Here is a 70,206-nt window from a genome sequence, read left to right as displayed (position 1 = left end):
CATTCCAATGGCCAATCTCTCTTTCTGGGAAGAACTTCTTCCTAACATCCAGTCTAAACCTCCCCTGGCACAGCTTGAGACTGTGTCCTCTTGTTCTGGTGCTGGGTGCCTGGGAGAAGAGACCAACCCCCACCTGGCTACAGCCTCCCTTCAGGGAGTTGGAGAGAACAAGAAGGTCTCCCCTGAGCCTCCTCTTCTGCAGGCTAAGCAACCCCAGCTCCCTCAGCCTCTCCTCACAGGGCTGTGCTCCAGACCCCTCCCCAGCTTTGTTGCCCTTCTCTGGACACCTTCCAGCAACTCAACATCCTTCCTAAACTGAGGAGCCCAGAACTGGACACAGGACTCAAGGTGTGGCCTAACCAGTGCTGAGCACAGGGCAGAATGACTTCCCTGCTCCTGCTGGCCACACTGTTCCTGATGCAGGCCAGGATGCCATTGGCCTTCTTGGCCAGCTGGGCACACTGCTGGCTCATGTTCAGCCTACTGTCAACCAGTACCCCCAGGTACCTCTCTGCCTGGCTGCTCTCAGCCACTCTGACCCGAAACCCAACTAACCCAACTTTTATTTCCATGGCTGTGACATTTTGGAGGCTGCTCAGAAGATAAGGATATTTCTTTCTTTTTTAGCTCTTCTGAGGTTGCCACCTTAAAAAGAAATGCCAAAGAGCCATGAGCTGGGAAAAGAGTAATTGCCAGTGGTTCTGGGTGTCATTGGGGGATAAAAGATCCATAAGCAGATGCTTTGCTTCCCAGGCAGGGAAGCTCTGGATAAAAGAAACACCGTGTCAGCTGTGTCAAGGGTGCTTTCAAAGAACAGATTGTCATCAGCTGCCCTCTTTGAGACATGAAAACTTTGCTTTGAGCTCTTCCCCTCTCCAGGAGAGGATGCTTGGGCTTCTTTCTTCACATGCTTGGGGAAAAAAAAAAAGAGAGAAAGAAATGGAGCACTTGAAGAGATTTTATATAATGCTTTACCCTTTGAGTCATGTTCTTTATCTGATGCTATGAAGTGCAGGCAGAAGTACAGCTGAGAAGATGCACACTAGCACACAGCCCCAGGAATACAACAAACTCCTGTTTCCCTCTCTCATTTTCAGATGAAAAAGAAAAAAGAAGCATAAAATGGTTTGGGCTGGAAAGGAGCTTTAGAGAGTCACAGATTGCATTGGGTTAGATGGGACCCTCAAAGGCCATCTTATCCAACCCCCATCACAGAATTGTCAGGGTTGGAAGGGACCTCAAGGATCAGCCAGTTCCAGCCCCCCTGCCATGGGCAGGGACACCTCACACTACAGCAGCTTGCTCACAGCCACAGCCAGCCTGGCTGCAAACACCTCCAGGCAGGAGGCTTCCACCACCTCCCTGGGCAACCTGTGCCAGGCTCTCACCACCCTCATGGGCAACAACTTCTGCCTAACATCCAAGCTGAATCTACCCACTTCTAGTTTTGCTCCATTCCCCCCAGTCCTATCACTCCCTGACACCCTCCAAAGTCCCTCCCCAGCTTTCTTGGAGCCCCCTGCAGATACTGCATGGCCACAAGAAGGTCTCCTCAGAGCCTTCTCTTCTCCAGACTGAACAACCCCAACTCTCTCAGTCTGTCTCCATAGCAGAGCAGCTCCAGCCCTCTGCTCATCCTCATGGCCCTTCTCTGGATACCTCCAGCAACTCCAGATCCTTCCTGTCCTAGGGGCTCCAGAACTGGACACAGTTCTGGGCACAGTGGGGTCTCACCAGAGTGGTCATTATCAGGGACATCTTTAACTGAATCAGGCTGTTCAGAGCCCTGTCCAGCCTGGACTGAAACACTTCCAGTGACGGGGCATCCACAGCTCTGGACAACGTGTTCTGGTGTCTCACTGCTAAAAATTCTTCTGTACATCTAGTCTGAATCTACCCTTGTTCAAACCATCACCCATTGTCCTGTTTCCACAGGCCCTATTAGAAGTATGTCCCCATCCTTCTGGACAGATGGGTAGAGTCCAAGGGCATGAGATTTGACACATCTAATTGCCAGGTGCTACACATTGGCCACAGCAACCCCATGCAGTGCTACAGGCTGGGGTCAGAGTGGCTGAGAGCAGCCAGGCAGAAAGGGACCTGGGGGGACTGGTTAACAGCAGCTGAACATGAGCCAGCAGTGTGCCCAGGTGGCCAAGAAGGCCAATGGCATCCTGGCCTGCATCAGGAAGAGTGTGGCCAGCAGGAGCAGGGAACTCTTTCTGCCCTGTGCTCAGCACTGGTTAGGCCACACCTTGAGTCCAGTTCTGGCCTCCTCAATTTAGGAAGGATGTTGAGTTGCTGGTAGGTGTCCAGAGAAGGGCAACAAGGCTGGGGAGGGGTCTGGAGCACAGCTCTGTGAGGAGAGGCTGAGGGAGCTGGGGTTGTTTAGCCTGCAGAAGAGGAGGCTCAGGGGAGACCTTCTTGCTGTCTACAGCTACCTGAAGGGAGGTTGTAGCCAGGTGGGGGTTGGTCTCTTCTCCCAGGCACCCAGCACCAGAACAAGAGGACACAGTCTCAAGCTGTGCCAGGGGAGGTTTAGGCTGAAGGTTAGGAAGAAGTTCTTCATAGAAAGAGAGATTGGCCACTGGGATGTGCTGCACAGGGAGGTGGTGGAGTCCCCATCCCTAGAGGTGTTCAAAAAAGGCTTGGATGTAGCACTTGGAGCCATGGTTTAGTTGTCAGGTGTTGGCTGACAGGTTGGACTTGATGATCTCTGAGGTCTTTTCCACCCTTATTGATTCTGTGAGTCTATGATTCTATGGTTTCTCACACATCCTGGTGGCAGCTAACTCTCCCACACCCTGTGGTTCACATCTCCTGATTGCTAGCCACTGCTGCTGGATCCCTGTGTTGCACCATAACATTGGACTGTAAAGGGTGGCAAGCAGCCAAGGAACTTTTCCAGAGCTGCAACACAAGATCCTCAGCCCTTCCAGTAAGAACCTCCTAACCCTCATCTAAGTGGTGTATGAAACCCATGTAGAAGGGGAAAAAAAAAGAAGCCTAGGGCTCAAAATAAACCTGAAATGTGAAGCTGTGATTTGCTTGGCTTTGTTTCTATCACTGCCCTGCACCCTTCTCCTCTGCTTTTGGATTTTGTTCATTTCTTTTTCCCTACATGGAGCAGCAGAGGCTTTCGTGAGTGTGCATTGGAGACAGCTCTTGGGGCAGGGCAAGATGTTTGCCTCCAGTCTTGCTGAAACCGACTCTGAAGTTTGCTTTCCTCAGCATCAGGTCGTGAAAATCTGGCCAAGAGTTCTGCTGGTTGTATTTCTTTCTGTGTCTGCTGTGGGTCAGGGAGTATGATGCCATGGGCCAGCAGCAGTGCCCTAGCCTGGAGCTAGAGGCATGATAGTCACATTAAACTGACACAACTGTAATGCTACACTGACTTCTTTCCCCTGCTTGCAGCACCCAAACCAGGTCTCTTCTCATGCTACATAGGCACAACATCTGGCTTGATGTCTTATGATTCCTCTGTTTCAGCTCCTCTTCTTCTTCCCTTCTTAAGCTGGAATTGTGTTCCTCTTTCCAAGATGATTTAAAGGCAGAATTCCTCTTCTGGTTGTGCAGTGCCGCAGCCCTCCAGTCTGTGCTCGGGTCAGGTGTCTAGCCTGCAGCCAGGGGAGTGTGGGCAGCAGGGCAGGAGAGGGGATTCTGCCCCTTGACTCTGCTGACACCCCACCTCCAATCCTGCCTCCAGTTTTGGTGTCCCCAGCACAAGGGCACAGAGCTGTTGGAGCGAGGCCAGAGGAGGCTACAAAGATCATCCAAGGACTGGAGCAGCTCTGCTCTGAAGATAGGCTGAGGGACCTCAGAGATCATCTACTCCAATCCCCTGCCATCAGCAGGGATGCCTCTCAACTGGACTTGGTTGCTCAAGGCCTCATCCAGCCTGGCCTTAAACACCTCCAGGCAGGGGGCATCCACAACCCCCCTAGGCAACCTATTCCACCTTCATGCTGAAGAACTTCACAGTACCACAGTGTCTCTCTAGCATGTCAGCTCCCCATGCTCCTGTGCCTCAGGAACCCTCTGTGGGTCTCTTTGGTCATTAACTTGTCAAAAATGCTTTTAGTTTAGGCTTAATAAAGTTTCCTGAAGAAAATCTTTCTCAGAGGAGTAGTTAATTCGATCTTTCATCTTAAGCCAATGTTCTTCATTCAGTTTGCTAAACAAACAAGAGGTCCATGAACACTTAGAAAATAATGAAACCATCTCCATGTCTCTTCCTTGAAATCTCTGAGGTATCAGGCAGGAATATTGCTGATTTTATTTACAGCTCTCTAGTAACCTGTTTGAAATGTTCCTTAAGACACATCTCTAGCTCCAAGGTTTGGGAAATAATACTTTATTGTAGCACTCGAATGATCACACAGGAAGATTATCACACACAGTCCAGTCTTAATTAAGTTCAGCCACAGACTGATTGATGCACAGAATCATGGAATTGTCAGGGTTGGAAGGGACCTCAAGGATCAGCCAATTCCAACCCCCCTGCCATGGCCAGGGACACCTCACACTACAGCAGCTTGCTCACAGCCACAGCCAGCCTGGCTGCAAACACCTCCAGGCAGGAGGCTTCCACCACCTCCCTGGGCAACCTGTGCCAGGCTCTCACCACCCTTATGGGGAACAACTTCTTCCTAACATCCAAGCTCAATCTCCCCATTTCTAGTTTTGCTCCATTCCCCCCAGTCCTATCACTCCCTGACACCCTCCAAAGTCCCTCCCCAGCTTTCTTGGAGCCCCCTTCAGACACTGGAAGGCCACAAGAAGTTCTCCTCAGAGCCTTCTCTTCTCCAGACTGAACAACCCCAACTCTCTCAGTCTGTCTCCATAGCAGAGCAGCTCCAGCCCTCTGCTCCTCCTCATGGCCCTTCTCTGGACACCTTCCAGCACCTCCAGATCCTTCCTGTCCTAGGGGCTCCAGACCTGGACACAGTACTCCAGCTGTGGCCTCAGCAGAGTGGTGCAGAGGGTTTCTTGGGTGTCCACTCAATATAAACATGGAATTTTGTTCAGAATTCCATTAACAGTAAGAAATACTATTTGTTAATTAAAAGCCCCCAAATATTACCCTTGAGAGCTGAACCTAAGGGGTATTTTCTCTCTTTTTTTACCCCCAAACCTTGGTATTCAATATCAATTGTTTCCTAGAAAGAACAGTCAAAGGTTGGAAGGAAAATAACCTCCCCACCAAGGAAGCAAACATCTCATGCTGAGCCTTACTTAGATGTTGTCACAGAAGTTCTCCAGCTGTCAGGGACCTTTGGACTAGCCAGCTCTTTCTACCCATAGGTGGTGTTTAGAGTGGAATGGAATGGAATGGAATGGAATGGAATGGAATGGAATGGAATGGAATGGAATGGAATGGAATGGAATAGACCAGGTTGGAAAAGGCCTTTACAGAATCACAGAATCACAGAATCACCAAGGTTGGAAGAGACCTCAAAGATCATCGAGTCCAACCTGTCACCACAGACCTCATGACTAGACCATGGCACAAGTGCCACATCCAAGCCTTTTTTGAACACCTCCAGAGATGGTGACTCCACCACCTCCCTGGGCAGCACATTCCAATGACTAACAACTCTCTCTGGGAAGAACTTTCTCCTCATCTCCAGCCTAAACTTCCCCTGGTGCAGCTTGAGACTGTGTCCTCTTGTTCTGGTGCTGGTTGCCTGGGAGAAGAGACCAACCCCCACCTGGCTACAACCTCCCTTCAGGTAGTTGTAGACTGCAAGAAGGTCTCCCCTGAGCCTCCTCTTCTCCAGGCTAAGCAACCCCAGCTCCCTCAGCCTCTCCTCGTGGGGCTTGTGCTAGTGCTTTAATCCTAGTGCTTAATAATCCGGTGCCAATAGCAGGCAATCATTGACTGACTCCCTCCCCCCGTGCAGAGCTGACTGCTTTGGTGGTATTTCCAAGCCAGAGTGGCTCCAAGGTTCTTCCAGTTTTATGTCTGTGTGGTGTTCCTCCTTTGACATATTAATCTCTGACATCACTGGGGTTTCTATCCAAGACAATGGCCTTGCTGAAAACAAGAGCTCTGGAATCTCCACTCGGGCTGTGCCACGGCTCGCTGGAAGACTCCAAGCGCTGCAGGAAGAATTTATGCATACAGCAAGCAGCAAATGTCATAAATGAGAAGCTGGAATCAAACCAAGATTGCAGGAGGCATTTGAAAAGGTTCATAAAGTTGTCTGTTAACAGTCTTGTTCCCTCTAATTCCTTTATTAGAAGCAGCTTTTGGGTAGTTTATTACATGAGATCATCTAGGCTGCAGCACAACCCGCATTCATCCTGCGGCCCCGCAGCCTCCAGGAGCAGCAGGACTTGGACAAGCCCACTTTGGAGAGGGAGTTGCTGAAGAGCAGGATGGGAGCAGAGATCCACAGCTTCTTTTCGAGTCCTGGAGCCATCACAGGAAGGCATGTTCCATAAGCATGTGCTCTGACTGTGCTGTGAATCAGCCCCCAGCTGCCCTTTGGGTAGGAGGGGCAAGGTTTAAAATCTCAGAAGCCTCCCCCTTTGGAAGCTCTTAACTCTTTCTTCTTGAGATAAGAGGGATTTTATCCTTAGCCAATGACTGCTGCTTTCTGGACTCATTCTCTGCTATCTGGGAACACAAATCCTTTCACTTCCTGACATTTGAGTGGCTTTCCAGTGCTTTCCATCTCAAATCTGGAGCATTTAAGACCCAATCCCATTCTCAAAACACAGTTTTGTCTGCTGGATGATCTCTGGCAATGGGAGAGGAAGGAGCCTCCTGTTGGCTGGTCTTTCACTCCCTGGTAGGAAGGTGAAGCAAAGCTTTCTGGCAGCTTTGGCCTCTAATCTTTCTGCCATTCCCAAAACCCTGAGTTCTCTGAGTTTGAACTGAAAGGAAACTTCACACACACATACACACACACACCCCCCCCCCCAGCACACATTGCAAGCCCAGACTGTCAGCACTGGCTGGCCTTCTAATGCTGCCACCTCTCCAGATGTGGCTTCAGCTGCTTTCTGGGTGGTGGCATTGCACTATCTGTCATGAATGCTGCCTGGCAAGTACCAAATGCTCCAGGCAACAAGTACTGAGTTGTAAACCAGTTGCATACTGGCTGGAGCCAACCACTCTAGGAGGTTTGAGGCAGTAAGAGAAATAAAGAGAACATGTGGAGATAGGCATGAAGACATGGTGGGTGCAGTTGGTGACAAGTCAGATGTTGTTGCATTGATTTTAGGCCAAGAACATCTTTGCTGCCCAGCCAGGGTGCCATGGAGATTTGCCATCCTCACCCTGACAATTGCCAAGAGCTGGGGTCAGCTGAGGTCAGGAGGTGATGGCAAAAAGGGAAAGGGATGCTTTGGGGTTAGAGAGAAAAAACAGGGATTAGAAATAAGAGATGGCAGAAGGCTAGCAAGTTAACCTAGCTGGTCCTGGTTTAGGCTGGATGTTAGGAAGAAGTTCTTCCCAGAAAGAGAGATTGGCCATTGGGATGTGCTGCCCAGGGAGGTGGTGGAGTCACCATCCCTGGAGGTGTTTAGGAAGAGCCTGGATGAGGCACTTGGTGCCATGGTTTAGTTGATTAGATGGTGTTGGGTGATAGGTTGGACTTGATGATCTCAAAGGTCTCTTCCAACCTGGTTAATTCCATTCCATTCCATTCCATTCCACTCCACTCCATTCCATTCCATTCTATTCTATTCTAAAATCCAGCAGACTTTAGGTAGGACTTGGAGAGACAGCTCCCTCCTTTTGAAACCAATCTGGGCAGGAAAATATCATCTCTGGAGGCCAAGGAAGCACCGTGGTGGTGTGGGGAGGTGCAGGGCTGCTCTAATAGATGTTAAATGCCAGCAAATCTGAGAACCATGGGGTTTTTTTTCCCAGGCAGAAGAACAATCAAGGCAGCTCAGAGCCACGTTCCCCACCCAGCCTCTCAGCTGCCTTAGCAGAGCTGACAACCCAGCTCTTCCTCTGGTTCCTCTGGAGGAAGGGATGACGGTCACAGAGCATCCCTCCCTTGTTGACTTTCAGCTTCTTGGCACCATTTGTTTCCACTTCATTTTAAGGTCAGCATGAATTGTCTTGGGGGGATTAAAAAAAAATGACTTAATCACAAAATGAATAAATTGAGAGAATGTTGAAGTAATACTAAAAGCAGCATTGTTTGGCAAGCAGGTCGGCAGGAGAGGTCATGCAGCAGATTCTTCTGGAACTGCTTGCTGTAAGTACACCTAAGCCATCTCTCAGCAGAAACTTACAGACAGGGCAGGCACTCAGCAGTCCCCTGTAGGCTGTGGATTCATATCTCTTCAAAAAAACCCTCACAGAATCACAGAATATATCTGGTTGGAAGAGACCTCAAAGATCATCCAGCCCAACCCTCCACCCAGCACTGAAGGGTCAACACTAAACCATGTCCCTAAGCACCAAGTGCTGCTTGAACACCTCCAGGGATGGTACCCTGGGCAGACCATTCCAATGGCTGAGAAACCTCTCTGGGAAGAAATATTTCCTAGCATCCAGCCTGAACCTCCCCTGCTGCAGCTTGGAGCCATTTCCTCTGCTTCTGTCTCTTGCCACCAAGGAGCAGAAGCTGCCCCCTCCTCACTCCAACCTCCCTTCAGGGAGCTGTAGAGAGCAATGAGGTCTCCCCTCAGCCTCATCTTGTCCAGCCTGAACACCCCCAGCTCCCTCAGCCCCTCCTCATAGCCCAGATGCTCCAGACCCTTCTCCAGACTTGCTGCCCTTCTCTGGACACTCTCCAGCCCCTCAATGTCCTTCCTGGAGTGAAGGGCCCAGAGCTGAACCCATGAAGACATGCAAGGTGAATGAGCTCTGCTGCTACACTGACTGGACATTCCCGAGCTAGACATGCCATTTTAAGTCAGAAAATCTGGGGGCTACATTTACTCCATGAGCATATTGGAGGCACCATCCCCTCAGCTCTGGTGCCCTGAGCTCTTCCCTGAAAGCAGTGCCACTTTACTCATTAGTTGCCTGTAGAGAGCAATGAGGTCTGCCCTCACCCTCCTCTTCCCCAGCCTGAACACCCCCAGCTCCCTCAGCCCCTCCTCATAGCCAGGTGCTCAGGGGGGGCTCTTGCCACCAAGGAGAAGAGGCTGCCCCCTCCAAACTCAGCAAAGTTTGGTGCATGAGGCTCTCTAATCTGAAGCCTGTGGCATAACTGCTTCCTTTCATCCAATTTCCCATCAGAATGTTCCATGTTGTGGCCTGAGATAGCATCTGAAAGTGATTGTTTGGGAGAGGTGCAGAAGGAGGAGCATCCAAGACTCTACAGCAAATGAAAACAAATAGAAAATAAGAAAGGAAACAGGGTCCCAAAGTCATAATAAAAAAGATTCTCTGTGACAGGAAGTTCTGTTTGCTTTTTTGAAGCTGAAAGCAAGAGAGGAAAAACAGCATTTGGTGTCCAACCAGCTGGGAAAGGTGGGGCCTTTGCCACTGCAGTCAAAGAAAGCAAGCGTCTGAATCATCCTGCAAGAGAGTGGCAGGAGGCAAGGAAGAGAAAAGAACACAAAAATAGTTCCTGGGAAGGAGAAAATAGGAGCCCTGTGAAAAAACTGTTCCTTCAGACTCCAGGGGCTTCCTGAGCAGAGGGAAGGCAAACCACACCACAGCCCAGGCAGTCACTGGCCAGCCCACAGCCCAGCAGGCAGCTGTGTGCTGGGCTGCATCTAAAGCAGGCAGAGCAGCAGCACAGGGAGGGGATTCTGCCCCTCTGCTCTGGCTGCTGAGACCCTGCCTGCAGCACTGCCTCCAGTTCTGCTGCCCTCCAGCACAAGAGGGACATGGAGATGCTGGAGTGGGTCCAGAGGAGGCCACAGAGATGATCAGAGGGCTGCAGAACCTCCCCTGTGGGGCAGGCTGGGAGAGTCGGGGCTGTGCAGGGTGAGGAAGACAAGGCTCTGGAGGGACCTTAGAGCAGCCTTGCAGTACCTGAAAGGGGCTACAAGAAAACCAGGAAAGGACTTTTTGCAAGGGCTGTAGTGACAGGGTGAGAGGGAAGGGATTGAAGCTTGAGGGCAGATTGGTACTGGAGGTCAGGAAGAAATTCTTTAGAGTGAGGGTGAGGAGACACTGGCACAGGTTGCCCAGGGAGGTTGTGGATGCCTCCTCCCTGGAGGTGCTCAAGGTCAGGTTGGATGAGGCCTTGAGCAACCTGGGCTGGTGGGAGCTGTCCCTGCCCGTGGCAGGGAGGTTGGAACTAGATGGTTTTTAAGATCCCTTCCAACCTAACCCATTCTATGAATCTATGAATTTGTGAATCACCATGAGGAAATGAAGGCAAAATCAAAAAGACCAGGGACACAGCCCTTGTGGCAGAAGAGCATGGCAGCACTTCAGTCAGGGCTAAGTAAAGAACTGGGCCTGGAAGGGAATAATGAATGGACAACGCAGGAAATCCTTTCCCAGATCTTTGCACACTGAGCAGAATCTTTTGCCTGCACCAAAATGTGCCAAAACTGCTGTGGTTTTGCACAGATGTCTACCTGAGGAGCCAAGGCCAGGAGAGTCAGGACTTTCATCTTGATAGGCACAGGCAGGAACAGGTCTGATGAATGTCCTAATAATGTCACAAGGCAAATTTTTGTGGCACAGATGAAAATCAGCTGCGTTCTGTCAGTTCACTTTTACCCTCCTCCTAACAAGCAGGGCAAGGCTGTTTTCCCCCCAAGCCCAGCAGTCAGCCAAAGATGTGTGTGGACACAGTACAACTGCTCCTTTCCTTTCTGTACAGCTACAAACCCTCATCTGATTCCAATGATAATCAGCCACTCCACATGATCCCCATTAGCTCAGGCCATGAAACACCTGAACAAAAGCCAGAGGAACTTGGCCAGGGTCCTCCTTCTGCCTTTTCTTTATTTGCATTAGATTTTTCTTTCAGCTAAACATCTGTTTTCCCATGTTGATGTATGAGCTCATAACTTAGCCTTAGAACAAAGGCAACCCAGGCCCTCATGCAGCAGCATGTTCCTGCAGGCAGCACTGGGGCTTTCTGACACCCTCTGGCTCTCAGTTCTGCCCTTCAGCCCCTTGCCCAAATTGGCTGCCGCCAGGTAAGGAACGAGCAGGAGGCACTGAAGGCTTCTGATGTGTGGTGAGCTTGCCAAGATGCAAAGAGAAATGATGATGGCATCCTTCAAGGAAGGCTATTGGTTAACTGGAACTTGCAGGGAAAACAGGCTCATGATGACTTCACAAATAGCAATGCTCTGAGCACTGTCACAGCTCACGTCTATTTAGCTGCGCAGCACCATAGCATTTTCAAAACAAATGGAGCACATCTGCCCTGTCCTCAAGCTCTTCACCTTGCAGAGCCACAGTCTGGAGAGATGTTTGCTCTTCCTACAGATCATGGGGACTGCAGAACCACAGAATGTTAGAGGTTGGAAGGGACCTGCAGAGATCAGCCAGTCCAAACCCCCTGCCACAGCAGGGTCACCCAGGGCAGGTCACACAGGAACACATCCAGGTGGGGTTGGAAAGTCTCCAGAGAAGGAGACTCCACAACCTCTCTGGGCAGCCTGCTCCAGGGCTCTGCCACCCTCACAGGGAAAAATTTTTCCCTTCTGTTCCTGTGGCACCTCCTCTGCTCCAGCTTGCCTCCAGTGCCCCTTGTGCTGTCTTTGGACATCCCTGAGCAGAGCCTGGCTCCATCCTCCCCACACTGCCCTGCACATCTTTATCCCCAGCAATGAGGTCACCCTCAGGCTCCTCTGCTCCAAGCCCCAGCTCCCTCAGCCTTTCCTCACAGGGAGATGGTCCACTGCCTGCAGCAGCTTAGTGGCTCTGTGCTGGACTCTCTCAAGTAGTTCCCTGAGGTCCTTCCTGACCTGAGTGGCCCAGAACTGGACACAATATTCCAGATGTGGCCTCAAGTTTATGCTGGGTAAGCAATGGAAAAAATGGTCTTAGGATCTGTGATACTCTCCTCTGTGTGGAACAGCTTCAAGTGTCAAGTGTGGGTTAATCTCCCACCCACATAGTACTAATATCTGCACTGCATCATCTATCATCATCTAGTTTTGCCAAGAAACTTGCTAGCCTAATAAAGACAGACTTGTTTATTTCTAGATGTTCATGGAGCATTTTAATCCATATTCACAGAACCATAGTAAACAGCTATGAAACATCTCCCATTAAGAGTGAAGATGCTGCCTGGGTAGGATCCCTGTCCTGGCACAAGCTGATTTATTCTCTAATGAGTGTTCCACTGAATAAAAGATCAGAAACAGGACTGAGGAAAATAGAAAATAAAATATGGGGAAGAAATTGTCTCCTAGACAAATCACATCATCAAAATAGCACAGGCAGTAGAAACCAGAAACCAAACTCCCAAGCAAAAATACCTCCAAATCTTGTTAGTTTCCTTTGCACACAATCTTTAGGATCATTTTGTCTACAGAAAGTAGATTGGATGGAATTTCTTGTCTTTCACACCACGAATTCAGATCTGAGGAATAAATCAGTGTCTGCAAAAGAGGTCACTGAATTAGAATGGAATGGAATGGAATGGAATGGAATGGAATGGAATGGAATAGAATAGAATAGAATAGAATAGAATAGAATAGAATAGAATAGGATAGGATAGGATAGGATAGGATAGGATAGGATAGGATAGGATAGGATAGGATAGGAAAGGGTAGAATAGGGTAGAATAGAGTAGAGTAGAATAGAATAGAATAGAATAGAATAAACCAGGTTGGAAGAGACCTTTGATATCATCAAGTCCAACCTATCACCCAACACCATCTAATCAACTAAACCATGGCACCAAGTGCCTCATCCAGGCTGTTCACAAACACCTCCAGGGATGGTGACTCCACCACCTCCCTGGGCAGCACATTCCAATGGCCAATCTCTCTTGCTGGGAAGAACTTCTTCCTAACATCCAGCCTAAACCTCCCCTGGCACAGCTTGAGACTGTGTCCTCTTGTTCTGGTGCTGGGTGCCTGGGAGAAGAGACCAACCCCCATCTGGCTACAACCTCCCTTCAGGGAGTTGTGGACAGCAAGAAGGTCTCCCCTGAGCCTCCTCTTCTCCAGGCTAAGCAACCCCAGCTCCCTCAGCCTCTCCTCACAGGGCTGTGCTCCAGACCCCTCCCCAGCCTCATTGCCCTTCTCTGGAAACCTTCCAGCAACTCAACATCTTTCCTAACCTGAGGGGCCCAGAACTGGACACAGGACTCAAGGTGTGGCCTAACCAGTGCTGAGTACAGGGCAGAATGACCTCCCAGCTCCTGCTGGCCACACTCTTCTTGATGCAGGCCAGGATTGTGACTGTTTGCAAATATCCATCTAGTTCCTCCTGTTTCTTTTGCCTTGTCTTTCCCCAGGTGGAACATTTTTTCTTAAGCAGTGGATAAATAATAATGGGATGAAGAACATTGCAGTGAAACTGGAGCTTTCCATCAGCTACTGCATTTTATGCTTTGTACAGCATGAGGTGAACTTTACTGTAACTTCACAGGATCACAGTCACAGAATGCTAGGGGTTGGAATGGATCTTGAAAATTCATCCAGTCCAAACCCCCTGCCAGAGCAGGGTCACCCAGGGCAGATCACACAGGAACACATCCAGGTGGGGTTGGAATATCTCCAGAGAAGAAGACTCCACAACCCCCCTGGGCAGCCTGCTCCAGGGCTCTGCCACCCTCACAGGGAAAAAAATTCTTCCTCCTGTTTCCATGGCACTTCCTCTGCCTCAGCTTCCACCACTGCCCCTTGTGCTGTCCTTGGGCATCACCCAGCAGAGCCTGGCTCCAGCCTCTGGGCACTCACCCTGCACATCTTTATCAACAGCAATGAGGTCACCCTCAGGCTCCTCCTCTCCAAACTACAGAGCCCTCAGCTCCCTCAGGCTCTCCCCATAAGGAAGATGTTCCACTCCCCTAATCATCTTTGTGGCTCTGTGCTGAAATCTTTCAAGCAGTTCCCTGAGGTCCTTCTTGAACTGAGGGGCCAAGAACTGAACACAATATTCCAGATGTGGCCTCAGCAGGGCAGAGTAGAGGGGGAGAACCTCTGTGGACCTACTCACCACAGCCCTTCTAATCCACCCCAGGATGCCCTTGGCCTTCTTGGCCACCAGAGCACATTGCTGGTCATGGTCAACCTCCCATCCACCAGGACCCCCAGATCCTTTTCCCCCTCACTGCTCTCCAGCAGCTCAGTCCCCAACCTCTCCTGTTCCATGGGGTTGTTCTTTCCCAGGTGCCAGACTCTCCCTTTGCCCTTGTTGAATCCCATTCCCTTTCTCCCTGCCCAGCTCTCAGCCTGTCCAGGTCTGGCTGAATGGCAGCACCACCCTCCTGTGTCAGCCACTCCACCCAGCTTGGTGCCATCAGCAAACTTGCTGGCAGTGCTCTCTGTGCCCTCATCCAGGTCACTGATGAATATATTGAAGAGCACTGGTCCCAGTAGTGAGCCCTGAGGGACTCCACTAGACACAGGCCTCCAACTAGCCTCTGTCCCACTGACCACAGCTCTCTGACTTCCTCCCTTCAACCAATTCCCATCCACCTCACTCCCTGCCCATCCAGACCACACTGCCTCAGTGTAGCTGCGAGGATGCTGTGGGAGGCAGTGTCAAATGCTTTACTGATGTCAAGACAAACCACAGCCACTGCTCTACCATCATCCATCCACCTGGTTATGTCCTCACAAAAGGCTGTCAGCTTGGTCAGACATGACTTCCCCTTGTTAAAACCATGGTGATTGCTCCTAATGATCCTCTTAAGGACAGTGCCAAGGATAAGTTGTTCCTTCACCTTTCTGGTGATGGAGGTGAGGCTGGCCACTCTTGGGTGGCATGATTAAAGTTTGCCTTATTTTTATCATGTTTGTTAGTACAGAAGTCCTAGATGTGTGCTGCTCTTTAGTTATCCTTTCTGTATGAAAGGACTTTTGGTTAAAGTGAGGTAATGAGAAGTGCTCTTGGTGTTCAGAACCCAGGGAGGCAGCTCTCCTTTGGGCCATGTTTATGGCATCCAAGCACTAATACTTCATTCATTGAATCACATGAATTGTCCCCAGTGATGATGAGTCAGAATTCTTTCAGAATGGAAGTCATCAGCAGTCACAGAAGGGCTTAGGTTGGATGGGACCTCAGAGATCATCTACTCCAAGCTTCTCACCATGGGCAGGGACACCTCGCAACTAGACTCAGCTGCCCAAGGCCTCATCCAGCCTGGCCTTGACCACCTCCAGGGATGGGGCATCCACAACCACTCTGGGCAATCTGTTCCAGAGTCTCACAACCCTCCTACTGAAGAACCTCTTCCTAAGATCCAGTCTAACCCTTTCTCCTTCTCCTGCTCTCTCTCAGGTTCAAACCAGTCCCCCTTGTCCTGTCTCCAGACACCCTTATGAATAATCTCTCTGCAGCCCTCTTGTTCCTAACATCCAACCTAAATCTGCTCTTCTCTAATTTCAAACCATTTCCCTTCATGCTATCTTTCCAGGCCTCTGTAAACAATCCTTCTGCAGCCTTCCTGTAGGATCTCTTCAAGCATTTTTTAGGCAGCTCTAAGGTCCTCCCAGAGTCTTCTCCATGCTGAACACCCCCAGCTCCCTCAGCCTATCCTCTCAGCAGAGCTGCTCCAGTCCTTGGATCATCTTTGTGGCCTCTTCTGGACTTGCTTCAAAAATTCTCTGTCCTTCAAGTCAGCTGAGTATATTGTAACAGGGCAACTCATCTAAGCCTGGCCAACATATAACAGATTTAAAGCTTTGATATACTTCATAGCAAATCCTGGAATGGGCTTTACTGTTATTCATCCTACTGCACTTGGCAGTTCCCTCTATCCTTTATTGAGATTCACAAAGGTTGGGCACAGAGAGCACTGTCAGCAAGTTTGCTGATGGCACCAAGCTGGGTGGAGTGGCTGACACAGGAGGGTGGTGCTGCCATTCAGCCAGACCTGGACAGGCTGAGAGCTGGGCAGGGAGAAATGGAATGGGATTCAGCAAGGGCAAAGGGAGAGTCTGGCACCTGGGAAAGAACAACCCCATGGAGCAGGAGAGGTTGGGGACTGAGCTGCTGGAGAGCAGTGAAGGGGAAAGGGACCTGGGGGTCCTGGTGGATGGGAGGTTGACCATGAGGCAGCAATGTGCTCTGGTGGCCAAGAAGGCCAAGGGCATCCTGGGGTGGATTAGAAGGGCTGTGGTCAGTAAGTTCAGAGAGGTTCTCTTCCTCTTCTACTCTGCCCTGCTGAGGCCACATCTGGAATATTGTGTCCAGTTCTGGGCCCCTCAGGTCAGGAAGGACCTCAGGGAACTGCTTGGAAGATTTCAGCACAGAACCACAAAGATGATTAGGGGAGTGGAACATCTTCCTTATGGGGAGAGCCTGAAGGAGCTGAGGGCTCTGTAGTTTGGAGAGGAGGAGCCTGAGCGTGACCTCCTTGCTGTTGATAAAGATGTGCAGGGTGAGTGCCCAGAGGCTGGAGCCAGGCTCTGCTGGGTGATGCCCAAGGACAGCACAAGGGGCAGTGGTGGAAGCTGAGGCAGAGGAAGTTCCATGGAAACAGGAGGAAGAATTTTTCCCTGTGAGGGTGCCAGAGCCCTGGAGCAGGCTGCCCAGGGAGGTTGTGGAGTCTGCCTCTGGAGATATTCAAAACCCACCTGGATGTGTTCCTGCGGGACCTGCCCTGGCTGATCCTGCTCTGGCAGGGGGGCTGGCCTGGATGAGCTTTTGAGGTCCCTTCCAACCCCTAACTTTCTGTGATTCTGTGAAACTCCTGTGTCTTGAGCATTGGTTATTGATGTTTTAGTGTCTGCTTTCATTGTGCTCCAGCTCCCAGGGTGGCAGTGCTGCTCTGAAGGACAGGATTGCATTGGATAAGCCAGATCTGCCATCTGGTGGAAGGACATTTTCTTGCACCGACCTTCTTTGGTGGCCAAATACAGGGCAATTTACTTGATGGCACTCTAGAAGTTGAGAAACTTAAAAAACTTAACCTGCTACATAATGAAAATCTCCACATGACATCTAGCAGTGGTAAAAAGAGTCAGAGAAGAGAAATGGTGTACTGAGCCACCTAATGGAAGCAGCTTAGAGACTTGATCAAAATCCTAATCCACTTTTCTGTATGGAACCCCACACTGCTCCATTTTAGCTCCCAAACCCCAGGGAGAAGCTGGGCATGAGCCAGCAATGGGCACTGGCAGCTCAGAAGGTCAATGGCAGCCTGGGCTGCATCCAAAGCAGGGTGGCCAGAGATGGAGAGAGGGGATCCTGCACCTCTGTTCTGCTCTGGGGAGACCTCACCTGCAGTGCTGTGTCCAGCTGTGGGGACCCCAACACAAGACAGACATGGACCTGATGGAGCGGGTCCAGAGGAGGCCACCAGGATGCTCAGAGGGCTGCAGCACCTCTGCTGTGAAGACAGGATGCAAGAACTGGGGCTGTTCAGCCTGGAGAAGAGAGGCTCTGGGCAGACTTCAGAGCTGCATTTCAGTATCTCAAGAGGACCTGCAGGAGGGCTGGGGAGGGACTGTTCAGAAGGGCTGTGGGGATAGGATGAGGGGCAAGGGTTTGAAACTGGAGTAGGGCAGATTCAGGTTGGCCATCAGGAGGAAGTTCTGCACAGTGAGAGTGGTGAAAGACTGGAACAGGCTGCCCAGGGATGTGGTTGGGCCCCTGTGCCTAGAAACACTGAAGATGTGACTGGATGTGGCTCTGCTCTGGCTGGAGGTGTTCCCTGCTGACCACAGGGGTCTTTACAGCCCCTTCCAACCTGATGCAATTTGTGATTCTATGAAATTCCACCCCTTAACATTCTGTGATTCTGTGAAACCTTCTTCCACTGAGGCCACACTTTGAGTCCTGTGTCCAGTTCTGGGCCCTTCAGTTTAAGAAGAACATTGAGACACTTGAATGTGTCCAGAGAAGGGCAACAAGGCTGGGGAGGGGTCTGGAGCACAGCCCTGTGAGGAGAGGCTGAGGGAGCTGGGGTTGCTTAGCCTGGAGAAGAGGAGGCTCAGGGGAGACCTTCTTGCTCTCTCCAACTCCCTGAAGGGAGGCTGTAGCCAGGTGGGGGTTGGTCTCTTCTCCCAGGCACCCAGCACCAGAACAAGAGGACACAGTCTCAAGCTGTGCCAGGGGAAGTTTAGGCTGGAGGTTAGGAAGAAATTCTTCAGAGAGAGAGAGAGAGAAGCCATTGGGATGTGCTGCCCAGGGAGGTGGTGGAGTCACCATCACTGGAGGTGTTTAAGGACAGATTGGATGTGGCACTCAGTGCCATGGTCTGGTCGAGGTGGTGGGGTCAGGTCATAGGCTGGATTTGACCACCTCAGAGGTCTTTTCCAGCCCCAGCAACTCTGTGATTCTCTGTGGTGAGCAGGAGCACGCTGGTTAATTTGCTTAAACCATTTGTGGGTGCAGTTGGCCTGGAAGCTCTATTATAGCAATCATCCACCACTTCTGAGCCCACAGCCTTGCCATCACCTGCATCTAATTTTCCCACAGGTGAACTGCTCAGTCTGGAATTTTCCATGCTGGATGTTTGTGGCTTTCCAGGATCTGAAGGGGGCCTACAAGAAAGCTGGGGAGGGACTTTGGAGGGTATCAGGGAGTGATAGGACTGGGGGGATGGAGCAAAAGTAGAAATGGGGAGATTGAGATTGGATGTTGGGAAGAAGTTGTTCCCCATGAGGGTGGTGAGAGCCTGGCACAGGTTGCCCAGGGAGGTGGTGGAAGCCTCCTGCCTGGAGGTTTTTGCAGCCAGGCTGGCTGTGGCTGTGAGCAACCTGCTGTAGTGTGAGGTGTCCCTGGCCATGGCAGGGGGGTTGGAACTGGCTGATCCTTGAGGTCCCTTCCAACCCTGACAGATCTGGGATTCTATGATGATTGCTTCTGGACAATTATCTAGAAAGCTGCAGTCAAAAGCTTTCAGCTGTTTCTAAAAACATAACCAAGACTCATTAAAAAAATCCAGAAAAGCATGTTCTTGGCCATCTTCAACAGCTCTGGCAGACTTTTCCTCACATAGCTTTAGCCCATTCATGCTTGGGCACAGGGACTTCCTGTGTGCAAGCTGGGTGGCCTAGTGTTTGAGGATGAACCTCTTGCTAGCCCCATGAAATGTTCCCAAAGTTTGGCCACATCCTAGCCCCTGGAGCCTGTGCCTACCAGATGTTTCCTGTAAAGCTCCCAGTTTGGGATTAAATCCTCCCAGAGTCCATCCTCCCAAGAGGGCTCCAGCCTCAGGCTGTGCACAACTTCCCCCACGTCTCTGGCTCCGAGCTGTTGTGGCTGGATGAAGTCTGGGCATGGATGCACTTCCAGCAGTCACAACAGCAGGTCTTGCTGGTATGGGAGAGACAAAATGGCAGCTAGTCAGGACTGGAATGCTGTGGTGTGGGCAGTGTGGTGAAGATGCTGCAGCATCCGGTCGGTGTCCAGTGAGCAGTGGAGTCCCCCAGGGATCAGCACTGGACCCAGTTCTATTCAACATCTCTATGGATGGCCTGGATGAGGGCATGGAGGCAACTGTTAGTACATTTGCAGGTGACACTGAGCTGGGAGGCAGTGTGGAGGGTAGGAGGATGCTGCAGAGGGACCTGGACAGGCTGGGCCATGGGCTGAGGCCAGTGGGATGAGGTTTAACAAGTGCAAGGGCAGGGTCCTGCACTTTGGCCACACTAACCCCATGGAGCACTACAGACTGGGGGAGAGAGGCTGGAGAGCACCTGGCAGAGAAGGACCTGGCAGTGCTGGGGGACAGCAGCTGGACATGAGCCAGCAGTGTGCCCAGGGGGCATGGAAGGCCAATGGCATCCTGGCCTGGATCAGGAGCAGTGTGGCCAGCAGGAGCAGGGATGGAATTCTGCCCTGTCCTGGGCACTGGTGAGGCCTCACCTCCAGCACTGTGTGCAGCTCTCACTGCAGGAAGGATCTGGAGGTGCTGGAGCAGGTCCAGAGGAGTGTGACCCAGGAAGGACCTCAGGGAACTGGTTGAAAGAGCCAAGCTCAGAGCCACAAAGATGATTAGGGGAGTGGAACATCTTCCTTATGATGAAAGCCTGAGAGCCAGGCTCTGCTGGGTGATGCCCAAGGACAGCACAAGGGGCACTGGTGGAAGCTGAGGCAGAGGAAGTTCCATGGAAACATAAGCAAAGATTTTTTCACTGTGAGGGTGGCAAAGCCCTGGAGCAGGCTGCCCAGGGGGGTTGTGGAGTCTCCCTCTCTGGAGATATTCCAAACCCACCTGGATGTGTTCCTGTGTGATCTGCCCTGGGTGATCCTGCTCTGGCAGGGGAGTTGGACTGGATGATCTTCAGAGGTCTCTTCCAGCCCCTAACATTCTGTGATTCATGTTCAGAGCCAACACATCAAGAACCACAGGCTGGGAAGGCCAAGACGCGTGGGCAGAGCTGTGGGCAGCTGGCAGCAAGTGCCAAGAGCTGACTGGAATTTGCTGCATTTCTTGCAGCAGTGAAGATCCCACTGCATCTCTGGCCCTGCACTGATTTTGTCTGAAAGCTAATCTGAAGAATTTCTCTGATAATTTTTGAAGACCACACTGGTCTCAGGGGCACTGCACTGACAGACATGATTTGGGGATTGTTGGTAAGAACAGAGTTGAGTTTGTGCCTCCAGCAATGAACAGGCTGTCATTTTCTCATGCTGCTGAGAAGCAGGGGGAGCAGATGAGACCCATGGGCCAAGGCTGTCTGTATCATGTTTAGCAAGGCCAAGTGCCAGCTCCTCCACATGGGTCACAACCCCATGGCAAGCTACAAACTTGGGAATGTGTGGTTAGAAAGCTGCAATATGGAGAGGGACCTGGGGATGTTGGTTGACAGTCACTAAACGTGAGCCAGCAGTGCCCAGGTGGCCAAGAAAGGCAATGGCATCCTGGCTTGGATCAGGAACAGGGTGGGCAGCAGGGACAGGAGGTGACCATCCCCCTGTGCTCAGCACTGGGGAGGCCACACCTTGAGTGTTGTGTTCAGTTCTGGGCCTCTCACTCCAGGAAGGACATTGAGGGGCTGGAGAGTGTCCAGAGAAGGGCAAGGAGGCTGGAGAAGGGCCTGGAGCAGCTGGGCTCTGAGGAGGGGCTGAGGGAGCTGGAGGTGTTCAGCCTGGAGCAGAGGAGGCTGAGGGGAGACCTCCTGGCTCTCTACAGCTCCCTGAAGGGAGGTTGGAACAAGGAGGGGGCAGCCTCTGCTCCTTGGTGGCAAGAGACAGGCCCAGAGGAAATGGCTCCAAGCTGCAGCAGGGGAGGTTCAGGCTGGATGCTAGGAAATATTTCTTCCCAGAGAGGTTTCTCAGCCATTGGAATGCTCTGCCCAGGGCTGTGCTGGAGTCACCATCCCTGGAGGTGTTTAAGCAGCTGTAGGCCCTGGTGCTTAGGGACATGGTTTAGTGTTGACCCTTCCAGTGCTGGGTGGAAGGTGGGACTGGATGAGCTTCAAGGTCTCTCCAACTGGGTGTTCTCTGTGATTCTGTGAATCAATGCAGACACAAACAGGAGCTTTGCTCCTGTCCACTGAAGGCTGTTGTGAAAATGCCCATTGCCAGGAGAGGCAGGGGAAATATAAAACAGAGGAAACTGTAAGAAACTTAGTCATGAATGAGTGGCTTTAGAATAGGGAGTGACTCACTGCTCCCTGCAAAGCTGCTGCATAAAATCTCTGCCATCCTGTAAAAATGTGTGGTTAGCTTAACTGGTGGTGGGGAAAGGAAAAAGGCATCAAGTGTTTAAAATATGTCGTGTGTACCTGCAATGTAATTTTCAGAGAGCTTTGCCAGAGCTTCCACAACTGATATTTAGTCTCTGTAGCCTGGATGAAGAACAAATATGAAAGAGCAACCTATGTTATTCAGTGACAGACAAGGAAGTCTTTTCAACCAAGTGGCTGATGTGGGTACTTCATGGATTCCATTGCTCTCTGGTGGCAAAGGTTCCCAGGCTCCAAATCTTTCCTCAGTGATCAAAAAGAGAATTTCTTTCCCCAGCCTCCTCTAAATTCTAGGCTATTTTCTTTCATCTGTCAGGGTGCATCCTTGCCTGTTGCTCTCTCGGGTTCATGTGAGAGCAAAGAGAGTCCTGTGGTATTGCTGCCTAGTGCCCAGGCAATGCTCTGCTGTGCAACAGCAGCTCTGTCTTAATGGGCTGCAGCTAATTAGTGTCAGGAGGAGCCAAACCAGAAACAAAAGAACAAATGGGTCAGGTCCTGTTCAACATCTTCACCAATGACATTGATGAGGGGACAGACAGACAGAGTCTGCTCATCAAGTTTGCTGACAACACCAAGCTGGGAGGCTTGGCTGAGACACCTGGAGGCTGTGTGGCCATTCAGAGACTTGGACAGGCTGAGAGCTGGGCAGAGAGGAACCTAATGAGGTTCTACAAGGATCAGTGCAGAGTCCTGCACCTGGGGAGGAAGAATCAACTGCAGCAGTACAGGCTGGGAGGGGATCTGCTGGAGAGCAGCCCTGGGGAGAAGGAGCTGGGAGTGCTGGTGGACAACAAGTTCTGCATGGGACAGCAATGTGCCCTGGGGGCCAAGAAGGCCAATGGGATCCTGGGCTGCATCCAGAGGAGTGTGTCCAGCAGAGCCAGGGAGGTTCTCCTCCCCCTCTGCTCTGCCCTGCTGAGACTTCACCTGGAATATTGCATCCAGCTCTGGGCTCCCCAGTTGTGGCTGTGGAATTAAAGACTTGTGACATTTTAGGTCTTTATTTTTTCTTAATGAAATGCTTAGGCCTGTTCACCTTTTGGAAGCTCTAAAATGCTTCTCAAAGTTCATCAGACAGAAGAATCAATTCATAGCCAATATGGTAAAATGCAAATTAAAGGAAGTGTTAATGAATTTTGTAGAATCATTGAATCAACAAGGTTGGAAAAGACCTCAAAGATCAAGTCCAACCTGTCACCCAACACCTCCTGACTAACTAAACCATGGAGCCAAGTGCCACATCCAATCCCCTCTTGAACACCTCCAGGGATGGGGACTCCACCACCTCCCTGGGCAGCACATTCCAATGCCTAACAACTCTCTCTGGGAAGAACTTTCTCCTCATCTCCAGCCTAAACTTCCCCTGGCACAGCTTGAGACTGTGTCCTCTTGTTCTGGTGCTGCTTGCCTGGGAGAAGAGAGACCAACCCCCACCTGGCTATAACCTCTGTTCAGGTAGCTGTAAAGAGCAAGAAGGTCTCCCCTGAGCCTCCTCTTCTCCAGGCTAAACAACCCCAGCTCCCTCAGCCTCTCCTTGTAGGGCTTATGATTGAGGCTTCTCCCCAGCCTCGTTGCGCTTCTCTGGAATTTGAGTCAAACTGCTGAGTAGCACTTTGAGCTAGAAGACAAGGTGAGAGGTTGAAACAGTGTCATTCCTTTGCCTTGAAATATTATGGATCACTCCAGCTAACTTTGCAACCAAAATTCAGGCAGCATGCTCAGGACAGTTTACTGGGCGCACTGGTGACAAGGTTTGGCTTTGTCTGACCTAGAGCCTTTGTGTGTTGAAACATCTTCACAGGTTCTTGTGGCACACAGTAAAGCATACTCCCCTCAGTTTCCTTCCCTAACATCCTCACCCTGGCAAGCTGCAACACAGCCCTTGCATAATTGCAGACAGTTTAACCTTTAAAAAACCACACCAAAATTAGCAGCTATCTCTTAGAGTCACAGGAGCATCACATGGTGCTCAAACCAACCCCCAGGGCACAACCTATTCAGTATGGACACTGTTCATCAGCCACAGTCTGATGCAGTGTGGGTGTGAGCCAGTGTGTGCCAGCCTAGGGCCAGGAGCTGCAACAATCCCTGGCATTGTTTTACTGAGCACTGGAGACAGTCACGGCACAGGCAGGGTGATCTTCAGGGAGGTGTAAGTGACACTCAGGTTTGTTCTCTGTACAGGAGTTCAAAGAGGGGTTGGAAGGGGCCTCCAAAGATCCAACACACAACCCCAACCACCAGCCAAAGAAGGATCACCCAGGACAGGTGACACAGGAACACATCCAGGTGGGTTTGGAATGTCTCCAGAGCAGGAGACTCCACAACCTCTCTGGGCAGCCTGCTCCAGGGCTCCGCCACCCTCACAGGGAAAAAGTTTTCCCTTCTGTTCCTGTGGCACCTCCTCTGCTCCAGCTTGCCCCCAGTGCCCCTTTCTTCTGAGTTTGAGCCTCCCATACAGAGGTAAATTTAGAATAGAATAGAATAGAATAGAATAGAATAGAATAGAATAGAATAGCTCTAACGCTGTTTGTGGCCAAGGTTTCATGCGAGCAGACGGCGACCTCTCGGCTATTCGCCGTGCTACCAGGCGGTGGCGCCACGCTGCTGCAGTTAAAAAGCTTCAGCCGGTCTCCAAATCAGAGACTCGCAGTGCCAGGGGTTGGAAGGGACCTCCAGACATCGTCCAGTCCAACCCCCCTGCCAGAGCAGGAGCACCCTGGGCAGGTCACACAGGAACGCACCCAGGCGGGTCTTTAAAGTCTTCAGAGAAGGAGATTCCACAACCTCTCTGGGCAGCCTGCTCCAGGGCTCCATCACCCTGACTGTAAAGAAGTTTCTCCCCACGTTGAGATGGGACCTCCTCTGCTCCAGCTTGTACTTTTTCCTTGTCCTATCACTGGGCACCACCAAAAAGAGACCATCACCTTCATCCTGGCACCCACCCCTCAGATAGTGATAGACATTGATCAGATCCCCTCTCAGGCTTCTCTCAAAACTTAACAACCCCAGGCCTCTCAATCTTTCTTCATAGTAGAGATGTTCAAGTCCCACAGTGATCCCTGTAGCCTCCCTTGGACTCTCTCCAGCAGGTCTCTGTCTCTCTTGAACTAGAGAGCCCAGAACGGGACACGGTATTCCAGATGTGGTCTCACCAGGGCAATTGTGAGAGACTAAAATCTTGTCTCTCCTGATGTGACTCAACAAAGATAAAATCACCTTTGCTGCTTGCCCAGACAATAGCTGATGTGTATTGGGTAGAGCCACTGGAACGACTCTTGGAAGGTGCAAAGATAACGACTGCTCACTGGACCACAGCTGGCCTGACAACAACGGACCGAGGCCACCTTCAGGAGTATGCATAAGACAAGATCATCCCCACCCATCAGACAGCCCAGAAAGGGAGGAGGGTGAGACAATGGATTCACCACCTGGCCCCTGATTTCCTGGGGGACAATACCTGGACACATACCTAAGGACTAAAAACTGTATAAAAGACTTGAGAACCAAAAGCACAGAAGAAGGAAAACACAGATGAAGAAAAACACAGGAGAAGGACAGTGCTGCTGAGAAGGAAAACAGGAGAGAAGGAAAAGCCCAGGGCAATGCTGCTCTGAAGAAAAACTAGGAGAGGAAAAATGAGAGAGACATCACCATGGGGCCTGGAAGAAGCAGAACCCTCTCTCCATGTCCTGAGTCCCGCCTGCTGCAACTCCTGGAGCTGAAGAGGCTGCCCAGAGGACAACATCTCCTCTACAGCCAAACCCTTTCTCTACAGACCCAGCATCTCCTGCAGCACCTTTGCTCCACAGAATCAAACTGTCTTGGGGGGTGAGTGGTGTGGTAACATAATTCCTTTCCTCTTCTCTCTCTCTTCTCTCTCTCCTTCTGATCCAGCCATTTTATTTGTGTAATAAACAGCCTGGCTGTTGCTGTTTTGGCCTTGTTTGTGCCTCTCATTTCATGACACGGGAATATTCAAATGAACTGAGGCTCTTCCCCTCTCTGGGCCGAGACAGCAGTGTGGAGGGAGAGGAGAACCTCGCCTCCCTAGACCTCCCTTTTCTTGCTGCAGCCCTGGAATGCTGTGGGGGTGTGGAGTTCAACCCCACCAGGTTCTTGCAGTGTTTTCTTTAAAATGAACGATACCTGCCGCTCTCTGGCCTTGGTTTAGAAAACAAAGCTCCAACCCAAGCAAATAATCAACCCACTGGAGCTGAATTAAGCTTTCAAATTGTATTTGGAGATCAAACCACATCTCACCTCGACTTCTATTGCATAGAATAGAATAGAATAGAATAGAATAGAATAGAATAGAATAGAATAGAATAGAATAGAATTGAATTGAATTGAATTGAATTGAATTGAATTGAATTGACTAGGTTGGAAGAGACCCTAGAGATCATTGTGTCCAACCCATCACCCAACACCATCTAATCAACTGAACCATGGCACCAAGCACCCCATCAAATCTCTTCCTAAACACTTCCAGGGATGGGGACTCCACCACCTCCCTGGGCAGCACATCCCAATGGCCAATCTCTCTTTCTATGAAGAACTTCTTCCTCACCTCCAGCCTAAACCTCCCCTGGCACAGCTTGAGACTGCGTCCTCTTGTTCTGGTGCTGGGTGCCTGGGAGAAGAGACCAACCCCCACCTGGCTACAACCTCCCTTCAGGGAGCTGGAGAGAGCAAGAAGGTCTCTCCTGAGCCTCCTCTTCTCCAGGCTAAGCAACCCCAGCTCCCTCAGCCTCTCCTCACAGGGCTGTGCTCCAGACCCCTCCCCAGCTTTGTTGCCCTTCTCTGGACACCTTCCAGCAACTCAACATCTTTCCTAAACTGAGAGGCCTAGAACTGGACACAGGACTCAAGGTGTGGCCTGGGCAGTGCTGAGCACAGGGCAGAATGACTTCCCTGCTCCTGCTGGCCACACTCTTCCTGATGCAGGCCAGGATACCATTGTCCTTCTTGGCCAGCTGGGCACACTGCTGGCTCAGGTTCAGCCTACTATCAACCACTACCGCTAGATCCCTTTCTGCCTGGCTGCTCTCCAACATTCTGTCCCCAGCCTGTAGCACTGCATAGGGTTGTTGTGGCATGTTTAGATGTGTTAAATCTCATGGCCTTGGACTCTGCCCATCTGCCCAGCCTGTCAAGGTCCCTCTGCAGAGCTCTCCTACTCTCTAACAGATCAACTCCTGCCCCCAGCTTGGTGTCATCTGCAAATTTGCTGATGACTGACTCAATGCCCTCATCCAGATCATCAATAAAGATATTGAACAGGATGGGGCCCAGCACTGATCCCTGGGGGACACCACTGGTGCCTGGCTGCCAGCTGGCTGTGGCACCATTCACCACCACTCTCTGGGTGACCACCTTGAACGGAGAAACTACTTCTAGAATGATCTGTTTGGGACGGTAGAGTGCAACAAGCAGGACAATGATCATTAACATTTCCCAAGCAACAGGCATGGTCTATGCTAAAGCACAAAAGCCATATTAAAATAGATAGTATTATGAACTTGAATTAAAAAACCCCACTAATCTTCTTGAAGTATATAAATGTCTACCAGTAAACTGCCCTGCCCAAGACTGTTGCTACAAACTTCCAGCAATACCCTTTGTTCCAAGTGAAGTCCATTAGGAAAGCAGGACTCCACTGCCTGCTGGATTAATTAAAAAAGAAATAACAACAAAAAAAGGACTCAGAAGCAATTTGGGAGCAGTTTATTAAAAACCTTTGAAGGCAGTAAAAACCAGTTGTGAAAGATGTGAAATTAGGAGTGTATGAAAGCAGCGCAGGCTCCGGCCGTGCTGTGTAAAACAAATGATTTGTATTGCGTTGCATTTTGTATTTCAGGTGTTCCACACAGCTCTCAGAAGTGTTTTTCTAACAGGGTATGAGAGGGGAACCACAGAACCACAGATTGTTAGAGGCGGGAAGGGACCTCCAGAGATCAGCCAGTCCCAACCCCCCTGCCACAGCAGCATCACCCAGGGCAGTCTGCACAGGAGCACATCCAGGTGGGTTTGGATAGTCTCCAGAGAAGGAGACTCCACAACCTCTCTGGGCAGCCTGCTCCAGGCCTCTGCCACCCTCACTGCAAAGAAGTTTCTCCTCATGTTGAGCTGAAACCTTGTCTGATCAAGTTTGTATCCATTGTTCCTTGGCTTATTCCTGTGCACCACCCACAAGAGCTTGTCCCCCTCCACTTGACACCCACCCCTCACATATGGATAGACATTGATCAGATCCCCTCTCAGCCTTCTCTTCTCCAGACTAAACAGCCCCAGAGCTCTCAGCGTCTCTTCACAGGCTGAAGTCCCCTAAGCATCGTCCTGGCTCGCCCTTGGACTCTCTCCAGCAGGTCTCTGTCTCTCTTAAACTGGGGAGCCCAAAACTGGACACAGGATTGCAGCTGTGGTCTCAGCAGGGCAGAGCAGAGGGGGAGAAGAACCTCCCTAGCCCTGCTGGCCACACTTTGCTTGCTGCACCCCAGGATGCCCTTGGCTCTCTTGGCCACAAGGTCACATTGCTGTCCCATGCAGAACTTGCTGTCCACCAGCACTCCAAGGCCTTTCTCTGCGGAGCTGCTCTCCAGCAGGGCAGCTCCTAAGCTGTCCTGGTGCCTGCTGTTATTTACCCCTAAGGAATACTCTTTATACATAGGCGTGCAAACGGGAAGAATGGGACACAATGTAACTTTCCAGCAACACATGGCTACACTGTAAGGGCCACTCGATGCCACCAGCTGAGGTTCTGAGAGCTCAGGTTCTGCAGGAGCTCTGGGTGCTGTGCTACCGGGTTTCTGGGAAACAAAACCAAGACATTGCATTTTGGGTCAATTTTTTTAGGGCCCATTTTTAAATAGTTTCAAATAGAGAAACATAGTTTGGGGAGCTGCTTCTGACAAAGCCACTCTCAGTGGGATACACACCGCTGTGTTTTTCATACAGCTATTTAACTCGATGCCTGAAGCTAGCTTGTGGGAACTGACATACAACAACACATGGCTCGCAAAAAACGCCTGTGTTGTTGTATTACCTTGCCTGGTGTCTTTTTTCGCCCCCCTCAACGTTTTCAACTGCTTGCTCTGGAGGAGCGAGGGCCTCTGAAGCAGTCTCTGAAGCCTGACCTGCAAGCACCACATCCAGGGCCGCACCAGGGATTGCCCCGATGGCGGCAGCGCCCACGCACCGGCACCTCACGGAGCCGCATCGGAGCCGCGTCGCCTCTCCGGGGCAACGGCCCGCTAAAATAGCGCTGATCAGTGACCGTCACCGTGGGCATGCACCCACGCTGCGGCGGGGGCTGGCGGCCGCCGCTGGGGCAGGGGCGCCGAGGCCGGCTCTCACCCCCCGCCTCAGCGCCGCGCCAGGCGCCGCTCGTACTCCGCACGGCACCGACGTCTTTCTGCGGGGACTGCCCGCAAGGGAAGGGGCACGGCCCGCCGAAACCCCGGGAGACGCCGACCGGCGGCCACCCCGCGCAGCCGCCACGGCCGGGCGCCGGCACCGCGCGAAGCGCCCCGGGGGTCTCCCCTCCTACCCGCAGGGGCGGCGCGGCCCCACCGCCGGGCGGTGCCACCAGCAGCTCCTCGGCCGCCCGCTCCGCCGCCCCCGCCCCGCTCGGTGAGTGCCACGTCGCGGCTGCTCCCCGCACCGCCCCTCCGCGCCACCCCCTGCCTGCCCGCCGGCCGGCACCGCCCAGCACAGGGCAGGGCAGGGCAGGGCAGGACGGGGCGAGGCAGGCAGGGAGAAGGACGGCAGCGCCCGGCGGCTGCTGAGGGGTGGGAAGCGAGGAGCTGTGTCTCCGCCTTTCAGGCGTCAGCCTCCGAGCCGTGCGAGGCGCTGATGGCGGCGCGCTGCGGCAGCGGCGGCTCCTCGGCGGGGCGGTGACGTTGCGCGGTCGGTGGAGGGCGGGGAGGAAGAGGAGGAGACCCGGGCGCCTCTAGGGCTGAGGCAGCTCCTTCCCGCTGAGGTGCCGCTCGTGTCCCGTCCTCCTCCCCCGCTGGCTCCGGCTCGGCCAGGCGACCGCGGCTCTCCTGAAGCTGCGATGCGCTCGGCCTGAGCGCTCCCTCGCTGCCCCGCCCGCGTTGGGCCTTCCCGGGGCAGGGGGCTGCGATGGCTGCGGAGGGCTGGCAGGAGACGGCGGCCCAGCAGGCCGAGGAGGCTGCGGCCCGGGTGCGGGACGTCCTGTCGGGCGGCCTAGGCCTGCTGCGTGCCGAGCTGGGCCTCGAGCTGGGCCTCGACCCGCAAGGCCTGCCCACCTGGCTCGCCCTGGTGGTCCCGGCCGCGCTGGGGCTCGGGCTGCTGGGGCTGTTGCTGGCCGTGGCCTGCGGAGGTGGCCTCCGTAAGAAGCCAGCGCGGAGCGCGGCGGAAAGGAAGGGTGAGGAGGCGGCCGGCGCGGGCCTGACAGCCGGCGGGAGCCAGGGCAAGGCGGCGGGCTCGGGCCCCGGGCAGCTGCACCTGAAGAGCGACGAGCAGAAGAAACGGAGCAAGAAGAAGCTGCCGGAGAAAGCGGCGCGGGTGAGGCGGGCTGCGGCGGCCGCACCGTGCGGGAGGGAAGGGGTGAAGGGAGGCGGTGGGGCGGGGAGGCGGCTGGGCCCGGGTGCCGGCGGGGGATGGGGGATGAAAGGGCTCATTGACAGCGACAGGGTGGGGACGGCGGCGTGTGCCGCGGCACCCGGCCGGGAGCGGCGAGATGGCTGCGGGACGGCAGAGGGGAGGACGTGTCTGGCGAGCGGTCCCGAGCACGACTTTCCCCGTACCCTGTCCCCGGTGCCACCGGCTCGGTGAAACGACCGCGGGTCGGATAGGCGCCGCTGGGAACGGGGAGAACCGACCACAAGATCTGGAGGCCGTGCAGCACCCCCCCCGAGCCGCCGTGCGATTCACCTGGGTGCTATTTGCCAGCGGAAGGGATAGGGGGGCCCTGACTGTCTGCTCTGGAGCTCTGTCGTGTCCCTTAGGTTACACTAAACCTTCATCAAATGCTTGCAGGGTTAGGAATTAGCAGCGGAGACCTTAGTGACACAGAATTTCAAGCCAAGGGTGGCAGTCCAGGCAGGTACAGACTGCTGAAAGCAGCGTTGTAAGCCCCATAAATGCTGTGTTGATTCAAACTTGAGTAAGGCTTTTTGCTGTGTTTTTGGCAGAGCATGTTAACATTAATCTCGTGGGGAGCTTGCCTCAGTAGGAATATGTCTGATTTAGTTGTTACAGTAAGGATCATCTCCTTTAATAAGGAAATCTGTGTCTTAGCAACCTCTTAAAAAACAGATCATTCCTGTCTTTTTTTTTTCCCCCCCCTAAACCCTCACTATGTGGTGTAGGAACCTTCCATCTTTGACAGTACTTGTGCACTTCATGAGAAAATTAGTAGCATGCAGAAACTGCCCTTTTAAAGCTTCCAGTCACCACAGTTTTGGAACTCGAAGGGATTGCTTCAATAGCTTTTATATTGTTAGTATGTTTGTAATCCTATTTATGCCCAAATGGATTATAGGAATGAAAGTGCAGCAGATGTCCCCAGCTTGTTACAACTGTGTCTTTTTAATTATATCTTGCTCTATAAAATCTGAATTGTTTACCTAACGACCAGAAAATGGGTTTATGCCTTCACTTGAGCCTGTGGCACCATTAAGGCTTGAGAAGTTTGGTTGTTGGGGTGTTTTTATGAGAAGTTAGGGCTAGATATCTTAAACCAAAAAAGTCTGCAATACACTGTAAACCTGAGTGAACTTGCTGAAGTTGATTGTGAAAGTTGCAAGACAGAATGCTGAGCACCAAGAAGAGGAAGCATTGTGATTCAGAACCTTTCCACTGGAGCTAAGATCTCCATTTTGGAGAAGGCCCATTTAAAGAGGCAGGGTGGTTTTTTTTGTCACCTTGAACAGCAAATCCTTCAAGACTTAGTAGAGATTTTCTTACTTATTTTGTGTGTGTGTGATGCCTTTCTGAAAACAAATAATTCAGGTTATTTTTTTTCCCCCCATATTCTTTAAACTCCATTCTAAACCCAAAGCATAAACTCTTGCAAGTCATCACTGATGGCATTCAAAAAATGCCTCAGCAGAAGAGACAGTGAAGAGGTAGATGCACTTTTAACTTGGCAATGTTCTGCAGTGCAGGGCTTCAGGAGAGCAAACTTTGTGTTTTATATAAGGCTTAACTCACTTTTTTTTTCTGGTGAATATAAATGCTTGCTCTTGCAGGTTTGGTTTACTCGAGCCCAAAAGTTAAGTTAGGGCTATGTGAAAGCAACTGTTTTTGTAATCAGAAGAGTAAAATAGGGTTTTTCTGGGGGGGTATCAGGCTGTCATTCTGTAGTAGTCAGATGGTCAGTTTTGTTGCACTCTGTTTCTGTGCAGAGGTGAAACAAACCAAGCCCAACCTTCTCCAAAGAGAAAATGAACAAACTGAATCATCAACTGCAGTGCAAATAAGTTTATAGCAGTGGCAGAGTTTAACAGGGCTGCCTCAAGCTTGGTGTCCAAGATCAGTTCCTCGAGACCTCTGTTAGCATGTTCCAGTATTTTTTTTTGACCTACACCAGAAAAATGCCCCAAATAAGATTGCAAATCTGAAGATGCAATAAAAATCCTTCCAGATTGCTGTCCAGTCATTGTTATCTTGTGGTTTTGTGTGCCCTGATGCTAATGCTGAGGTCTGTGGAGGGAAAAGACTAAGCCTATTATCAGTAGATTTACTACAAGGCTTGCTATGCCAGGGTCTAGATTTCCATTGCAGGCATTTTGGAAAGCTTAGAGCAACTGGTGTGTAGCCTTCAAGAGCACACTACAGATGTCTAATTAAAAGCTGTAAGGGTTACTTCAATCCAGAATGGCTGAGCTCATTGTCTGGCAGGTGATGTGTTAACTGTCATCAGTCAGGATCAGTCATACTCTTCACTGAACCCGTTCTGAAGAAGGGCTAGTAAATCTGTGTTGCTGCACATGGCTTGATTGGGTTCCTGCATAGGTAGGCTCCAACTGAAAGGGTATTTTTAGTAAAATAAGCTTGGTTGGCCAGCCCTGCCTTGGCTGGATACAGTAGCAGCTATGAGTTTCTGTTTATTTACTTGCTCTGGGCAGGCTGAGGGAAAAATGAAGCTGAAACAGTTTAGCATTCATTAACACTATAGTTTAAAGAGTTAGTTCCAGCTTTCTTCAGCTGCTTGGAGCAAGGGAGTATCATGGTATCCTTACTTTAGATTCTATGGATTAAACTTGAAGCTTCTTTTTTCTTTCTTTCTTGTTAATGAATGGGGGTTTTTAGCTCCTGGCAGGGGCAAAGGTGTTTGTCTCCTGTTTAATTTCTTTCCAAAACTCTCTTCATCTTAAATCCCTTTCCCTTCAGAATAATTGCTTTGCCTCTCTTCTGCTGGAGGTTTAAAAAGTGGAAAAAGCTGAAAATGTTCTTCCATGGCAGTCTGCAGAACACAGAAACTGGAGAGTGCTCTGCTACAGCTGTAGAAAGCAACTTGAAGCATCTCTTGCTGAGACAGAAAATCCCCAGTTGACTGTGCACTTCCTGTGGTTTGAAGTACACCTGGACAGTCAATGCTACACACATGAGCAGGAGCATTTGCTTTTGAGAATTTTCATGCAGGAGCAAATAAGAAACTGACTTTTCAAGCTATGACTTCTCTGCTTGTTGCACTTACAAATGCAGACAGACTTTCTCAGGCTTCCAACTGGTAGCTGCTGGTCTTGGGTAGATGTTAATTGTCAAAGTGCAGGAGAAGCAGCACTGCAGGATCCTCCAGTGCTCAAAAGAGAAAATTGCTTTGTTTCTCTTAAGAGAAGCTTACAGAAAATAATACTGATAAAAGGATTCTTTCACTGGCCAGAGATAATCTAAGTACCTTTATCTTCACAATGTGTAACTAAGGACTTTGGCTAATACAGCCTTGGAAGGCTCAGATGATGGCAATTTCAGTACTGCCATTTGAAGTGTGAAACTGAGTTATCCATTGCACTGCAATGTATTTAAAGAACAATTTTTCTCCCATTTTGCCAGTCTTGCCAAACCCCTTTATTCTACTTCTGGATTATCTTAATGCCCTTAAATGAATGTGTGTGAAGAAGATTTGTTTAAATATTGAGCTTTTTAAGGCCAGCAGGCAAGAAAAGTGTTGAGGCATCAGTAGGGCTTTTGACAGAGCTATTTCTGCCTTGTTGCATCTTCCCTCTAGTTTTTTGGGGGGGAGGGGGAGAAGTGGCATGTACCAAACTGCACAATTTGAATGGATTAATGTTGTCAGTGGTGTTTAATGTCTGAGCCTAAACTTTCAATCTTTGTAGCTGTTGTCTTTTGGAAGAAACATTTCTGACTATTATAGGGAAAAAAACCCCTTCCCTCTTCCCCACTTCTCTTGCTCACTTTGGTATAGCCCAGAATGGTCACATGAGTTTTGGTTGAAGTTCTATGATTCATCTGTGGGCAGCAAGTTAAATGTGGAAAAGCTTCTACAGAAAAGGAGACTACACAGTTCAGGGAGAAACATAGCAAAGTAGCAGGGTTTAATCATATTAGTGTGGGGTGTCCCTGCCCATGGCAGGGGGGTTGGAACTAGATGATCCTTGTGGTCCCTTCCAACCCTGACTGATACTATGATATTTCTAATGGCTGTTGTCTACATAATGCTGTCAGCTCATCTGATTTTGAACAGTCAGGTGGATGGTTGGTTTTTTTCCCCCCAGAGGGTTCTTAATGAATATGAATTAATTTATTACTTCAAAGAAATGGCTGAATTGGTTTTGCAATTAAAGATTAAAACTTCTGGCTATTGAATATTTGAGAGGGGATTGAAAAAGTGGCATTCAGTGCAGGGTTTGTATGTATGGAGATTCAGGCTGGACATGAGGAGGAAGCTCTTCACCATGAGAGTGGTGAAGCCCTGGAATGGGTTGTCCAGGGAGGTGGTTGAGGCCCTGTCCCTGGAGGTGTTTAAGCCCAGGCTGGATGATAGGACTGTGATAGGACTGGGGGGAATGGAGCAAAACTACAAATGGGTGGATTGAGCTTGGATGTTAGGAAGAAGTTGTTCCCCATGAGGGTGGTGAGAGACTGGCACAGGTTGCCCAGGGAGGTGGTGGAAGCCTCATGCCTGGAGGTTTTTGCAGCCAGGCTGGCTGTGGCTGTGAGCAAGCTGCTGTAGTGTGAGGTGTCCCTGGCCATGGCAGGGGGGTTGGAACTAGATGATACTTGTGGTCCCTTCCAACCCTGACCCTATGATACTCTGAACAGCAAAGAAGCAAAGCAAGGTACAGAATTGAAAGTTAGCTGGTTTGAAACATTTTTGACAGGACTCCAGCAAATCTGTTACCTAAATCTACTGGCAAAGAACTTAGAAATAGTGGTTCTTTCACCAGCTTGAGATCTTAAACGTTGCTCATGGGTGCCAGCATGGTCTGAAAGGCTTCACACCACAAATACCATGACTGTGCAGAATTTGGAGGCTACAGAGGCGTTGGAGAACTGCTTTTTGGCAGCAGGTCGTTTTCCAGATTGAATGTCAGGTCTTTGGAATCCTCTTGGAGTTTTGAGTGCTGTGAGCTTTTGCTGAGAGAACTTTCAGAGTTGGGAGGCACAGCTCTGTAAAACACAGCTTGTTTTTAAAATGCTGTGAGAAATGTACTGCAACTTAGATGTGCAAAGCCTCCTTTGAACCCTGGGGGTTGCAGGAGATGAGTGGTTATTTGACCTGAGCTTTCAATTTCTAATAATAGATGCAAAATCAGAGGTTGGCATACTGGCTAACTACAGGAAGGATTACTATGGTATGCACTGCTGAAATCATAGCAAGGGTGATTTGCAAGCATGATATATAACATGGTAAGACATGCAAGCCTGTGCCACTTGAACTGAGGATCAGCTCTGTTGTGCAGAGGAACAGGTCACATTAAGCTGGAACATAGCCTTTGCTTAGAGCAGTCAGGTCCATGTGATAGAGAGTGAAAAGAGCTTTTGTTTCTTTAATAGCAAAAATAAGGCCAGGCCAGTTTGGACTTCATTTTGAAAGAAATTGCAGAAATTGATGCAACTAGGAAGTACTTGTTTATGCTTGATGTCTTTATTTTCAGTCTGAATCACTATGAGCATGAATCAGTGTGGAATTTGGAGGGCCTCAGTTGCTACTCTTGGCAATTGTTTTTCACTCAGTGAAATAGATGCCTGACAATCACAGAATGCTTTGCTTATGTTCATCTTTTCTGCAGTTAAGCACAGGAACTTCAGAGTAGTTTGTTCATGATAAACAACCTAAGCAAAACTGTAGTAATGGTTTTAGGAATCATACAGAATCATCATAGAATGGCTTAGCTTGGAAGGGACCTCATGGGCAGGGATGCCTCTCAACTAGACTCAGCTGCTCAAGGCCTCATCTAACCTGGCCATCAACATCCCCAGGGAGGAGGCAGCCACAACGTGGTCTGGGCAGCCTGTTCCAGTCTCGCCTCCCTCGCACTGAAGAACTTCTTCCTCAGATCTGGTCTAAGCTTCCTCTCTTTCAGCTCCAAACCATTCCCCCTTGGCCTATCTCTATATGTCCTCAGGAAAAGTCCCTCTGCAGCCTTCCTCTAGGATCCTCAGGGATTGGAAGGCAGCTCTAAGGTCCTACCAGAGTCTCCTCCCCTCCAAACACCTTCAGCTCCCTCAGCCTTTTCCTTGTAGCAGAGGTGCTCCAGCCCTTGGATCATCCTTGTGACCTCCTCTGGCCTCACTCCAGCAGCTCTGTGTCCTCCTTCTGCTGGGGACACCAGAACTGGAGGCAGGATTGGAGGTGGGGTCTCAGCAGAGCAGAGTCAAGGGGCAGAATCCCCTCTCCTGCCCTGCTGCCCACGCTCCTCTGGCTGCAGCCCAGCACACAGCTGCCTGCTGGGCTGCATGAGGGCACTGCTGGCTCCTGGGGAGCTGCTCAGCAACCAACACCCCCAAGTCTCTTCAGAGCCACTCTGCACCCAGCCTGGATGTGCCTGGGGTTGGCCCAATGTAGATGCAGGACTAAGATGTCTGCCTTTGCTGTCAAAGGTGATGATAAAGACTAATTTTATGAGTCCAGAGTTTTAACCTTCTGTGTTAAATAATGCATGCTAATTTTCTTTCCTTTATTATGTGAGGGGAAAAGGGTAGAATAATGTAGCACCTGTAATGAAAATCTGTCTGAAAAGAACAATGGGATGTCATGTGTAGTCATGCTTTGTGTTTGGCTTCTAATTTCTGTTCTACTATGAAGCTGAACTTGTTAAGGAAATGAGCTGTGAGGGATATGCAGAAGTAGAAATTGCTGAAATTTGGTCAAGGTAGAAATGACTTTAAAAATTCAGCCTGTTGCTAAACTGCTGCAAGGTGGTAATTGTGTTCATTTCATTAGGTAATGCATGGCACATCAGCTGTAGCTGTTCTGAAACCTGGGCATTCTCAGAAATCTACCTTCTGATAAGCAATTCTTCTGTTGAGTAGGATTAAGATAGAATCACAGGGCGTTAGGGGTTGGAAGGGACCTCCAGAGATCAGCTAGTCCAACCCCCCTGCCAGAGCAGCTTCACCCAGGGTAGTCTGCACAGGAATGCATCCAGGTGAGGTTGGAAAGTCTGCAGAGCAGGAGACTCCACAACCTCTCTGGGCAGCCTGCTCCAGGGCTCTGCCACCCTCACAGGCAAAAAGTTTTCCCTTCTGTTCCTGTGGCACCTCCTCTGCTCCAGCTTGCCCCCAGTGCCCCTTGTGCTGTCCTTGGACATCCCTGAGCAGAGCCTGGCTCTGTCCTTCTGACACTGCCCTGCACATCTTTAACACGAGCAATGAGGGCAGCCCTCAGACTCCTCTGATCCAAGCTACACAGCCCTCAGCTCAGTCAGGCTCTACTCATAAGGAAGATGTTCCACTGCTTTAACCATTTCTGTGGCTCTGCACTGGAGTCTCACAAGCAGTTCCCTGAGGTCCTTCCTGAACTGAGGTGCCCAGAACTGGACACAGGACTCAAGGTGTGGCCTAACCAATGCAGAGTACAGGGCACAATGACTTCCCTGCTCCTGCTGGCCACACTGTTCCTGATGCAGGCCAGGATGCCATTGGCCCTCTTGGCCAGCTGGGCACACTGCTGGCTCATGTTCAGCTGCTGTCAATCAGCACCCCCAGGTCCCTCTCTGTTTGGGAGCTCTTCAGCCACTCTGACTCCAGCCTGTAGCTCTGCATGGGGTTGCCGTGGCCAAAGTGCAGCACGTGGCACCTGGACTTGTTGAATGCCATCCTGTTGGACTCTGCCCATCTGTCCAGTCGGTCGAGGTCCCTCTGCAGAGCCTTTCTACCCTCTAAGTGACCAACATCTGCTCCTAACTTGGTGTCATCTGCAAACTTGCTGATGACTGACTCAACCCCCTCATCCAGATCATCAATGAAGATGTTAAAGAGGATGGGGCCCAGCACTGATCCCTGGGGGACACCACTGGTGCCTGGCTGCCAGCTGGCTGTGGTACCATTCACCACCACTCTCTGGGCTCAGCCTCCAGCCAGTTCCTAACCCAGCTCAGAGTGCTGCTGTCCAAGCCAGGGGCTGACAGCTTGGCCAGGAGTTTGCTGTGGGGGATGGTGTCAAAGGCCTTGCTGAAGTCCAGATAGACTCCATCCACAGCCTCCCCACACCCACCAGGTGGTCACCTGATCATAGAAGGAGATCAGGTTGGAGAGGCAGGACCTGCCCTTCCTAAATCCATGCTGGCTGGAGCCGAGCCCTTGGCCATCCTTCAGGTGCGCAGTTATTGCCCCCAGGATAATCTGCTCCATCACTTTCCCTGGCACTGAGGTCAGGCTGCCAGGCCTGGAGTTTCCAGGTTCCTCCATCCGACCCTTCTGGTGGATGGGGACCACACTGGCCAGTTTCCAGTCATCTGGGACCTCTCTGGTGAGCCAGGACTGGAGGCAAATGATGGAGAGCGGCTAACACTTGTAAAAATGCTTTTTATTGTCTTTGCTGGGGGAGGAGACCTGTTTCCTTTCCTCTTTGGGGAGTACAGCTTTGCAGCAGCGTTTTTCTGCGCGCCAGTCCAGAGTTCTGACTGCTTTATTTCACCTTGTGAGCGTTTGCCAGTCAGCCAATTTCAGCATTTCAGTTAACAGTGTCATTTGAGCTTTGCTTCATCTGCTTTCTCCCATGCTTTTATCCTTCACAGCCTAATGGACGCTCTTTCCTTGAGGTGTCTGAGGATGAAGTCATCCAAACCGTTCGGAAGGACACCGCCAAGCAGCCGGTGGAGGCAGAAAAGAAGAATGAAAAGGTCAGTTTGTGGGCTGTGAAACAACAATGCCACGCTTCACAGTGCACAGCATTGCAGTTGTCTCCCAGCTATTGGTGAGTTGAAATGCTGTGACTTACAGGAGTGAAGAGTGCTAGTTGCTTTTGGGCTTGGAAAGAGCTGAAGGAATAGGTTCTTAACTTCTCACATCGTAGAATCAATAAGCTTGGGAAAGACCTCATGACTAACTAAGCCATGGCTCCAAGTGCCATATCCAGTCCTTTTTTGAACATCTCCAGGGATGGGGACTCCACCACCTCCCTGGGCAGCACATTCCAATGGTCAATTACTCTTTCTGGGATGAACTTTCTCCTCACCTCCAGCCTAAACTTCCCCTGGCACAGCTTGAGACTGTGTCCTCTTGTTCTGGTGCTGGGTGCCTGGGAGAAGAGACCAACCCCCACCTGGCTATAACCTCCCTTCAGGGAGTTGTAGAGAGCAAGAAGGTCCCCCTGAGCCTCCTCTTCTCCAGGCCAAGCAACCCCAGCTCCCTCAGCCTCTCCTCACAGGGCTGTGCTGCAGACCCCTCCCCAGCTTTATTGCCCTTCTCTGGACACCTTCCAGCAACTCAACATCTTTCCTAAACTGAGGGGCCCAGAACTGGACACAGGACTCAAGGTGTGGCCTAACCAGTGCTGAGTACTGGGCACAATGACTTCCCTGCTGCTGCTGGCCACAGTCTTCCTGATGCAGGCCAGGATGCCATCAGCCTTCTTGGCCAGCTGGGCCCACTGCTGGCTCATGTTCAGCTGCTGTCAACCAGTCCCCCCAGGTCCCTTTCTGCCTGGCTACCTTGTGACAGAGTATTTGCATGAAGCCCACCTCTCTCTCCGCCTCCTTGCTAAACACTGATGGTTCACCATGTGAAAATGAAGTTTGTGTTTCATCCTCTGCTGGCTTCTGTGGGGATGCAGCATAATGATAGTATTGTTAAGGGGCTTGGAAATGGTCTGACAACTGGGGAGGCGGCGGGGGGTTGGAGGGGAATGACTATTGAAAGGATTAAGACCATGTGTCTGCTTATTTCTTTTGTCAGAGGTATCCATTAGTGAGTAGAGTCCTTAATTTCTGCTGACAAATATGGGCTTTGAATTCCAGTGTGAGCTTTTTGTTATGCAGATTGAACAGCTACATTAAAAACAACTTTTTTTTTCCTCTAAGCTTGCCCTGTGGCTTTATCTGAAAGGTAACCATGCTGATGGCAGTTATTTTATTGCACTGTGAGGGCTAAGACCTTCCAGCCTTAGAATAAAAAGCTGTTGTTTGTGGGCAGTGTGGATATCTTTTGGGGTAGGCCTTTGACAGTCATTCTTGACTTGGCTCTTTTGCTAATGTTCTGCATAAATGTTCCTGCTGTTGTGGGTTTCTGATTTATACAGCAAGGTGGATTTGTTGTATCTATACTGAGGAGTGTTGGAAATGTAAGTGATTGTGCATAGAGAGCCAGAAATCACTAGCTGATTGCTGTAATTTCATAGAGTTGTCAGGGTTGGAAGGGACCTCAAGGATCAGCCAGTTCCAACCCCCCTGCCATGGGCAGGGACACCTCACACTACAGCAGGTTGCTCACAGCCACATCCAGCCTGACTGCAAAAACCTCCAGGCATGAGTCTTCCACCACCTCCCTGGGCAATCTCTTGCAGTGTCTCACCACCCTCATGGGGAAGAACTTCTTCCTCACATCCAATCTGAATCTACCCATTTCTAGTTTGTTTCCATTGCCCCCAGTCCTATCACTCCCTGACACCCTCAAAAGTCTCTCCCCAGCTTTCTAGTAGGCCCCTTCAGATATTGGAAGGCCACAATGATTTCTTCTGGGAGCCTTCTCTGAACTGAACAACCCCACTTCTCTCAGCCTGTTCTCACAGGAGTGGAGCTCCAGCTCTCTGATCATCCTCATGGCCCTTCTCTGGACACGTTTAGCTAATTCAAGCTTTAACTTACTTGACTAACTCATTTTGTGGTTCTTTTGTTGGCTAAGAGACCAAATCCTGTTAGCTGGCTGTTGAGTTCTAAACATTTTTAGCATTGACAAATGGAGTTCTCTGTGAAATGGGCTTGGTCTACACTTCCATGCTGCACACTCTTCTTTTCCTCTTCTCCACATGTCCCTATCAGATTGACTTTGGGGTGGTTTTTCAGTAACAAACCAGAATTAGATCCTGAAGGAATAACTGTAGTTTTCTTCCCAGCTTCTACTTTACCTCCAGCAGCTTTCTAAGTAGGTGCAATGTTCAAATGGTGAACTCGAGCTTAACTCTGAAATTGCAAACATAGAATTGTAGAATCATTAAGGTCGGAGAAGACCTCTAAGCTCATCCAGTTTAACCTTCTACCCAACACCTCCAGGACCACTAGATCATGTCCAAAAGTGCAACACCTACTCATTTCTTGAACACCTCCAGGGATGGTGACTTCACCACTTCCTTGGGCAGCCTGCTCCAATGCCTCACCACTCTTTCTCAAAAGAAATTCTTCTTAATACCAAATCTAAACTTCACCTGATGCAGCTGATGCAGGAGGCCATTACCTCCTCTCCTGTTATTAGTTGCTTGGGAGAAGAGGCCCACATCAGCCTTACTACAACCTCCTTTCAGGTAGCTGTATAGAGCAACATAGTGATCTGGCTGGGGTCAGAGTGGCTGGAGAGCAGCCAAGCAGAAAGGGACCTGGGGGTAGCGGTTGACCACAGCTGAACATGAGCCAGCAGTGTGCCCAGCTGGCCAAGAAGGCCAATGGCATCCTGGCCTGCATCAGGAAGAGCGTGGCCAGCAGGAGCAAGGAAGTCATTCTGCCCCTGTGCTATGCCCTGGTTAGGCCACACCATGAGTCCTGTGTCCAGTTCTGGGCTCCTCAGTTTAAGAAGGACATTGAGACACTTGAAGGTGTCCAGAGAAGGGCAACGAGGCTGGGGAGAGGCCTTGAGCACAGCCCTGTGAGGAGAGGCTGAGGGAGCTGGGGTTGCTTAGCCTGGAGAAGAGGAGGCTCAGGGGAGACCTTCTTGCTCTCTACAACTCCCAGAAGGGAGGTTATAGCCAGGTGGGGGTTGGTCTCTTCTCCCAGGCACCCAGCACCAGAACAAGAGGACACAGTCTCAAGCTGTGCCAGGGGAGGTTTAGGCTGGAGGTGAGGAGGAAGCTCTTCATAGAAAGAGGAATTGGCCATTGGAATGTGCTGCCCAGGGAGGTGGTGGAGTCCCCATCCCTGGAGGTGTTCAAAAAAGGCTTGGATGTGGCACTTGAAGCCATGGTTTAGTTGTCTGGAGGTATTGGGTGATAGGTGGGAGTTGATGATCTCTGAGGTCTTTTCCAACCTTGTTGATTCTATGACTTTTAAAATACTAAGTGGGAGCTGCAGCTCCAGGAGCTCAATACCACCACAGGGCTATGGTTGGTTATTCAACCATCTATGGTTCTGTATCACTTCAGGGAGCCCCGGGCAAAGCACAGTTGGCTCAGGGGTTGATTGTTACCCCTCACTTAAAAAGGTACCCAATATCTTTCTTTATCCTATAGGCAATTGTACAGGCTTTGCTTCAGTTGGTTAAGCCTCTGGGGGAATCCGTTGCATTTGGAATGTTACAAACCTCCTAAGAAGGTTGTAGGGGGTCCTGTATGTGTGGTTTTGTATAGCTTGGGGTGGGTGGGATAGGTCAGTGGGTGGGATTTCAGTAGCATGTGCATGTGTCTAGCAGTCTCAATGCACAGAATCTACATCAGCCAGCAGTGTGCTCCTACAGCCCAGAAGGGAAATTGGATCCTGGGCTGCATCAAGAGGAGTGTAGCCAGCAGGCAAAGGGAGGGGATTCTGTCCCTTTTCTCTGCTCTTGTGAGGCCCCACCTTAAATATTGCATCCAGTTCTGGTGTCCCCAGCAGAAGGACATACAGCTGTGGGAGTAAGTCCAGAGGAAGGCCACAAAGATGATCCAAGAGCTGAAACACCTCTGCTGTGAGGACAGGCTGAGGGAGCTGGGGGTGTTCAGCCTGGAGAAGAGAAGACTCCAGGGGAACCTTAGAGCTGCCTTCCAGTACCTGAAGGGATCCTAGAGGAAGGCTGCAGAGGGACTTCTCCTGAGGGTGTCTAGAGACAGGCCAAGGGGGAATGATTTGAAGTTGAGGGAGAGCAGGCTTGGACTGGATCTGAGGAAGAAGTTCTTCAGTCCAATGGTGGTGATACTCTGGAATAGGCTCCCAGGGAGGCTGTGGCTGCCTCCTCCCTGGATATGTTCACTGCTGGGTTGGATGAGGCCTTGAGCAGCTGAGTCTAGGTGAGAGGTGTACCTGTCCATTGCAGGGAGGTTGAAGCAGATGGTCTCTGAGGTCCCTTCCAAGCTGAACCATTCTAGGATTTATGTATTTTTCTTAATGCTTGACTCTATGCTTTCAGTGAAAACCACACCCTCTTGTGTTTCTGTATTTCTTATCTGCTTCTGGATTGTGAATTCCATGGATGCTTTTTCAGGGTAGTAATTTAAGTTGTATCCTCTTGTTCTGCTTTGGGCTGGGGACAGCTTTGGGTAATGTCTGGGTTGCTCATAGGGTTTATGATTCTGTTGCCACTGTGAAGAGTTTCTTCTTTTGCACAGTACAGTGGTTTGGTTTAGGTTTTGTAAGGAGCTAAGAAGTGCCTCTGTGGGTGAGCTTGCAGGATGTTAAATTTCACTGCCTGTTCTGTTTGCAGCCTCACAGCTGCCTTGTCTGGAGTACTAGAAATAAGCAGACCACTGAGTCACCATCACTGGAGGTGTTTAGAAGGAGACTTGATGGGGTGCTTGGTGCCATGGTTTAGTTGATTAGATGGTGTTGGGTGATGGGTTGGACTTGATGATCTTGAAGGTCTCTTCCAACCTGGTCTATCCTATCCTATTCTATCCTATCCTAGATGAGGATAGGAAGGTTTATTTTTCTATTGTCCTTGCATGGGGGACACTGCATCCTAAAGACTTCAAAGATGTGGCAGGCCTGCTGAGTTCCTCACGTGCTCTTTAACTGGTGGCAGAGCCCACACTGGCAGCTTTCTAGGTTGCAGAGGGTGACACTTTGAAGGAGTAGGCTTCTCCAGAATGCCCAGCTAGCTTGCTCACTAACCTTTAGCATCACTTGTTGGATTAGTCAGTTTGGTACTGAGGTAGCAACTGTTCAGAGCAGTGAGTTTGGCAGATGGGTGAGAAAATCGGGTAACTAATTATGGTTCTGGTTTCTCAGATCAGGTTCTAGTAACTCAGATCAGGGAAGTAAATATGTTTTCAAAATGGGGATTTTTTTGGGCTTCTCAAAAACAGCATTTGTTAGTAACAAGCTTATTTTTAAACCTGTTAAGCTCTGAGGCTTTCACGGGAAGTGTGACATTTCATGTTGGTGCCTCTGTAGATGGTAGCTATTTAAGAAACTGGAGTTAGGACTTGGAGGAGCAGTCCTCTTAAACTGCCCCTTGGGAGACCTCTGGCACTAAAAGGACGCCCAAAATGACTTCAGAAAATAACAGGGGCATTATGGCTTTGTGGGTGGGAGCTTGGAAGACCTCAACTTCCATTCCCAGTGCAGCTGAAAATAGGAAATGGAGGTATAAACTTAACTAATCCTCAGCTTGAGCTCCAAGAAGCAATTCATAACTGCTTTTTCATGCTGTTTTTCACTTTGCTTTTTAATTTGCTCCTTAGAAGGTGCTCCAGCAAATAATTTGGCTTGTTTCTATTCTTAGAAATAATTCTTCTTGGGTTGCTTTTGAACTCTGCCCTTCTCCTTTGGAGGCTTTTCAGAAATGAGATAGCTGCTCTGTGGGTAAAGGTAGCAGTGAACAAACCAGTGAGATGGTTCAGTGCAGCCCCATCTGTGTTGGGGATGCCCTAGGGCTGTAGGCCATGAGTTAACCCTTTGGTTCCTAAGTGTTAGAGATGTTTTGGCACTGCCTTGTATCTAATGATCAATCATCAATGATGTTTTGGTGCTGCATTAACAGGCTAAACTGCTTCCAGCAGCCATGGAGGTGCTGGAATATGTCCAGAGAAGGGCCACAAGGATGAGCAGAGGGCTGGTGCACCTCTGCTATGAGGACAGACTGAGAGAGTAGGGGTTGTTCAGTCTGGAGAAGAGAAGGCTCCCAGGAGACCTTCTTGTGGCCGTCCAGTATCTGAAGGGGGCTACAGGAAAGCTGGGCAGGGTTGTTTTAGGGTGTCAGGGAGTGATAGGACTGGGAGGGATGGAACAAAACTAGAAATGGGTAGACTGAGATTGGATGTGAGGAAGTTGTTCCCCATGAGGGTGGTGAGAGACTGGCACAGGTTGCCCAGGGAGGTGGTGGCAGCCTCATGCCTGGAGGTTTTTGCAGCCAGGCTGGCTGTGGCTGTGAGCAACCTGCTGTAGTGTGAGGTGTCCCTGCCCATGGCAGGGGGGTTGGAACTGGCTGATGCTTGAGGTCCTTTCCAACCCTGACAATTCTGTGATTCTCTGTTGAAGCTACCAGACACTTTTTGGGCATGCTGACTCAAAGACAAGTGAACTGCATGTCCTTGTGTGCCCATAAGCTATCTGCTGCAGCTGTGGTGATGATTTTAGGCGTTAGGACTGCTAAATTCTGGAGAGGTTGTTAGACTTTTCTTGGCCATCTAAGAGTAGGTGATAGTAGAGCCCTAAGTCATGTGTAAAGCTGACAATTGTTAGTCATCCTCTGAAATACAGCCACCACTCTTAGAATCTCCTTTTTCAGGTGTTCCAGAGAGTGAATCAGTGAATAGTTCCCCTTACAACATTTGAGTGATTAGCCACCTCTCTTCAAATCCAGTCTGTGCTGCTCCATTCAGGTTTATCTGGTGGTTCTTACACTTCCCTTCACTAGACTGAAAAGTCTTTCAGTGCTGCCTTTTCTTCCTAAGAAGATAGTCAAGTCAATTTGCCATCACTTTAGCTTATCAACAGATTAAGCTCCAAGGCCTTCTGCAGTATCCTCTCTCCCAAAAGCTTGGCTCAGTTTTTAATCTTTTTTTTTTTTAACTTTTTCCCCTCAGTATTATTTTTTTAACCCTTTGTATTGGACTGTGTCCAGTTGTGGGGCCCCCAGCACAGGTGGGACATGGATCTGCTGGGCTGGGTCCAGTGGAGGGCCACAGAGATGATCAGAGCACCTCTCCTGGCAGCCTGAAGACAGGCTGAAGGAATTGGGGCTGTTCAGCCTGGAAAAGAGAACATTTTCCAAGTTGGGATTCTCTTAGCACTTCTTTGAAGGAATCACTGGTATCATTTGTTTCTCCATCTATAACTTCATACCTGCCTCTGCAGAACACAAACATTGCCAGGGTGACACCTGCCTGCCAAGCAGTTTGTTACTCTGAGTGTGATGCCATCAGCAGAGCTTGTTTCATAGAATGGTTCAGGTTGGAAGGGAGCTCAGAGATCATTGCTCCAAGCTCCCCACCATGGGCAGGGACACTTCTCAACTAGACTTGGCTGTTCTTTGCTTCATCCAGCCTGTTCTTGAACAATCCCAGGGAGGAGGCAGCCACAGTCCCTGGGCAGCCTATCCCAGAGTCTCATCACCCTTGAACTGAGGAACTCCTTCCTCAGCTCCAGTCTACCCCTGCTCTTCCTCAGCTTCCACCATTCCCCTTTGTCCTGTCTCTAGACACCCTTAGGAAAAGTCCTTCTGCAGCCTTCCTGTAGGATCCCTTCAGCTATTGGAAGGCATCATTAAGGTCCTTCCAGGTCTTCTTTTCTCCAGGCTGAACACCCCCAGCTCCCTCAGCCTGTCCTCGTAGCAAGAGCTGCTCCAGTCCCTCCTTTCAGGGGCTTGGCCGTGCAGAGGGCTGTGCAGGAAAATCCGTTTCAGTTGACTTTGGGCATGGGACGTTCCTAAGCCACTGTGACATGTGACCACTCAAAATAAGTTCATATTTAATAATCTTTTATTTGTATTGCAGTCAAAGAAAAAGAAGAAATCAAAGGGAGATGCCAAAACGGTTCAAGATACATCACGTCTAGATGGAAAGGAAGTCGATGAAGGTATTGAACACACACACAGTGCAATGAGCCATCTTTTGCCTTAGAAGCTGTGTAACATTTACTTATGCTTCATCAAGAAACAGGAGAAAACTCATGTTGTCCTGTTTACTTACTGTTGTGAAGTTCTCTGTGCAGCAGGGTGTTACCACTCTGCATCCAGAGAAGCTCGCCCACTGGCCAATCTTTCACGCTGTCAGACGTGTTGAGGTCGACTGACCCTGGGTTCAGGCTTCAGCCCTCATACACAGCGAGCTGAAACTCTTCCCTCCTTGCTGACTTGTGTGGTGATGTTGTGATTTGGGGGATATTTTAGGTGCCTGGGAAACAAAAATCAGCAACAGAGAGAAGCGGCAGCAGCGTAAGCGCGACAAGGTGCTGACCGACGGGGGCTCGGGAGAGCCGAATCTGCAGGGGGTGGATAATGCGGTTACTGTAGCCATTGAGCAGCTGGCGCCTGCACCATCGCTTCCAGTGGGACTCAGGAAAAACAAAGGTATGATGAGAAGGTGTTCTAGGAAGATCACAGAGTGATCTGGGTTGGAAGGGACCTCCAAAGATCATCCAGCCCTCTGCAGTCGTCAGGGACATCCTCAACTAGATCAGGTTGCTTAGAGCCTCACCTTTGGATATCTCCATGGATGGGCCCCCAACCACCTCCCTGGGCAACCTGTTGAGGTACCCTCATGGTGCAGAGCTTGTTCTTAACATAGAATCTTATGATCCTCTTCCAACCTTATTGATTCTCAAGTCCAACCTGTCACCCAAGACCTCATGACTACTAAACCATGGCACCAAGTGCCATGTCACATCCCCTCTTGGACACATCAAAGGATGGTGACTCCCCCACCTCCCTGGGCAGCACATTCCAATGGCCAACAACTCTCTCATAGAAGAACTTTCTCCTCACCTTCTGCCTAAACTTCCTCTGGTGCAGCTTGAGACTGTGTCCTCTTGTTCTGGTGCTGGGTGCCTGGGAGAAGAGACCAACCCCCACCTGGCTACAACCTCCCTTCAGGGAGTTGTAGACAGCAAGAAGGTCTCCCCTGAGCCTCCTCTTCTCCAGGCTAAGCAACCCCAGCTCCCTCAGCCTCTCCTCACAGGGCTGTGCTCAAGGCCTCTCCCCAGACTCGTAGCCCTTCTCTGGATACATTCAAGAGTCTGAATGTCCTTCTTAAATTCATCATTCCATCTTGAAATCTGTTCTTCAGTTTGAAGCCATTGCTCCTCATCCTAAGTAAAGGTAACTTTACTTGAGTGCTTAAGCAGCGACTCTGCTCTGTATGTGTGATAAGTGTATTTGAAGGTGTAGCTCTTGAGGAAATGACTTCAAGCTGTGTAAAGGTACTTTCCATTATGCAAAACTCCCTCTTTTTTTGAGCTGTGCTTTCAGGGAAGCTCAGGACAGAGTGTTCTGGAGTAAGTGGCTGAGGCATTGGCCTCCACTGTGCTACTCTGTCAGTAGCTGCACAGCTGCATAGGCATATCACAGAATCACCAGGGTTGGAAGGGACCTTCAAAGGTCATCCAGTCCAACCCTGCTGTGCTCAGCAGGGACATTATCAACTAGATCAGGTTGCCCAGAGCCCTGTCGAGCCTCAGCTTGAATGTCTCCAGGGACAGGGCCTCAACCACCTCTCTGGGCAACCTATTCCAGTGCTCAACCACCCTCATTGTAAAGAATTTTTTCTCAGCATCTCAATTCCTTCACTTGTGCTCCACTGACTCTGCCCTTTCTGTTTCTGGAAGCTTCAAAGACAGCCACAGCACTGCTGCAGGCAGCACCAACTTTTTGAATGCTTGCTTGTGGGAGGATTATGCCCATGAGTTCTTTTTACAGGTCAGTCACTGCTTAACATGAAGACCTGTTTTCCAACACAGATTTAGTAGTATCTCTACAAAGAAAAGTTACTAATGGAGGGGCACATCTGGCTAAGATTTAGTATTTGCTTATAGAATCAATAAGGCTGGAAAAGACCTCAGAGATCATCAAGTCCAACCTATTACCTAATACCCAACACCTCCTGACAACTAAACCATGGCACCAAGTGCTACATCCAAGTCTTTTTGGAACACCTTCAGGGACAGGGACTCCACCACCTCCCTGGGCAGCACATTCCAATGGCTAATCACGCTTTCTGGGAAGAACTTTCTCCACACCTCCAGCCTAAACTTCCCTTGGCACAGCTTGAGACTGTGTCTTCTTGTTCTGGTGCTGGTTGCCTGGGAAAAGAGACCAACCCCCACCTGGCTACAACCTCCCTTCAGTTAGTTGCAGACAGCAAGAAGGTCTCCCCTGAGCCTCCTCTTCTCCAGGCTAAGCAACCCCAGCTCCCTCAGCCTCTCCTTGTAGGGCTGTGCTCCAGACCTCTCCCCAGCCTCGTTGGCCTTTTCAGAAGAGAGGGGAACTAATGTCCTGATGGATGTAAACCACAGCACAGGAGGTTCTGTCTCAGCAAGAGGAGGAACTTCTTCACTGTGAGGGTGCTGAAGCCCTGGAGCAGGCTGCCCAGAGAGGTCGTGGAGTCTCCTTCTCTGCAGCCTTTCCAGCCCCATCTGGATGTGTTCCTGTTGGGGGTGGGTGGGCTCAATCATCTCTGGACATGTTCAAGTGTCTCAATGTCCTTAAATTGAGGAGCCCAGAACTGGACACAGGACTCAAGGTGTGGCCTAACCAGTGCTGAGTACAGGGCAGGATGACTTCCCTGCTCCTGCTGGCCATACTATAGTAGCTAAAGATTAAACAAAGAAATGTAAACTTTAGCTTCTATGGCTGCTGATGTTTAAGACAAAGAGCTGCATGGGCTGTTTCAAACCCCTTGTGGACAAAAGAGTTCTTATTTGGCTGCAGCTGGGAAATTACTTAAGAAGCTAAAAGAATCTGAAGACACAAATGGTTTAGCTCTGTGAACAGCTGTAACTGCTGTAACCTCTTTAGCCAAGCCTTTTATGCCTCCTATGTTCTTCTCTATCACTCTGTGCTAAGCTAACCTGAAAGCAGCTCAGCTGTATCTAGTGGTAGGAGTTAGAACTACCTCTGTGCTTCCACCATAGTTAGAGCTGCCCTTGATTTGAAAATGGTAGCCTCAGATTTCTCTCCATTCTTGAGGGAACTAGTTAGAGCTCTTGGAAATCTGCAGTTACTTGGTTTATAGGCCCTCAATCAGTTTGGAGCTCAAAATAAACACAGCTGACAAAAACTAGGGCATTTTAGTTGAGTTTTCAGGAAATACCTTCATTTACTGAGGTATTGATGTCTAATTTAAGAACAAAAATATAGAAATGGATACCTTTAGAAGATTTATTTTTATTTTACAGATGTTGGTAGTTGGAGAACTGTCCTTGAGCTCTGTTTCTTCTTTTTAAGCAGGTGATGCACTTCTGAATGCACAGGTTAGCAGCTCTAAACCTGCAAAAGGGGAGTCCTCGATTCCACAAGGTAAAAAGCTTTCATTATTTGGCATCCTAGGGAACTAGGAAATTGCTTTTCAGAAGTGAAAATGCAGATTGTTGGTTGGATCTGAAACCGTGTGATGCAGCTGGCCTTTTTGGCTCTGCAGATGGGGCAATCCCAGGCACCAGTATAGGCTGGGCAGGGACTGGCTGGAGAGCAGCCCTGATGAAAAGGCCTGGGGGGTGCTGGGGGAGGAGAAGCTCAACAGGAGCCAGCAGTCAGCACTTGCAGCCCAGAGAGCCAAGCAGAGCCTGGGCTGCAGCAAGAGAAGTGTGGCCAGCAGGGCCAGGGAGGGGATTCTCCCCTTCTACTCCACTCTGGTGAGACCACACCTGGAGCACTGTGTCCACTACTGGAGACCCCAATACAGGGAGGATCTGGAGGTGCTGGAAGGTGTCCAGAGAGAAGGGCCACCAGGATGTTCATCTACCCATTTGGTCATGGTTTCATAGCAGGCCATCAGATTAGTCAGACAGGATCTCCTCTTGGTAAATCCATGTTGGCTACTCCTGGTAACCTCCTTGTCTTCCATGTGGGAGCCAAGAAGGTTATCAGGAGACCCTTCAAGCTAGTAGACAGATGGTGCCTGTCATCTGAACTGGAAAATAGAATAGAATAGACCAGGTTGGAAGAGACCTTCAAGATCATCGTGTCCAACCCATCGAGCTGAGGCAGAGCAGCAGCTCTTTGGTATCACCCTGATGTAGCAAAGCTGCTACTCATTTGTGCTTTGTTTCAGTTTCTGGATTATTGACTGTGTGTGCACATAGGTGATGTTTTAGTGCCTGATTGAACTAATTGCTTTCATTATGCTTGTGGTGAAGTTTCTCCAGGACTGAGTGAAAGCCATACGGTAAACGGAGGAAGCTGGAACGAGAAGTCTGTCAAAATCCCCTCACAGATTGGTGTAGGGGAGGAGAAATGGACATCTGTTCCTTCAGCTGCATCTGGGAAGAGGAAGGCTGAGCCATCAGCTTGGGGCCAGGACGCTGGGGATGCTAATGGCAATGGAAAGGACTGGGGTGTAACCCTGGTGGGCAGGCCCTGGAAAGAGCGTCCCCTCTTCACTCCTATGGGTAAGCTGTGCCAAAGGAAGCCTGCTGCACTTAAGCACTTGCACAGAAGGGCATTTTTTAGCAGAGAAGCTCTCAAATAGCTTTGAGTTCATACCTGCAAAGAGTCTTGGAGTGCTCCACTGAAGTATCAGCCTAATAGCTTCTGGTTTACTGTGAGTTCTGGTAGTTTAACGTTTATGTCTCTGCTAACAGTTCCACTGGGTTCTTAGGGTTGAGCTGGGATGGAAGAAGGGAGCAAATTCTAAATACCAAATTCCTAACATTCTTGCTCATAGAATCACCTGGGTTAGAAGAGACCTCCAAAGCTCATCCTGTCCAACCCCCTCTGCAGGCAGCAGGGACATCCTTAACTAGATCAGGTTGCCCGGAGCCCTTTCGATCTTCACCTGGAGTATCTCCAGGACTGAGGCCTCAACCTCCTCTCTGGGCAACCTGTTCCAGTGCTCCACCAGCCTTCTGTAAAGAATTTTTCCCAACATCTAATCTAAATCTACTCTTTACTAATTTCAGACCATTGCCCCTAAACCACTTACCAGGTCATTCTGAAGTGTAACTTTTCAGTGAATGTCTTAAACCCTAGGTCACCATCAGTCTACTGTGATCCAGCACCATCAAATCAGCCATGCTTATGAAGGATCTTTAGGAACAGTCTGTTCAGCTCTTGTGAGCACTTAGTGTTATGTTGTTTTACATGTTTCTAATTGGATGTAGTCTTCTCAGGGACAATTTTTTTGCCTTTATCTCAAGTACTGCCTCCAGTTCTGGTGTCACCAGCAAAAGGAGGACACAGAGCTGGTGGAGTGAGGCCAGAAGAGACCACAAAGATGATCCAAGGGTTGGAACACCTCTGCTGTAAGGACAGGCTGAGGGAGCTGGGGGTGTTCAGCCTGGAGAAGACTCTGGGGAGACCTTAGAGCTGCCTTCCAGTAGCTGAAGGGATCCTCCAGGAAGGCTGCAGAGGGACTTTTCCTAAGAGTATCTAGAATCAGGACAAGGGGGAATGGCTTGAAGCTGAAGGAGAGTAAGCTTGGACTGGATCTTAGGAAGAAGCTCTTCAGTGTGAGGGTGGTGAGACTCTGGAATTGGCTGCCCAGGCCAGGTTGTGGCTGCCTCCTCCCTGGGGGTGTTCAATGCCAGATTGGATGAGGCCTTGAGCAGCTGAGTCTAGTTGAGAGGTGTCCCTGCCCATGGTGAGAAGGTTGGAGCAGATGATCTCTGAGGTCCCTTCCAAGCGGAGCCATTCTATGATTTATCTTTGCAGAGTTTTCACAGCTTTATTTTGTAGGCAAGACAGTTTTCCTAATGCAGCTAATAACCCTGCCCCCAGCTTTGTGCAAAGACTTGTAATAGAGGCTCATGTCACCCATGGCATGGCATCTTTCAGTTGTTTGTCCCCACCCCCCTTAAATAAACGTTCAGCTGAAGGACCCATGTCAGATAACCTGTGTACAGTCACATCTCTATTGGCACTGATTGCCTGATGCCCTCTGCTGTGTGAAATGCTATCCTGGCTGGAGGGTCCACTGCTTTTTGACCCTGTTCATAATTAAATAGCAAACTGCTGCAATATTGCAGCAGTGGGAAGTGGTTTGGTTTGTTTTTCTTCTTTTAATTCTCCCTTTTCCCTGCAGCTGCTTGGAACATGGATGCAAGGATTAATACCTCTGAACAGAATTCTACTTCTTTCTCTTCATTTGGCTTAACTCCTGGGGTTTCTGGTATGTATGCCTCTCCAAAGATTATTGGCTTTTGACCCACTCTTCTCCACCAGGTGCCAATTATTATTAGCATGCAGCTTGTTGTTGTTTGATAGTAGCACTGCTAACTGGAAAGAGATGGGAGACAGCCTAGAAAGCTCTTCAGTTAAGCTGAGATTTTGCAGTAAAGTAACTGTTTCAAATTGACAATCAAGGTGATGTTTGTGTGTTTGTTTAGCTTTCCTGCTTGTGTGTTGTGTCTAAACAGCAGGCACAAGAGAACCCTCACTGTATCTCAAGTTAGAGATTGAAAGATTCCTTTCCAGTCAAGTCTTCTGAACCTGATCTCCTGGGAGATTTGTTATTGGCTGATGGAGCTTTTCCCTTGCAAAAAAACAGAAGCATTACTTTCAGAATATGTTCCACAGGAAGGATTTGAAGTCTTATGTCTTGTCCCTGTGTGATGGGTGAGAAAGATGAGCTCTGAGGTTTCCTCCTTTTGAAGGGTGAAATTGCTATAGAGTGCAGTCACAGAATCACAGAATTGTCAGGGTTGGAAGGGGCCTCAAGGATCAGACAGTTCCAAGCCCCCTGCCATGCCCAGGGACACCTCACACTACAGCAGGTTGCTCACAGCCACATCCAGCCTGGCTGCAAAAACCTCCAGGCAGGAGGCTGCCACCACCTCCCTGGGCAACCTGTGCCAGGCTCTCACCACCCTCATGGGCAACAACTTCTTCCTAACAGCCAATCTCAATCTATCCATTTCTAGTTTTGTTCCATTCCCCCCAGTACTATCTCTTCCTGACACCCTCAAAAGTCCCTCCCCAGCTTTCTTGGAGCCCCCTTCAGATACTGGAAGGCCACAAGAAGGTCTCCTGGGAGCCTTCTCCAGACTGAACAACCCCAACTCTCTCAGTCTGTCTCCAGAGCAGAGCAGCTCCAGCCCTCTGCTCATCCTCATGGCCTTTCTCTGGACACCTTCCAGCACCTCCAGATCCTCCTTGTAATAGATTTCATAGGAAGTCTTGTGTTGAACTACTGGCATCAGTGCTACAGTGATGTATTAGACAAAGGGATCATATGGCAGGTTTTCTGGTCTTGCTTCTTCTATCTATCCCTCAAGCTCAGCATGGCTGTTTCTATTTAGGGAGTAGGTGGCCAAGTGCTTATGCACCTGGGCTGTGTTTCCTTGTGTTGCAATTTACAATCCTTTACCTGTGGATCTCATGCCCAGTGTCCTACAGCTCAGAGTGCTTCATGGTTTAGTTACTCATGGGGTGTTGGGTGATAGGTTGGACTTGATGATCTCTGAGGTCTTTTCCAACCTGGTTGATTCTGTGATTCTGTGAACCCATCTATCTGAACCAGAATAACAAAGAAGTTATCAATGCCATGGTCTCGAGGAGGGCCACAAGGCTGATTGGAGGGCTGGAGCACCTCTCCTGTGAGGACAGGCTGAGAGAGTTGGGGTTCTTCAGTTTGGAGGAGAGATGTGGGGTAATAATTTTACCAGCCATAAAATCCCATGGTATTTTTCAGCTCGAGGAGACAGCTGTAAGCCTTAAAGCCTGCTGTTGCTATTCACCCTGATCTTTTATTCACCCTGATCTTTTTTTCCCCCCATATTCTTCTGAGTTAACTTTCTCACCCTTGTTCAGTACCCCAGTTTTCTGACTACATCTTATTTGCAGGACCCTTGCAGTTTCCCTGCCCTGTGCAGTCCACACTTCTTTTGCCTTGAACCTGCTGCCTTCCTTTCCTGCTTCCATTCGAATTTCTTTACCCAGGGAAACCCAGGCAGCTTTTTTCACTTACCACTTTCTTTCTTGCCTTCCAGGATCCAACAGTGAGCCAGTTTCTCAGGCTGGTACTTCTGACTTTCAGTGGGATCATGCTCAACCCCCTGTCGATGACGAATGGTCTGGGTTAAGTATGTTCCTCCAAACTGTTCATGAAGAAAGCTCTGTTACTGTGCCTTTAAAGTGTTGTCACTGACACTGACTGCTTGTCTGAGCTTAGCCAGCTGAAGAAAAACCTGGAGTGTTTCACTTCTGTGGGTTTTTTTCCAAGCTGTCAGTTAGCTTGACAGGAAGAAGTATTTTGGCAAATGATAAAGACAATGGTTCATTTTTACAGGCTCACAGGATGTTAGGGCTTGGAAGGGACCTCTGGAGATCATCCAAACCCCCTGCCAGAGCAGGACCAGAGAATCTAGAGCAGGTCACACAGGAACACATCCAGACAGGGCTGGAAAGGCTCCAGAGAAGGAGGCTCCACAGCCTCTCTGGGCAGCCTGTTCCAGTGCTCTGTGATCCCCACAGTGATGAAGTTCTTCCTCATGTAGAGATGGAACCTCCTGTGCTGTAGAATAGAATAGACCAGGTTGGAAGAGACCTTCAAGATCATCGCGTCCAGCCTATCATCCAACACCATCTAATCAACTAAACCATGGCACCAAGCACCCCATCAAGTCTCCTCCTAAATACCTCCAATGATGGTGACTCAATGGTCTGCTTATTTCTAGTACTCCAGACAAGGCAGCTGTGAGTCTGCAAACAGAGAAGGCAGTGAAATTTAACATCCTGCAAGCTCACCCACAGAGGCACTTCTTAGCTCCTTACACTAAAAACCTAAACCAAACCACTGTACTGGGCAGCCTGGGCAGCCCTTTCCAATGGGCAATCACTCCTTCTGTGTAGAATGTCTTCCTAACCTCCAGCCTAAACCTCCCCTGGTGCAGCTTGAGACTGTGTCCTCTTGTTCTGGTGCTGGTTGCCTGGGAGAAGAGACCAACCCCCACCTGGCTACAACCTCCCCTCAGGTAGTTGTAGAGAGCAAGAAGGTCTCCCCTGAGCCTCCTCTTCTCCAGGCTAATCAACCCCAGCTCCCTCAGCCTCTCCTCACAGGGCTGTGCTCCAGACCCCTCCCCAGCTTTGTTGCCCTTCTCTGGACACCTTCCAGCAGCTCAACATCTTTCCTAAACTGAGAAGCCCAGAACTGGAGACAGGACTCAAGGTGTGGCCTAACCAGTGCTGAGCACAGGGCAGAATGACCTCCCTGCTCCTGCTGGCCATACTGTTCCTGATGCAGGCCAGGGTGGCATCGGCCCTCCTGGCTGCCTGGGCACACTGCTGGCTCATGTTCAGCTGCTGTCAACCAGTCCCCCCAGGTCCCTTTCTGCCTGGCTGCTCTCAGCCACTCTGACCCCAGCCTGTAGCACTGCATGGAGTTGCTGTGGCCAATGTACAGGACAGAGCACTTGGATGTGTTCAGTCTCATCCTGTTGGACTCTGCCCATCTGTCCAGCCTGTTGAGGTCCCTCTGCAAAGCCTCTCTACCCTCCAGCAGATCAACTCCTGCCCCCAGCTTGGTGTCTGTAATTTCCATCCATTGCATCTTGTCCTATCCCAGGGCATAAGAGAGTCTGTCCCTGTCCCTTCCTTCCTGACCCCCAGCCCTCAGATATTGATAGACATTGATCAGATCCCCTCTCAGTCTTCTCCTCTCCAGACTAAACAGCCCCAGGGCTCTCAGCCTTTCCTTATAAGGCAGTGCTCCATTCCCTTCAGCATCCTTGCACTCTATTGTGTAATTTTGAGTAAAAGTGCTTGGATATTGAAACTCAGAAGTAAAAGAGAGCTCCTGCTCTTGTTTTTGCTAGAAGATCTTGGTCATCAGAAATCTTACTGCAAATGGTGAGGCAAATCTCCTGCAGACTTGTTTAGCAGCTTGTATTTGCTCCAGTTTGCATTGACAGGTTTGTAGCTTGTCAAAAAACCTCAGGTGGCATGAGACTTGTACTTAGTCTGATTTGCTTTCTCCTTTAGCAGGCACTGGAATGTTCCTACATGCACAGAAAGCACTCAAAGAATTGTAGGAGAATTGGTGTTTGCTCTCCTCTTTCCCCTCCCTGCTGCTTTTAGTATACTGTTGTAGTTCTTGCCACAAAGCTCTCCCTGCACAGGGCTGTGGTATAAATACAGTTAAAGCAATTGCTATGTATTTACTGTGGAAACTCCCTGAAGAAAGCTTTCAGCCTTCAATTCACCTCTTTAACTGCCTTGTCACCAATATGGAGGGGTTTATTTAAAACCTCAAATTGCCCTTCTCAAGTAAGGAGACATTCCTGAAAAGTCTTTCTTTTTCCCCCTCTCTAGATGGACTTTCTTCAGCTGATCCCAGCTCTGACTGGAATGCACCAGCAGAAGAGTGGGGAAACTGGGTAGATGAAGAAAAAATGGCTTCTGTTCCTCAAGCTGAAGAGATCTCTGATGTTCAGAAGGTAAAAGGGGATATTTTCTCTTTAGCTCCAAGACTTTGCTCTTGCCATTGTTACTTGTTAAATGAGCTTAAGGCTGATGATAAAGGTAATCTCATCTCTTTGACACTGATCAGAGGAGCACAGCTCTTATTTAATGTGTACACAAAGAAGGAAAATGCTGAACCTTGCTATTGAGAACATAGAAGCCACTTAACTCCACCTCAAACCTCACCTTATCAGTACAGAATAGAGGATGAGGTGATAGAAAGCAGCCCTGTGGGAAAAGACTGGGGGATGCTGATGGATGAGAAGCTGGACATGAGCAGGCAGTGTGAGCTTGCAGCACAGAAGGCCAATGGCAGCCTGGGCTGCTTCCAAAGCAGCATTGCCAGCAGAGCCAGAGAGGTGATTCTGACACTTTGCTCTGGTGAGACCTCACCTGGAGTGCTGTGTGCAGGTCTGGAACCCTCAATATAGGGAGGACATGGACCTGATGGAGAGGGTCCAGAGGAGGCCACAAAAATGATCAGGGGGTTGGAGCACCTCTGCTACAAAGACAGGCTGAGGGAGCTGGGGGTGTTCAGCCTGGAGAAGAGAAGGCTCCAGGGAGACCTAATAGCAGCCTGCCAGTACCTGAAGGCTGCAGAGAGACTGTTTGCAAAGGCTTGCAGGGACAGGACAAGGGGCAATGGTTTGAAATTGGAGAAGAGCAGATTTAGATTGGATGTGAGGAGCAGGCTTTTTACTATGAGGGTGGTGGAACACTGGAACAGGTTGCCCAGGGAGATGGTTGAGGCCTCATCCCTGGAGATATTCAAGGTGAGGCTCAATGGGGCTCTGAACAACTTGATCTAGCTGAGGATGCCCCTGCTGACTGCAGGGGGGTTGGACTGGGTGACCTTTGCAGGTCCCTTCCAAGCCAGACTATTCTATGCTAGTATGAGGCTCACTGTATCATCATAGGCTGAGAGAGGATTTAGATCTACTTTCCTAAATGCTTCTTAGTATTTAATTCTCTGGATGCAAACCAGCATTTTCTGCTGCTTTCTTGCCTTTCTCATTCCCAGCTCCTGTACCTCTGGGAGCAGATAGCATGGAAAGAATGTGGGCTGCTTAAAATGCACTGAGCAGATGAGTCTGGGGTTTCTTTATGCTTTGTTTATGCAATTCCATTCCTTGGAGCTATTAATTGTTGTTTAGTGTATATAAAAGTGTGCTTCGTGGACCTTTGAGGTGCTGAATCTCTTCTATTCCCACTTAAAGGCTTCAGATAATGAAAGAGAAAAAGCAGAGGCAGTTCTTCAGGGTGCTGCAAGTGGCAAATCCAAGAAAAAGAAGAAGAAAAAGAAGAAGCAAGGTGAAGAAGCTAACTCACCTGCACAGGTAAAGGGAACAAAAGCTGGAGAGTCTGGAAGGCAGTTCTGAGGAATTCATACAATCTGGTTTCCCCTTTCTTATTTTGCTTTCCCCCCTATTTCTTTTAATTTCCATTTCCTTTTCTTTCCTTTCCTTCCCCCCACTTCTTTTTTCTTTCCTTTCCTCCCCCCCCTTCTTTTTTCTTTCCTTTCCTCCCCCCCCTTCTTTTTTCTTTCCTTTCCTCCCCCCCCTTCTTTTTTCTTTCCTTTCCTCCCCCCCCTTCTTTTTTCTTTCCTTTCCTCCCCCCCTTCTTTTTTCTTTCCTTTCCTTCCCCCCCCTTCTTTTTTCTTTCCTTTCCTTCCCCCCCCTTCTTTTTTCTTTCCTTTCCTTCCCCCCCCTTCTTTTTTCTTTCCTTTCCTTCCCCCCCCTTCTTTTTTCTTTCCTTTCCTTCCCCCCCCTTCTTTTTTCTTTCCTTTCCTTCCCCCCCCTTCTTTTTTCTTTCCTTTCCTTCCCCCCCCTTCTTTTTTCTTTCCTTTCCTTCCCCCCCCTTCTTTTTTCTTTCCTTTCCTTCCCCCCCCTTCTTTTTTCTTTCCTTTCCTTCCCCCCCCTTCTTTTTTCTTTCCTTTCCTTCCCCCCCCTTCTTTTTTCTTTCCTTTCCTTCCCCCCCCCTCTTTTTTCTTTCCTTTCCTTCCCCCCCCCCTCTTTTTTCTTTCCTTTCCTTCCCCCCCCCTTCTTTTTTCTTTCCTTTCCTTCCCCCCCCCCTTCTTTTTTCTTTCCTTTCCTTCCCCCCCCCTTCTTTTTTCTTTCCTTTCCTTCCCCCCCCTTCTTTTTTCTTTCCTTTCCTTCCCCCCCACTTCTTTTTTCTTTCCTTTCCTTCCCCCCCACTTCTTTTTTCTTTCCTTTCCTTCCCCCCCCCTTCTTTTTTCTTTCCTTTCCTTCCCCCCCCCCTTCTTTTTTCTTTCCTTTCCTTCCCCCCCCCTTCTTTTTTCTTTCCTTTCCTTCCCCCCCCCTTCTTTTTTCTTTCCTTTCCTTCCCCCCCCTTCTTTTTTCTTTCCTTTCCTTCCCCCCCCCCTTCTTTTTTCTTTCCTTTCCTTCCCCCCCCCCTTCTTTTTTCTTTCCTTTCCTTCCCCCCCCCTTCTTTTTTCTTTCCTTTCCTTCCCCCCCCCCTTCTTTTTTCTTTCCTTTCCTTCCCCCCCCCCTTCTTTTTTCTTTCCTTTCCTTCCCCCCCCCCTTCTTTTTTCTTTCCTTCCCTTTTTCCATTCCATCTTAACCAAAAATTACTTTGGGGAAATTCATTTCCTTATGTCATTGGAATGTCTGCTCCTATTTCTCAGGAGTTAGAGTACTCTTTCCTTGTGCATTATTGCCTGTGTGGCTTGTGAATCCAGGGTACTTTTGCAGCCTTTATGGAAAACGTGAAATGTGTGGCAATTGTTTATCTTGAATTAATTACTTGCTATTAAATCAGGATTCTGTGCTGTAAGGCTGCTCCCAGGAGGAACTTTCCTCCCCATGGGAAGCCTTCTCCTCCTGTCCTATGAAAGACTCCTGCTTGGTGACATAGCTAGCTAGGAGAACAAGAGAAACTGAAGTTTCCTCTTCGGCTTAGAGCAGGTGAAATGATACCAACACCTCAGATTAGCAGGGGGAGCTGCCCTGAATCAGATTGGGATGACACTGTGTGTGTTGAGGGGACTGTTGGAGTTTTCTGGGTCACTGAAATAGCTGTTGAAGAATTACACTGAAACAGATCTGTTGTAAAAATAGCAAAAGCAGATTGTGCTTCACTTGGCAAGGGAATATGTTGGAAGAGATGAAAACAAGTGCTTTCCTAATAGGAAAAAAAGCTTTTAATAGCTCCTGCTGAGCATACATCCTGCTCCTGCTTATAGTGGCAGCCATTCATAATTTGCATTCCTTACAAACAAGAGAGGGGAAAGCATCTCTGCAGCTATACTTGCCATGGGCAGGACACCTCTCAGCTAGTCTCAGCTGCTCAAGGCCTCAGCCAGCCTGGCCTTGAACACCCTCAGGGAGGAGGCAGCCACAGCTTCCCTGAGCAGCCTATTCCAGAGTCTCACCACCCTCACACTGAAGAACTTCTTCCTCAGCTCCAGTCTAACCCTGCTCTCCCTCAGCTTCAAACCATTCCCCCTTGGCCTGTCTCTAGACACCCTCAGGAAAGGTCCCTCTGCAGCCTTCCTGGAGGATCCCTTCAGCTATTGGAAGGCAGCTCTAAGGTCTCCCCAGAGTCTTCTCCCCTCTAAACACCCCCAGCTCCCTCAGCCTGTCCTCACCGCAGAGCTGCTCCAGCCCCTGGATCAGCTTTGTGGCCTCCTCTGGGCTCACTCCAGCAGCTCTGTGTCCTTCTCCTGCTGGGGACACCAGAACTGGAGGCAGGATTGGAGGTGGGGTCTCAGCAGAGCAGAGCCAAGGGGCAGAATCCCCTCTCTTGCCCTGCTGCCCACACTCCTCTGGCTGCAGCCCAGCACACAGCTGCCTGCTGGGCTGCATGAGGGCACTGCTGGCTCCTGGGGAGCTGCTCAGCAACCAACACCCCCAAGTCTCTTTCTTTAGGGCTGCCCTTACCCCAGCCTGTAATTCAGAAATGTAGTTAGCAGATCACATGAAGAGTGCTGCTTTTTGTGCTTCCTTGGGTTCTTTGGGTCCTTTTGGATCATGTTCTGTAAATGCTGAGTTAATAGAATCTCACAGCTGTTGGTGCTGTGCAGGAAAGAAGAGTCAGAACTTTACTGCAAACACAGGCTCTTTTGTTTGTGGTTTTTTTCCCCTCCTTTCCCCATCCCCCTGTTGTAGGACACTGAAGAACTGGATAGAGAAGCTGGAGAGCAGTTTCAGGAGGATACCTCAAAAGTTCAACCACAGCAGGAAAGAGCTTTTTCTCGGAAGACCCTAAGTACTAGTGAACCAGCCAAGGTAGGGCTGCAAACCTGACCTTATCTTACTCATTCTGATTTGGAAGTGCCAGAAGTCCACTGAAACATTCATCAGGGTAGGTGAGGTTACAGCGGCAATCCTGCTTCAGGCTGGGTGGGCCTGAGTATAAGGGTGTGAGGTGAAGAAACACATGGAAGTGAAGAAAGGCTGAGAGCCCTGGGGCTGTTTAGTCTGGAGAAGGGAAGGCTGCAGGGGCCAGGGATCAGTGTCTGTCAGTAGCTGAGAGGGGAAGGCCGGGAGGGGATCGGGTCGGTGCCTGTCGGTAGCCGGGAGGGGAAGGCCGGGAGGGGATCGGGTCGGTGCCTTTCGGTAGCCGAGAGGGGATCGGGTCAGTGCCTGTCAGTAGCCGGGAGGGGATCGGGTCGGTGCCTGTCAGTAGCCGGGAGGGGAAGGCTGGGAGGGGATCGGGTCGGTGCCTGTCAGTAGCCGGGAGGGGAAGGCCGGGAGGGGATCGGGTCGGTGCCTGTCAGTAGCCGGGAGGGGAAGGCCGGGAGGGGATCGGGTCGGTGCCTGTCGGTAGCCGGGAGGGGAAGGCTGGGAGGGGATCGGGTCGGTGCCTGTCGGTAGCCGGGAGGGGATCGAGTCAGTGCCTGTCAGTAGCCGGGAGGGGATCGGGTTGGTGCCTGTCAGTAGCCGGGAGGGGAAGGCCGGGAGGGGATCGGGTCGGTGCCTGTCAGTAGCCGGGAGGGGAAGGCCGGGAGGGGATCGGGTCGGTGCCTGTCGGTAGCCGGGAGGGGAAGGCTGGGAGGGGATCGGGTCGGTGCCTGTCGGTAGCCGGGAGGGGATCGAGTCAGTGCCTGTCAGTAGCCGGGAGGGGATCGGGTTGGTGCCTGTCAGTAGCCGGGAGGGGAAGGCCGGGAGGGGATCGGATCGGTGTCTGTCAGTAGCCGGGAGGGGAAGGCTGGGAGGGGATCGGGTCGGTGCCTGTCGGTAGCCGGGAGGGGATCGGGTCGGTGCCTGTCGGTAGCCGGGAGGGGATCGGGTCGGTGCCTGTCGGTAGCCGGGAGGGGAAGGCCGGGAGGGGATCGGGTCGGTGCCTGTCGGTAGCCGGGAGGGGATCGGGTCGGTGCCTGTCGGTAGCCGGGAGGGGAAGGCTGGGAGGGGATCGGGTCGGTGCCTGTCGGTAGCCGGGAGGGGATCGGGTCGGTGCCTGTCGGTAGCCGGGAGGGGATCGGGTCGGTGCCTGTCGGTAGCCGGGAGGGGATCGGGTTGGTGCCTGTCGGTAGCCGGGAGGGGATCGGGTCGGTGCCTGTCGGTAGCCGGGAGGGGATCGGGTCGGTGCCTGTCGGTAGCCGAGAGGGGATCGGGTCGGTGCCTGTCGGTAGCCGGGAGGGGAAGGCCGAGAGGGGATCGGGTCGGTGCCTGTCGGTAGCCGAAGGGTGGGTGTCAGGATGAAGGTGATGGTCTCTCTTTGGTGCTCTCCAGTGATAGCATAAGGGACAATGGATATAAGCTGGAACACAGGAGGTTCCACCTCAACAAGAGGAGAAACTTCTTTGCAGTGAGGGTGGCAGAGCCCTGGAGCAGGCTGCCCAGAGAGGTTATGGAGTCTCTGTCTCTGGAGGCTTTCAAAACCTGCCTGGATGCCTTCCTGTGGGACCTGCGCTGGGTGATGCTGCTCTGGCAGGGGGGTTGGACTGGGTGATCTCTGGAGGTCCTCTCCAAACCCTGCCATTTGGTGATGGCTAAGTTGATCTAGTGTGAGGTGTCCCTGCCCATGGCAGGGGGGTTGGAAGTGGCTGATCCTTGGGGTCTCTTCCAACCCTAACAATTCTATGATTCTATAACCTTAGGTATAGATCAGTTAGGAGTGTTGCAGAGGATATCTGCTCTGGAAAGGTTCATCTTCTAAACCAGTAGTCATGACTGTCAAGATTGTTCTTATTTGAGTATTCAGGCAAGAATTCCAAACTTTGTAATCTGGCAACCTAAGAAGTGCCAAGTCTGAGCACAAGTTCTCTTTGCTGTTTCATTGCAATAAGATGAGGTGTTACTCACTCCTTCTGTCTTCAGTGCAGTCTAAATTTGATTTTCACTGGCTGTGCTGAGCCTGGGGTTAATGACTGAGTAAGGAAAGTTTTCCCAACCAAGTCACCATTTGCTTCAGCTCACAGGTGAAACAAATAGTCCAGAGAGTGCCAGTTCTCCTTAAGCCTTGCCCAGCTGGCAGAGGTTTCAAATACAGTTACCTGCAAGCATCACACTGTAGGAAGCAGTAAGGTACTTCATATCTCTAGAGGTAGTGGCTTTGTGCTCTGTAAAGTGAGAGGGCAGTTTGGTACCACAGGATTTGGCAGAGCCTTGAGTTTTTAATTGCTGAGCATTTGTTTTACACAGCTAACAGTTTCACAAGGGCCAGTGGTTTGAACTTAGAGAAGAGGAGGTTTAGACTGGATGTTAGCAACAAGTTCTGCACCATGAGGGTGCTGGAACACTACAGCAGGTTGCCCAGGGAGGTAGGTGAGACCCCATGCTTTGGGACAGTTCAAGGTCAGATTCAACAAGGCTCTGAGCAACCTGGTTTAGTGGAGGGTGTCCCTGCTGACTGCAGGGGGGGTTGGACTGGGTGCCCTTTGGAGGTCCCTTCCAGCCCAAGCCATTCTGTGACTCATTAATGAATTGTAGGGTGATGCATACAGCTGTGTTTTCAAACAGGCTTCACTCAGTGTGTCAGGTTTCCCTTCTGAAGAGCCTTGTTAACACAGAACACCTCAGCAAAAAGTAGGACCCAATTTGATGTTGTTCCTTCCTTCCCCTCATCCAAAATGCAGACAGAAATACAGGACATGGAAGAAGTTCCAGATCATGCTGTAACTGCATCATTACTTCATGTGCTCTCACATTCAAGCTGCAACATGTTTGTTAGTCACCCTGACACACCTCTGTGCCATTTAAATCTGAGCTGAGTTGCTTTACCTGCAGGTGGGGAGTTACTCTGTCCTAACACAACTGTGATAGTGGGTGTTGTCTTCTTGGACCACAGCTTCAATTTCCACTTCTCCCTGGGAGGGGACTTTTTTACAAGGGCTTGGTGAGAGGGAATGGATTGAAGCATGTGCAGGAGAGATTGAAGATTAGGAAGAAATTCTTTCCAGTGAGGGTGGGGAGACACTGGCACAGGCTGCCCAGGGAGGTTGTGGTGGCCCCTCCCTGGAGGTGCTCAAGGCCAGGCTGGATGAGGCCTTGAGCAACCTGGGTTTGTGGGAATTGTCCCTGCCCACAGCAGAGGGGTTGGAACTGGGTGATCTTTAATCTCCCTTCCAACCCAACCTATTATATGAATCTATAATATCAATGACCTGAATCACAACTTCTCTGGGCAGCCTGCTCCAAGGCTCTATCACCCTCACTGTGCACCACTGAAAGGAGCTTGGCCCCCTCCACTTCACACCCCCCACCCCTCAGCTAGTGATAGACATTGATCAGATCCCCTCTCAGCCTTCTCTTCTCCAGACTAAACAGCCCCAGGGCACTCAGTCTCTCTTCACAGGGAAGATGCTCAAGTCCCCTAAGCATCCTCCTGGCTCTCCCTTGGACTCTCTCCAGCAGGTCTCTGTCTCTCTTGAGCTGGGGAGCCCAGAACTGGACACAGGATTGCAGCTGTGGTCTCAGCAGGGCAGAGCAGAGGGGGAGAAGAACCTCCCTAGCCCTGCTGGCCACACTTTGCTTGCTGCACCCCAGGATGCCCTTGGCTCTCTTGGCCCCAAGGGCACATTGCTGTCCCATGGAGAACTTGCTGTCCATCAGCACTCCAAGGCCTTTCTCCATGGAGCTGCTCTCCAGCAGGGCTGCTCCTAACCTGTCCTGGTGCCTGCTGTTATTGCTCCCCAGGTGCAGGACCCTGCACTCGTCCTTCCTGAACCTCATGAGGTTTGCCTGCACCCAGCCCTCAGCCTGTCCAGACCTGTTTGGATGTCAGCACAGCCTGACAGGTGTCAGCCTCCCCCCTGTTTTGTATCATCAATGAACTTGCTAAGGGTACTCTCAATGCCCTCAGCCAGGTCGTTGATAAGGACAATCGACATGTCCAGAGAAGGGCCATGAGGATGATCAGAGGGCTGGAGCTCCTCTCCTGTGAGGACAGGCTGAGAGAGTTGGGGTTGTTCAGTCTGGAGAAGAGAAGGCTCTGAGGAGACCTTCTTGTGGCCTTCCAGTATCTGAAGGGGGCTCCAAGAAAGCTGGGGAGGGACTTTTGAGGGTGTCAGGGAGTGATAGGACTGGGGGGAATGGAGCAAAACTAGAAATGGGTAGATTGAGATTGGATGTTAGGAAGAAGTTGTTCCCCATGAGGGTGGTGAGAGCCTGGCACAAGTTGCCCAGGGAGGTGGTGGAAGCCTCCTGCCTGGAGGTGTTTGCAGCCAGGCTGGCTGTGGCTGTGAGCAACCTGCTGTAGTGTGAGGTGTCCCTGGCCATGGCAGGGGGGTTTGTACTTGGGTGATTCTTGAGGCCCCTTCCAACCCTGACAATTCTGTGACAGTGAACAGAACTGGGCCCTGGCTGCTCTTGCAAGTGTCTACAAAGATAAAAGTTTGATTTCTTCTGGGGTTTGTGCTGTGCATTTAGACCTGGGCAGTTTGCTTTGCAACCAGTGGATGCATGTCACTGTCTACCATCTCTTCTGGAATATTTGTTGGAGTCTCAGTGATTTATTTTTTAAGGCTGTTCTCCCTTTCTTTGTGTGTTCTGTGTCTTAAGAATCATCTGTGTGGTTTCTTTGTGAGCAGCTAGAAGAGCTGGCACTAGATGGCAGTCAGAGTCTTGAACACCTTGAAGGCTTTGAATATTGACTTCATGTTGGTTTTCTTTCCTGTTTTTAACAAACTTCTGGCTTTTTTTTTTCTCCCCCTCTGTTTTTCAACCAGCCTGAGGAGGCTCCTTCACTTGCTGTTTCTACTGAGCCATCTGTAATTGTATCAGAGAGTGATTCTGACAAGATCACTTCCCAAGTGCCACAGATGCTGCAACAGACAGATATTTCTAGTCCCAATATTAAGCAAAACAGTGTGCCTCCTCCACAGAGTAAGTATGTCTCAGTACAATTCCTTTGGCTGAATTTGGGGGGGGGGGGGTTTGCTTTTCCTCTTGTGTGGATCTAGTTGGAATGATTTGCCCTGAGCTTTGGTTGCAGCAGAGTATCACCTAGGTAGTTACACTTCACATTTAGATACCTTGCCATGGCTTAGCTTGCAGTGAAGAGCATGGGCAAATGTGCTGTCACTGGCTTCATGTGCTTGGAACATAGGAATATGTGATGTGTCCCCAGCAGGAGGAGGACACAGAGCTGCTGCTGGACTGAGTCCAGAGGAGGGCACAAGGATGATCCAAGGGCTGAAGCAGCTTTGCTGTGAGGATAGGCTGAGGGATCTGGGGGTGTTCAGCCTGGAGAAGAGAAGACTCTGGGGGAACCTTAGAGCTGCCTTCCAATAGCTGAAGTGATCCTAGAGGAAGGCTGCAGAGGGAGTTTTCCTGAGGGTGTCTAGAGACAGGACAGGGGGGAATGGATTGAGGGAGAGCAGGGTTAGACTGGAAGTGAGGAAGTAGGCTGCCCAGGGAGGCTGTGGATGCCTTATCAATCAAGACCCGGTTGGATGAGCAGCTGAATCTATTTGAGAGGCATGCCTGCCTGAGTCCCTGGAGGAGATGATCACTGAGGTCCCTTCCAACCTGAGCCATTCTAGGACTGACTGAAAATGTCTGTTTGCCTTGCCCAGTCCTTAACAGACATTTGGACATCCTCTTTGCCAGACTGCAGCTCCATGCTGTGACTGAGCAGTCCTGCCAACTCGCCTGCTTGCAAGCCTTCCATGGAACAGATGGATGCTAATCTGGCAGTTGGTAGGATAGCAAACTCCCAGAAATCTGGGGTAGAAAAGCACAACTCATTCAATTTTCAACCCACTGGGTTGGGGTTTGGGGTTTTTTTTTGACTTCTTAATTCATCAACAACTTTTTCAATATACTTCCATGAAATGTAGTAATCATGGAGGAAAGGAGTTGCTGATCTGGGAGCAGAAAGGTGTTGGGGTTATGCAGTTCTGGTTTTTGTAACCTAACATGCATCAGGCTGAACTTTTGCAGGTCTATTGCTTTGAACAACCTGCTGTGCCCAGGGATGTCAAATGTGTCCTCCATGGTACTCAGCAGAAGTACTTGTATTGAAGTGCTCACCTGGGGAGGCAGAGAAGGGAAGTCAGGATGGGGCTTGAAATTTAGGGGGCTGGAGCACCTCTGCTGTGAGGACAGGCTGAGGGAGCGGGGGGTGTTCAGCTTGGAGAAGAGAAGGCTCCAGGGAGACCTAATAGCAGCCTGCCAGTACCTGAAGGGGGCTGCAAGAAGGCTGCAGAGGGACTGTTTGCCAAGGCCTGCAGGGACAGGATGAGGGACAATGGCTTGAAATGAGAGAAGAGCAGATTGAGATTGGATGTGAGGAGCAAATCCTGCACCATGAGGGTGTTGAAACACTGCAACAGGTAGCCCAGGGAGGTAGCTGAGGCCTCATCCCTGTAGAGACATTGAAGGTCTGGCTGGAGCAACCTGCTCTAGTGGAGGATGTCCCTGCTGACTGCAGAGGGCTTGGACTGGACGAGCTTGGAAGTCCCTTCCAACCCAAATCTTTCTGTGGTTGTTTTGAATGACTTCATAATCTATGGGGGTGTACTCCCCAGGATTTGAGATGTCAGGTCTGTGTCAACTTTCCTCCCCAGTCAGTCCTAACTCTCTAGTTATGTTTTGGTTGTAGCCAAGTCTGAAGAAAGCTGGGAATCCCCCAAGCAAGTGAAAAAGAAGAAAAAGGCAAGGAGGGAAACGTGAAGCTGCAGAGATGGACACACCTGTGGCTGAATACTGTCAATGAAGATCATGCTGTTTATGCAATAATTTGTGAACATGTACAGAATTTTATAGGAATTGAAACCAATTTTTAAAGAAAACCAACCAGAACTGCTGTGAACACAACCATCCTGAGAGAGGAAATCCAAGGCAAAGCAAACTGTGCTGGAGCAAAGCAGCAAACCTGCTCCACGGGGAGGGGGGGGAAAGACTTCTCTGAAGAGTCTCAACTTTTGGAGAGAAAGAGAGAGAGAGAGCTCTTAATTAAAAACAAAATGTAACAAAAACAAACTGGTTTGACAACAGTGCTCTGTTTACAACAGATTCAACTCATCTGCAGCTGTGGAGGAAAGATGGCTTTCAAGGAAAGGTTTAAAGGAAAAAGGAAAGAAAAACAAAAAAACCAAACCACCAAACCTAATTGTCTCTCCAATAGTGTTGGGGTGTTTCCTGCCTCTGCTGAGGGGCTGAGAAGCACAGAATGTCAAGCATCTGATAGCTCTTTCATGCCTAAATCCAAGTGCTTTGATTGAATTCCATAATCTGCCATATCTTTCCAGGAAGCTGGTGTAGCAGGGTCTGCTAGCCAGGAGAGGAATCACAAGTGCAAAAATCATTGAGTCATGTGTACAGTCCAAGACCTTCGTGGTTCATTCTATGAAGCTGACAACAATAAAACCAAGCAAGCAAGCAAACAAAACAGAATCTGGCTTTGGGTTAAAAGCTTGAGAATGTGATTTGAAACTTGAGTTAGTGTGGGCTCGTGGAGTTAAGTTTTGATAATGTCTATTACCTTACTTGAATTCTTGGGAGATACATTTTGAAGGGTGCAGTCCATGTGCAGAACCTTTTTGGGGTTGGGTTTGTTTCTCCTTCATTCCATCCAGCTCTTGGTTGATCCAGACTCCCAGATAAAACTGTTCCTTCCAACCTCCACACTCATGGAATGAATCCAAATCAAATGTTCCCTTCCCTTTAATGCTTTTGAACTTGCTATGCCTGATTTTTTCGTCTTCTGCCATACCCAATTCTCCTCTCTGTTACTAAAACCCTGAAGAAAGCAAAGTGATTTTTTTTTGTCCTCATCCCCAATTCTGTTCTGTTCTCTGCTCCTAAAACTCTTAAGGAAAGCAAAGTGAATTACTATTTTGCTCATCCCCAATTCTGTTCTCTGAAGAGAGCAGAAGGAAGCAGAGTGGTTTTTTTTCCTCATCCCCAGTTCTGTTCTCTCTTCCTAAAACCCTGAAGAAATGAAAGTGAATTATTTTTCCCTCATCCCTGATTCTGTTCTCTTCTCTGAAGAGAGCAGAAGAAAGCAAAGTGGTTTTTTTTTTCCTCATCCCCAATTCTGTTCTCTGCTCCTAAAACTCTGAAGCAAAGTGAATTATTCTTGTCCCCATTTCTGCTCTCAGAAGAGAGCAGAAGAAAGTTAAGTGGGGTTTTTTTGGTCTCCTCCCCAATTCTGTTCTGTTCTCTGCTCCTAAAACTCTCAAGAAAGCAAAGTGAATTGTTCTTTTTCTCATCCCCAATTCTGTTCTCTCTTCCTAAAACCCTGAAGAAATGAAAGTGAATT

General features: G+C 50.1%; 1 protein-coding gene across 1 annotated transcript; it reads left to right on the top strand.

Annotated features, from left to right (window-relative positions):
* Positions 1 to 29,472: 29,472 nt before the first annotated feature.
* MTDH (metadherin) lies at positions 29,473 to 69,644 on the top strand. Its single transcript, XM_054167363.1, has 13 exons — positions 29,473 to 30,240; positions 38,886 to 38,990; positions 46,922 to 47,003; positions 47,317 to 47,496; positions 50,371 to 50,439; positions 51,279 to 51,530; positions 53,162 to 53,248; positions 55,068 to 55,160; positions 57,388 to 57,512; positions 58,755 to 58,874; positions 61,665 to 61,784; positions 66,668 to 66,824; positions 68,545 to 69,644. Exons 1-13 carry the CDS (start codon positions 29,836 to 29,838, stop codon positions 68,613 to 68,615), a joined length of 1,866 nt encoding a protein of 621 aa, XP_054023338.1. The 5' UTR covers positions 29,473 to 29,835; the 3' UTR covers positions 68,616 to 69,644.
* Positions 69,645 to 70,206: the final 562 nt, after the last annotated feature.

This window comes from Dryobates pubescens, chromosome 14 (assembly GCF_014839835.1).
Source record: "Dryobates pubescens isolate bDryPub1 chromosome 14, bDryPub1.pri, whole genome shotgun sequence".
In the NCBI taxonomy this organism is placed as follows: domain Eukaryota; kingdom Metazoa; phylum Chordata; class Aves; order Piciformes; family Picidae; genus Dryobates; species Dryobates pubescens.
Note: the sequence above shows the minus strand (reverse complement) of the source record. Positions and strands in the feature narration are given on the sequence as shown.

Coding starts and splice junctions, on each gene's coding strand:
- MTDH (XM_054167363.1), top strand. CDS start 29,836: ATGGCTGCGGAGGGCTGGCAGGAGACGGCGGCCCAGCAGGCCGAGGAG. Junction 55,161..57,387: donor TGACGAATGGTCTGGGTTAA/GTATGTTCCTCC, acceptor CCCCCTCTCTAG/ATGGACTTTCTTCAGCTGAT. Junction 61,785..66,667: donor GTACTAGTGAACCAGCCAAG/GTAGGGCTGCAA, acceptor TTTTTCAACCAG/CCTGAGGAGGCTCCTTCACT.